We start from the raw sequence: 72,089 nt of genomic DNA on the forward strand, positions 1-72,089 counted from the left end.
TCTGTCCAAGGAATTCTCTACGCAAGAATTCTGAAGTGGGTTGCAATTTCCTCCTCCAGGAGATCTTTCCAACACAGGGATCAAACCCGGGTCTCCCGTATTGCAGATGGAATCTTTAGCATGTGAGCCATAGGGAAGCCCATGGTTCACAATAAGTAGCTACAATTTATAGGGTAAAATCATTTATCAGTTGCAATAGATTCTACCTTTTAAAAACTATCACACCAGTTGCCTTATTTTTCTAGTTTCATCTCTCTGCTATTAATGTATATCAACTCCAAAAGTTCAGTTATACATGTTCATATAAGCCTTTGCATCCTCTCATCTCATTCAAGAGAGACTTAGCTCCAAGTCACCATTTTACCCTAGTTGTATTAATTTTCAAAATGAAGTTTTCTATCTTGTCATTCTTATTAGGAAAAATCTATTATTTATGCCATGTACCAAATGTGCAATTCCTTTTCAATTTGACTGCATTTTTCCATTGAATATATTCAATAGTTTATTTTTAATGTTCTCCAAGTAATTATACATGTCAACTCTAGGCCTGTCATCTCTCTGTACAAACCATTTCTTGAAATAGTTACCTTTGAATGCTGGCTATATTTCCTCACTACCTTTCTCTCCTCAAACCAGAAAAATCTGTTTTCTTTCTATAACCTCTCTGAAATAACACTTTTAAAATCTTCATTGATTTTTCCACCTGAAAAACTAGTAGTTAGTATCCTTTTACTTGCTCTCTCGGCATTTATTGTGTTTGTTGACACTATTTTGAAACGATTCTGTGATGTCACACTCTAGATGTCACACTTTCTATGAACATTCATTTATTCTTTCTTAATCTCTTCTCAGTCTTATCCACAGTATTGATCAGTATATTAGGGATACATTTTAACTGTTTCATTGATCCCTAGCAAAGCCCCATGACTGCTCCCACATCAATAATTACTTGTGTAAAGATCACACACAAAGTTCTATATCCAGTTTAACCTCATTCTTTGAAATAGCAATTCTGTATCTTTATTTGAACATCTATTTGAAAGAATTGCCATAGGTACTAAAAATGAGTTTATAGTCTCCATCCTTGGAAGAATTTTATTTCCCAGCCCTGCCTAACTCTATCACTGGGGATAAAACCAACTAAATATCACAATTCAGCAACAAAGAGTAACTGTGGATAACTTTGTCACTTTAATTTCTAATTCTCCACAATACACTTTCCATTCTACATCTTAAATGTTTCTTAAATTAGTATGAAGGTGTCTGTGTCCAAAGCACTTATTTGGAGCAATCCTTAGCTCTCATCTGGCCCACTGTAGCAACATTTTCATTTTCTTCCTTCCAAATCTTTTGTCCCTCCAATTTTTCTTCACTCAATAATGAGTTTAATTTTTAAAATGAAGTTCTGATAACAATAAAACAAAATTTTCTCTTATTAGTCACTTGACTAACTATGCTTCAGTTTTGGGATAAAGAACAAACTCACTTTAAAAACAAAAACAAAAACAAAAAAACCCTGCAACATCTGGGCCTGTCTTATCTTTCCTACTTCCCCTACAATTGGAGAACACCTGTCTGTCAGTGCAGCAGTCATGCTGGCCTTCCATTTCACACAAACATTCATACAAGCAAGTACACTCTTTTGTCCTCCTTCATCACTATCCTTCTGAACTACTTTTTTTTTTTCTTCTTCAGGAAATTCTTTATTACTCCATTAGATGAAGTCATATTTTATATCATGCATTTTCCAGACCTGTACAACTGTCTATCACAGCTTTCAATTGTAATAATTTTAATTTCAGATATTTGGATGTAATTATGTCACTTGTTTCTATTTCCTTTAGACTATACAGTCTCAAGACCTGGTGTTTCTTACACATGAATTATGGATTTTAAGTGTGTAATATGGTCTCTGGAATTACAACCCCAAATAAATCATTTGTAAAATTAATCAGTTAAATTCTGTCAGTTAACTTGGTCTACAGTTTGATTCTGGGCTTCCCTAGTGGCTCACCTGGTAAGGAATCTGCCTGCAATGCAGGAGACTTTGGTTCAATCCCTGGATTGGGAAGATCCCCTGGAGAAGGGAAAGGCTACCCACTTCAGTATTCTGGCCTGGAGAATTCCACGGACTGTAGAGTCCATGGCGTCACAAAGAGTAGGACACAACCGAGTGAGTTTCACTATTTGATTCTAAGGGCTTCCCTGGTGGCTCAGTGGTAAAGAATCCACCTGTCAATGCAAGAGAGGTGGGTTCAATACCTAGGTCAGAAAGATAAGGTAATGGTAACCCACTCCAGTATTCTTGCCTGGGAAATCCCATGGACAGAGAAGTCTGGCAGGATCGTGTGGTAGCAAAATGTCAGACAAGACTTAGTAACTAAAAAACAATTTTATTCTAAACTACTTTTATGACTTTATAGACTATAATTTCTCTACATTTTCTCAACCTAACACTTTATAAAAACAATAAAATAACACTTTTTGACTTGCTGTTTCTAAAGGTGTTTCTCTTATACATTTTTCTTAATGCTTCATGCTGTTTCCCTGACCATGGGGCCCTCCAATCCAATTTTCCATTTATCTTTTGAAATTGTACACAAATTTGAAAGCCTACCTTCAAAAATTTCTCATTAATATAATATTTCCTTTCTTTTAGTTTCCTGATATTAAAAAAAAAAAATTCTTTTCAAAGGCACTTAAAATCTCTATTGCATTATAGCAACTTGTATATTTTCTTACTTTTGTCCCCAAGGGGATTGAAAACTCTGTCTGAGCAAGGGCACAGTTTCCTTTTGCTTTCTATCCTTGCAACATCTGACTCAGTGCTTTGATGGTTGAAGTCAATAATTGTTTGTTTATTTGTTTGTTTAAGATGGAACATGCAAGGTCACAGAGACTAGGCAAGTATTAGAATCCATGTCACCTCATCCCATTATGGTATAATTAAATTTTGCATGAAAATTTGTTGACAATTCAATGAACAGACTCTATTATTTAAAATGCAACTTTTAGCAGATGTGAAACCTAGGAGTACATGGCAATAACAATACATAGCATTTATTTTTTGATTAAATAAAAAAGTCTAAATATATTTTCATCTTCTAGGCTTAGATTTGGAGAGTTATCTAATACTTCTTTACATGGTTGCAATCTTGGTACATTACATAAGTCGTACTTCAAATAGGCTTAATAACTTTAGGCGATGCTACTCTTCAGAATCAAAGACTTACAGTACATCCTTAAGACGTCAATTTACAAAATGCTAGTAATGATGCTTCTTTCATTTTGCTTAGACTTATTGATTTACATGTTCTATGGATAGAAAGATTAATTATTTCACTAGTTCTGGATAGAGATACACATGGTGTTCAATAACTTTTGAAGTTCATTTTAGCAAGTCTATATCGGCTCATAAATTATGTAATATTTTTGATATTTATAACTTAAAAAGTAATCCCTTCTTTCAACTGAACACACACACTTAACAATCCTCTGCTATGAAAAGATATCTTGAAAAATATAACTGCAATTTTCTGAAATGAATATTCATTGTTTTATTAATATTTTCACTTTAAATCAACATTATTTTTTAATTACAAAAATTATATGGAAAATGTCCAAAAAGGAAAGATATGTCCATCTGATTGCAAAGTTCCAGAGTTCCAAAGAATAGCAAGGAGAGAAAAGAAAGCCTTCCTCAGTGATCAATGAAAAGAAATAGAGGAAAACAATAGAATGGGAAAGACTAGAGATACCTTCAAGAAAATAAGAGATACCAAGGGAACATTTCTTGCAAAGATGAGCAAAATAAAGGATAGAAATGGTATGCACCTAACAGAAGCAGAAGATATTAAGAACAGGTGGCAAGAATACACAGAAGAACTATACAAAAAAGATCTTCACAACTCACATAATCATGATGGTGTGAACACTCACCTAGAGCCAGACATCCTGGAATGTGAAGTCAAGTGGTCCTTAGGAAGCATCACTATGAACAAAGCTTGTGGAAGTGATGAAGTTCCAGTTGAGCTACTTCAAATTCTAAAAGATAATGCTGTGAAACTGCTGCGCTCAATATGCCAGCAAATTTGGAAAACTCAGCAGTGGCCACAGGACTGGAAAAGGTCAGTTTCCATTCCAATCCCAAAGAAAGGCAATACCAAATAATGTTCAAACTGCTGCACAATTGCACTCATCTCACCTGCTAGCAAGTTCAGTTCAGTTCAGTTCAGTCGCTCATTTGTATCCAACTCTTTGCGACCCCATGAATCGCAGCATGCCAGGCCACCCTATCCATCACCAACTCCTGGAGTCTACTCAAACTCATGTCCATAGAGTCAGTGATGTCATCCAGCCATCTCATCCTCTGTTGTCCCCTTCTCCTCCTGCCCCTAATCCGTCCCAGCATCAGGGTCTTTTCCAATGAGTCAACTCTTCCCATGAGGTGGCCAAATTATTGGACTTTCAGCTTTAGCATCAGTCCTTCCAATGAACACCCAGGACTGATCTCCTTTAGAATGGAGGACCTCCTTGCAGACCAAGGGACTCTCAAGAGTTTTCTCCAGCACCACAGTTCAAAAGCATCAATTTTTCGGTGCTCAGCTTTCTTCACAGTCCAACTCCCACATCCATACACGACCACTGGAAAAACCATAGCCTTGACTAGATGGGCCTTTTTGGCAATGGCAAAGTAATGCTCAAAATTCTCCAAGCCAGGCTTCAACAGTATGTGAACTATGAACTTCCAGATGTTCAAGCTGGCTTTAGAAGATGCAGAGGAAGCAGAGATCAAATTGCCAACGTATGTTGGATCATTGCAAACACAAGAGAGTTCCAGAAAAACATGTACTTCTGCTCTATTGACTATGCCAAAGCATTTGACTGTGTGGATCACAACAAACTGTGGAAAATTCTTCAAGAGATGGGAATACCAGACCACCTGAACTGCCTCCTGAGAAATGTGTATGCAGGTCAAAAACAACAGTTAGAACTGAACATAAAAATGTAGACTGGTTCCAAATCAGGAAAGGAAGTATATTGACAAGGCTGTATATTGTCACCCTGCTTATTTAACTTATATGCAGAGTATATCATGAGAAATGCTGGACCAGATAAACTACAAGCTGGAATCAAGATTGCTAGCAGAAATATCAATAACCTCAGTTATGCAGATGACACCACCCTTATGGCAGAAACTGAAGAAGAGCTAAACAGACTCTTGATGAAACTGAAAGAGGACAGTGGAAAAGCTGGCTTAAAGCTCAACATTCAGAAAACTAAGATCATGGCATCTGGTCCCATCACGTCACAGGGAAACAGTGTCAACAGTGACAGACTATTTTTTTGCACTCCAAAATCACTGCAGATGTTGACTGAAATCACGAAATTAAACGATGCTTCCTCCTTGGAAGAAAAGTAACAGCCTAGTCAGCATATTCAAAAGCAGAGACATTACATTACCAAAAAAAGTCCGTCTAGTCAAAGCTATGGTTTTTCTAGTAGTTATTTATGTATGTGAGAGTATAAAGAAAAGCTGAACCCCAAAGAATTGATGCTTTTGAACTTTGGTGTTGGAGAATACTCTTGAGAGTCCCTTGGACTACAAGGAGATCCAACCAGTCCATCCTAAAGAAATCAGTGCTGAATATTCATTAGAAGGACTGATGCTCAAACTGAAACTCAAATACTTTGGCTACCTGATGCAGAGAACTGACTCATTTGAAAAGACCCCAATGCTGGAAAGATTGAAGGCAGGAGGAGAAGGAGATGACAGAGGACGAGATGGTTCGATGGCATCACCGACTCAGTGGACACGAGTCTGAGTAAACTCCGGGAGTTGGTGTTGGGCAGGGTGTCCTGGCTTGCTGCAGTCCATGGGGTCGCAAAGAGTTGGACATGACTGAGTGACTGAACTGAACTGAACTGAACTGAATGTCTAGAAATTAGCAGGTTTGATTCAAAGAGAATAACAGAAAATTAAATACATAGCAGCCCATACATAAAAGGCAACATATTAGCAGGTTTAAAGGGTACATAAGGGAAGCAAAATGAAACATATACATGGAAGATTTGCTCATGTAGCACCCAACTCCCCAGTAGGAAGTGAGATACAGACAATCCATTGATAAATAAAGATATATTTCCAAGAGAGTAAAGGTAAATTTTCTTAGGCAAAAATAAAATTGAAAGTGTATGAATATGAACACGAAATTATAGTAGCATTGTGTGTGTGTGTTAGTTGCTCAGTCATGGCTGACTCTTTGTGACCCATGGACTGCAGCCCACCAGACTTCTCTGTCCATGAGATTTTCCAGACAAGGATACTGGAGTGGGTTGCCATTTCCTTCTCCATATAGGAGCATTACTACTATAAATTGAATTTTGTCCCTTTAAACTCATATTTTGAAGCAAATGTGATGTTAATTAAATATAGGACCTTTGGGAGATATATAGATTAATTTGAGGTTATTAAATTGGGCCTTTTATGATAAAATCAGTGTCCTTAGAAGAATAGATACCAGAGAACTTGGTTTCTACTCATTCCCAACTATGGGAAGACACAGCAAGAAGGTAGCATCTGAAAGCCAGATAAAGAGGTCTCACCAGAAATTGACCATGCTGCAACTTGACCTTGGAGTTAAAACTGAGGAAATAAATGTCTGTTGTATAAGCACCTAATTTATGCTATTTTATTATGACAGCCCAAACTAATAACTATCAAGTTACACACAAAAATCACACATTACTTTTATACCACCAAAGTAGGCTTAAAACCTGGATACTGCTAGAATTTTTCATTATAAAATTTTTGTGTGTGTCTGCCCAATCGCTCAGTTTTTCTCTGCTCTTTGTGAACCCATGGACTATAGCCCACAAAGCCCCTCTCTCCATGGAATTTTCCAGGCAAGAATACTCGAGTGGGTTGCTATTTCCTTCTCCAGGGGCTTTTCCTGACCCAGGGATTGAACCCATATCCCCTGTGTTTCCTGAATTGACAGATGGATTCTTTACCACTAGCTCCACTTGGGAAGCCCTCTATGGATATTTTTCTTCTCCATAGAAAAATAATTTCAATGGGATAACCATGACCTTTCAAGAAAAGACTTTTAAATTGAAAACTGACTTATTAAGCCTTAGTAATTGAACACCATTTACTCTCATGCTAACTTTTTGGTTGTGAGTTTCTTCAAGGGTTTACCACAAAAGTTAAAATTTCGTGATGGCATTTTACTTATGGAAACATTAGTATTTATTTGAAGCAATGAGATTTATCCTCATGCTTGATTCCATTGATAGGAGTTTTCATAGTACATGTGACAAACTTGGCAGTAAAACTATATTGGGAAATTTTCAAAATGTTAAGTAGTTAGATAAAACTTCATATAACTAGAAAAGATTATGCCATTATCTTCTTTTAGATTGTATAGATGCAGAACCAGAAGTTCAAAATCATTTATAAATTGATCTATAGATCCAAGAGAAGTAGCCAGGTATTCCAAAACATTATGTATTTGTAGTTACTCTATGTATTAATTTATGCACTTTAAAATTTTTCTAAGTCATTGCTAACTTTGTATATGAAACAGCTATACAGTATTTTGTAAATGAAAACAAAAACTAAGTTTATTCATTTCAACATAAAAATGTAGATGTTTATTTTTACAAACAAGCAAAAGTACTACTCTAGTCTTTTTGGTATTCTGTCATTTCAATTAGGCACTCTGCTGATTATCTAATTGACAAGTGACAACATATTTTAATATGATATTATGATAATACTTGCAAATTCAGTTGAAGCTATGTAAATATTATCCACACAGTTAGCTGCCTACTGATTTGAATTGTATATAATACATAATGTGGCATTTAATATCACAATCAGCACTAATGAAAAGTGTTACTTATAAAATTTAGGTGATTGGAATATAGAAGGGATGGTGTATATCTTGAATAAGTAAATAAAGCAATAAATAAAATATTTTCTCTTTTTAAAAAGTGTTTTGTGTTCAAAAACCAAAATTATGTGTTAATGAAAGATTTTATTCACATTTTAATAAATACACAAATGTAACCATTTGTTGTTGACAGACGGTTAATACATGTCTGACTCTTTGTGACCCAATAGAGTGCAGTGTGTCAGGCTTCCCTGTCCTTCACTATCTCCCAGAGTTTGCTCAAACTCATGTCCATTGAGTCAGTGATGCCATCCCACCATCTCATTCTCTGTTAACCTAGTCTCTTCCCGCCCTCAATCTCTCCTAGCATCAGGGTCTTTTCCAATGAGTTAGCTCTTTGCATCAGGTGGTCAGATTGTTGGATACAATAATGGAGGCAAGCATATATTATTCACTTTAGTTGGTTTCATTATTAACATGTTTTATTGAAATATTATATATTTTAGGCATTGAAATCAACATTTATTAACTAGACTATTTACTCATCCATAGGCAATGCATTACCATTTATTTAAAAATAAATGCCAGTGAAAGAAATAATTTGCGACATAATTAAGGCACAAAAACTGTAGGAAAATCTAGGTAATATAAATTTACATTTGAATTTTTAAATTTTTTACTTATATCAGTATTTATTTGTATTTCATACCCAGATATATTTTAAGATGTTAATTTTTATTGATATCTTTATTCCCAAAATACGTCTTCTTGTATGTATCATCCCTGACATAAAAAACAAAAATAACATCTATTCTTGAACTTAATTTTAATGCTCTGACATCATTATATGAATGTGAGAGTTGTCAAAGAGTTCTAACAAGTATATAAACATTGTCAAATGTTTTAATATGTATGGTCATAAAAATATACATTTTGAAATAAAATATATTATCTGTAAATGCAGAGCTTTAAAGAGGAAATATGACAAAGTGGTTAAATAGGCTTCACATATTTAAATCCTAGCTCTACTACTCATTTTCTTTTTTTTTTTTCATTCTTTTTAATATTAAAGAAATTGCTATTTCCATTTGTTATTTTACTTATTTAAAAAGTATAGATCATCATAATACCTATTGTATCAGCAAAGGTTGACAAATGAAAATGGAAATTCATTAATAGTGGGAATGTGACTTATTATATGAATTAAAACTTGCACAATTATGGAAAGAGACTGAAAAAATGAATTTCCAAATGAGACAGGAAGGAGGCAGGGCACATCTTTTAAAACAATGACATAGCACAAGAATAGGTCATGAACTGATTAGAACCAACTAAGTCCAAGATGGTGGATGAGTTGATCTCCCTTAGACCTTAGGCTTCAGGACATACTCATTGTAACATGTCAGTATGCTAAATTACACACCCACAGGCGCCATGACCATAAAGGTCATAAAGCATGTGATGGCTCAGTTCATGGTAATCCCCAGGCCTTCCCCCAAATAGCTGGAACACTGCTCCCTCTCATTAGCCTAGTAAATCACCCACCCCTATGGAAACGGACAACCCCACACACTAGTGCCTCTCTTTCCTCCCTTGCCTCTTTTGCCTTCTGAGATGGCCCACACTCTATCTATGGAGTATGTTTCCTCCACGAATAAACCTCCTTTCACTTTACTATGAGTTGCTCTTAAATTCCTTCTTACATGAAGCTGAGAACACTCTTGGCAGTCATCCTACAGACTCAGACATGACTGATGTGAACATCCTCTCACACCCCACTCTCATGCAACACAAACACAGGTAAGAGAGATTCAGCTGCATCACCCTGTTGTCAATCTGAGAAGTCAAGCAAATATTCAGCTACAGATGTGTGCATGAGTGCTAAATCACTTCAATCATGTCTAACTTCTGCAAGCCAATGAACTGTAGCTTATCAGGTTCCCCTGTCCATAGGATTTCCCAGGCAAGAATACTGCAGTGGAGAGCAATGCGTTCCTCCTGGGGATCTTCCTGAGCCAGGGATCAAACCCATGTCTCCTGCATCTCCTCCACTGCAGGCACATTATTTATTGTTGGGCCATTGGGCAAGCCCCTCAGCTATATAAATGGGCAAGTGCAAACAGAGAGCTACTTGGAGTGTCAGACTCTGGGAATCTACATCCAAAGCCCATTGGTAGAAGATATGGGCAATGATTTTAGGGGACAGTAGGACAAGCTGAAATTTTCTGGGTACTTCAGCATCTAGCCAAAGAAGAATCATTGAGTGATGGCCAAAGTCACACTTTTTCATCCCATACATTGTGAAAGTTCCTAGCTAACTATAACCTAAGACTTGACAGGAAACTTGATTCTGGAAAATTTAGCTCCTATTTCAACATGGTTGACAACAGGATGATGGGACACAGCTCCCTTACTGGATCTTACAGGAGCTAATACAAAATTTAGTTGAAGTCATACATTCATAGGTCCAAGAAATTAAATGAGTCACAATCACAATAGGCATAAAGACACCCATCAGAAGACTTATCTAGTAATAAGGGAAATCTCTTAAAAGAAACTAGCTTTGATGTGTACAGAGGAACAAGAATAAGCAAAGCAATAGACTTTTTATCACAAACTTTTTTCATGTCATACAACAAAAGAAATGACAATATTAACTTGTTGTGAGAAAAATATGTCAGCCTAGGATTCTAAACTCAGAGAAACTGTATTGTAATAATAAAAGGGTAATAGTTTTTCAGGAATATATGTTCAAAATCCATTGTCTTATGAACCTGCCCAAAAGATATGAAAAAGTAAGTCCTATATTTAGAATAAAATCACACCAGATAAAAATGAATAAAAAGTGTCAGTAAAAGTAAATGCATGCATAAGATAGAAGAAAATGCTTTTTTCTTGCTTTAATTATCTTTAAATGATAATTTACTCTCCAAAGAAATCAAATCAATAACAGTGCTCTGTGAGATTTGTGTTCAGGTTAAAAGCCTAACAATGCAATACAATAGAGAAATGGTAATACAGTAAAAGACATGAAAAAAAGTGTATGCTGTACTGTTCTTACATTGTAAAGTAAGTAGGACAATGTAATCTGAAAGTAGAATGCAGTGTTAAAGGGGTATATTTCATACCATAAAAAAATCATTGTAAAACAATAGTGGAACAAATATATGCACCTAATGTATAATGACATTTTAAAAATCCAGATAAGGCATGAAACATTTTTTAAAAATAAAAGATAACAGATGGGAAAAGAGAAAACAAACAGCAAAATTTCAGCTGTTAAATTATAACAAATATAAGAAATAAGAACTGGTTCAGTTCCGTTGCTCCATCATGTCTGACTCTTTGAGACCCCGTGGACTGCAGCACACCAGGTTTCCCTGTCCATAACCAACTCCCGGAGCTTACTCAAACTCATGTCCATTGAGTCGGTGATGCCATCCAACCATCTCATCCTCTGTCATCCCCTTCTCCTCCCACCTTCAATCTTTTCCAACATCAGGGTCTTTTCCAGTGAGTCAGTTCCTCACATCAGGTGGCCAAAGTATTGGAGTTTCAGCTTCAGCATAAGTCCTTCCAATGAATATTCGGACTGATTTCTTTTAGGATTCACTGGTTGGATCTCCTTGCTCTCCAAGGGACTCTCAAGACTCTTCTCCAACTGTTGATGTATGGCAAAACCAATACAATATTGTAAAGTAATTAGCCTCCAATTAAAATAAATACATTTATATATTTTTAAAAAAGCATCAATTCTTTGGCATTCAGCTTTCTTTACAGTCTAACTCTCATACATGAGTACTAGAAAAAACATTGCTTTGACTAGACAGACCTTTGTTGGTAAAGTAATGCCTGAGTTTTCTAATATGCTAGGTCTAGGTTGGTCATAACTTTTCTTCCAAGGAACAAACGTCGTTTAATTTCATGGCTACAGTTACCATCTGCAGTGATTTTGGAGCCCAAAACAATAAAGTCTCTCACTGTTTCCATTGTTTCCCCATGTATTTGCCATAAAGTGACAGGACCAGATGCCATGATCTTAGTTTTTTGAGTGTTGAGTTTTAAGCCAGCTTTTTCACTCTCCTCTTTCACTTTCATCAAGAGGTTCTTTAGTTCTTCTTCGCTTTCTGTCATAAGTGTGGTGTCATCTGCATATCTGAGGTTATTGATATTTCTCCCAGCAATGTTGATTCCAGCTCTTGCTTCAGCCAGCCCATTGTAAATGTGCTTTATTCATCTATACTAGGAATGTCTTTGTGATTTCATGGTGTTTAAGTCTTTAAATCATTAAAACTGAATATAGTTACTTGTACTAATTAAGAATTTTCCTTAAGAAAATCCTGAAAATATTTTAATAAGTAAATAAGAAAATCCAATACTGATTGAGAGCTTACAGTGTGTTGAACATTCTACACTGCTTTATGTTCATTATCTCATTTAATCTTAATAACAACCCTCTGCAATATATACTTACTTTATAATTGACACATTACAGAAAATGTTAAGAAATTGGGGTATTGGATTACTGTGCTCAAAAGCAAATAATAGTACATGGTGGACCAGCTAATTTCATTAAAACAGTGTTTGTTCAGTACCAATATATGCCAGGTAATATTTTGAACAATAAAACAGTGAATAACAAGAAGAAAGATTAGATGTGAAAATAAACTTGGTGTATAAAATGTTCTCTACAATTTAACAGAATTACTCAAAATAAACATTGATTCATATGAGAGAGTTCATTACAAAGAAAAAAATATCCTGAAATATTTTAAACTGGAATTTTATGTAAAATTATTTTCCTTTGGAAGAAGCAACCAGCTTTTCTTTAGACTGAGTTTTGTAAGTAAAACAAAATTGCTTCATGTTCCGCAGTACATAATTCAAGAGAATTCAGAGAGAAATGAATCCAAGATGTACTTAAATCCCTTGGGGTCTTATCAAAGCTGATATTTAATATTAATCTTCTGGGCTCTGACATAAACAACATAATATGAACATATGGGGGACTGAGCTAGATTTTTGTGAAATATCAATGTTGAAATAAAATCCCTGTTGCCATTCTAAGTCTACTCTAAACTAATCTTAAATGACTTTTTAAAAATGTAAATTTTTAAATCATTTCTGAAGATTAAGATAATATGAGTACACTGGCAATGACTAACTGAAGAATGCACTATTTTAAGCTTAGATGTTATAACTTAATCATGTCTTAAACAAGTTTTCAAAAGACTTGCAATGAAATGAATGAAAATAGTTAAAGTTGAATTCTACAGAAAAAAAAAGCTTATATGATTATTAAATTGAAGATACTTATTTAATAGAATATAGCTATGGGACAATGATTTAGGCAGAATTCTTCCTTATTAACATGCAAATATTATGCAATTCAATAGCATGTCCCAATTACACAAGCCTATTAGGGCATAAGTTAATAAAGTAAGGCCAAATTAAATATTGGAAGACTCTGCATGCTAAGACTTTGACATTAATTAATTTCAAGTGGGTTACTCTCATAAAGAAATTTAGCTTATATATATATATATATATATATATATATCAGTTCAGTTCAGTCGCTCAGTCGTGTCCGACTCTTTGTGACCCCATGAATCATACCATGCCAGGCCTCCCTGACTACCACCAACTCCCGGAGTTCACTCAGACTCACCTCCATTGAGTCAGTGATGCCATCCAGCCATCTCATCCTCTTCTCCTCCTGACCCCAACCCCTCCCAGCATCAGAGTCTTTTCCAATGAGTCAACTCTTCACATGAGGTGGCCAAAGTACTGGAGTTTCAGCTTTAGCATCATTCCTTCCAAAGAAATCCCAGGGCTGATCTCCTGCAGAATGGACTGGTTGGATCTCCTTGCAGACCAGGTTACTCTCAAGAGTCTTCTCCAACACCACAGTTCAAACGCATCAATTCTGCAGCGCTCAGCCTTCTTCACAGTTATATATATATAATCTGTTTGCCTTGTATAGGATGACTTGGAAGGGAGGTAGACAAAAGTCACGAGGATCAGTCAGCAAGCAAATGAGATCATGAAGCTATGAGGCAGTAAATTGAACAGAAATGGGTAAAAGGAGAAATAAATAACTCATAGAGCTATAGCAGGGGTAGAATTTAATGCTATTGTTTGATGTTATACCACTCAAAGGAAAATTTATAATGCACACGATTTCTACTGGGCTTCTCTGATGGCTCATACAGTAAAGAATCTGCCTGCAATGCAGGAGACCCGGGTTTGATCCCTGGGTCAGGAAAATCTCCTGGAGAAGGGAAAGTTTACCTACTCCAGGATTCTTGCCTAGAGAATTCCATGGACAGAGGAGCCTGGCAAAGTACAGTCCACAGGGTTGCAAAGAGTTGGATACGACTGAGCAATTAACACTTTTCATGGCAGATCCCAGAGGTCTGGGAGGAAAAAACAAACAAACAAACAGGTAAGACAACCATTACCATAATGAATTCTAGAACATTTCAAAGAAATGACGTATATACTTTGATGAAGAGAAGAATAGAAGGGATTGAGTTTAGTGACCTTTGAAGATCAAATTAAAAACATGAGGTAGAGTTCATGGTCAAAATAAGGGTGAAATTTTTGTGGAAAAAAATTTTTGTTAACGTGGCATTTTTGCCTTTGAGATCTTCAGTTAATCTTATGTCTTTATGTCATGAAAGAGATTTCAAGGACATAGCTTCAAGATGATCTTTCAATTTCTAATAATCTGTGCCTTCCATTTTATTCAACTTTTAGTTTTTCTCTAGGATTAACCTAAATGTGTAAATAGTAGATAAATATATTCTAGGCTACTTACAAAATTGATGTAAAATATATGTACATTAATATGCATATATATTAATAATACTGGATATGTTTGGAACATATATATATAAAGAATATTCATAAATTAATAAAAAGCAGGACACCATAATGGAACAATTGTCAAAAGATTCAAATAAGATCTTCACAAAATATAATATTCAAATGAACATAAATCTCAGGAAAAAGTCCTCTCTCATTTATCATAAAATTATAAACACAAATGAAAAGAATATATTCTCATCGGGGCTTTCCAGGTGATGCTAGTGGTAAAGAACTCGCCAATGCAGGTAAACTTAAGAGATTCAGGTTCAGTCCCTGGGTTGGGAAGATCCCTTGGAAGAGGGCACAGCAACCCACTCCAGTATTCTTCCCTGGAGAATTCCATGGACAGAGGGGCTTGGCTGGCTTCAGAACATAAGGTCATACAGAGTAAGACATGACTGAAGTAAGTTAGCATGTACACACACATACTCTCATCAGAATGGTAAATAAAAATAATATTCACTTTGCTGTTTGGGGAGAATATAGAACAAGTGGAGTTTTTATATACTGTTGTTAAGAATTTAAATTAATGAAATTCCTCTACAAAGGCAATTAGTAGTATTTACTACAGTTAACCTACATAGTTTTGAGCAAGTAACTTCACTTGTGTGTATCTCCTCAGCACATATTATCAGCTAAATATATTAAAAAGATAATTCATAACAGCAAAATTTTTATGTTAACTAGCTAACATCGTGAAGTGTGATACATTCATAAAATGGACTACTCACCAGTGAGATGAATAAACTACAACTAGTGTAACAATACAAGTGAATATCATGTGTAAAATATTAATGAAAATAAAATACACAGAAATAGTACATTGAATGATCCCTTTTATATTAAGTGCACAAACAATGTGTTATTTTAGATGTCAGGACTGTTATTCATTTTCGAGAGAGGGGCAGTTGTAGTCACCAATGAAAAGAGGTTGTGAAGGAGATTTTGCATGATCTGGTATAGAATTATAACAGAATTTAACGAGCTTAAACTGTTTCTTTCTATAGAAAGAAAAACAATATATGTGTTTACTCTCTGTAAATTTGTCACCAGTACAATTTTGGCTGCATATCATTCTGGATTCAGGTTATAAATTTAATAAACATTTTTTATATTCAAGAATAAGTTGATAAAATATTTTGAGAAGCCCTAAGAAGCTAAATGGCATATAGAGCTAAGTCTAGAAAAATTAAGCATAGATTGAAAATATGCACGATTCATTAAAATCCACAAATAACTTGCTATTTCTACTGCATATCTAAAAAATGAAAGTATAATTATTAGTTCTCCTTGAAAGAACATTTACAAATTACTATTATTTGAAATGTCTGTAGCTGAAAAGATAGTCACTTTCATTATTACAGGTAGCATAATAACTCTGGAGTTTTTTGCAAAACTATTATAAATATTCAAAGTTATCCATTTATCAGCCATTTAGTCAAGGATTTTGCCTCTGCAAAGTCAAAAAGGACACTCTCTTCCTTAGTACTCTAGTACTCTCTCTTATTTAAATCCTACACGTTTGCTGCTATTTAGTTTGAATGCAAAGTTAAATGATCCACACACTCTAACCATCCAGTTTAATAATAATGAAAAAAGACATGTTGTAGGATATGAAAAAAAAAAAAAAAAACTAGGTCAAAGCCTCTCATAATGATTTGCAAAACCCCATGTTGTCACAAGACAACTATCATTATATCAACAGACTGTCCTTGAGCCCTTGCAATATCTGAGGTTAACTGGAAATTGCTGGGAGAAAAATATGTGAAGACCCAAAAATGTCTCCCTGTGGAATAGGTGATGACAGTAAAGATGTAGAAATGAAAAATCTAGATGGATCTGTTTGTATCTCAGTGTATATACATGCCTATAAGAAATACTTCTGTAGACAATAAAGAATTTGGAGTTTGCTCTCCATTCTCTTTTTAATGTAGTTCTTCAGAAATATATAACCTGATGGATTCAATAATAGTCACATACTAAATAAAACGGGCTTCTAATTTATCAAGTTCTTATGTTTAGCATGAAACTGAGTCAAATATTTCTATATATTTTTAAACATCTACATTTTTATATGACTGTGAGAGGCAGAGTGAGGAAAAAATGTGGTTAAAGTGCCCATTAGAAAACTGTAAGCCATGTGAATGTTATATGCTAACACTTCATAACTTTCAAAAATTACATTTTAAAATTAAAGAGTAAAATTTCTTTTTTTTTTTTTTGCAAAAAAACATAGAAAGCAATAAAAATAAAAGAAAACATCTATTATCATGTTACAAATGAGGACAGCCATGACCAAGAAAAAAGTAAGATCAAAAGCTATTATAATAAAAAAAAAATCAAATGGAGAACATGCATTTCTGTGAAAGGATGAGACACATTAAGTGTTTCAGTTAAGATATAACAATGGGAAATAGATTTAGCTACCATAAAATTAATTTGGAAGAAGAAAGCTTAAATGTAATGAACTGATAACTGCCAACTATGGGCTAACATGCTAACATAGTATCCCTGAGAGCCCTAGACATAAGAGAAGACTTGCTTTCACTTGTTGATCCTTTTCACAGGTCAGTTGTTCATGAGACAGCTTGCGTACAGGGAGGGCAGTCACACCAACTGCACAGGATGCACGATGTGCCAGTGTCTGGGGTGAAGAAGGAGAACCTAAAGCAGCCTGCCTGTTCCCCAAACCCTGCACAACTGCAAGGACAGGTTGGCCGTGTAGGAAAACCATCCACACTCACCCTGGACCTTGACGTGATGAAAGAAGCAGCTCCCCACTACTGGGGAAAGGAAGGAAATGGAAGGCCATCTGCCCCAGGTCTTTCACTGCCTGAAGCAGACAGTATCTGTCACTGGGGGAAAGACAGAAAAATGACAAATATCCCCCTCTCATACATCAATACGAGGTCAAGAGTGGCTACCACTGAGACAGGGCCAGAAACACTCTGCACTGAACTCAAAGACAAAGCTCTCTGTTGCTATGAAACACTTAACCTCTACAGACTCTTTAAATTCATGGCGTTAAGCCAACTGCCCCTAAAAGGCATGCCCATTTTAGACTAGGCATTGGTATGAGGCAAAATTTGCTACAGTTGAGAGTCAACTGTAGAGAGAGACTATCAAGAAGTGTCTGGGTTCAGAAGACTTTGCACTAATTGGAGGAAGTGGTTGTTTTCTGCGGAAGAGAGTAGAAATGCTGAGAAAACCCAAGATATGAAACTCAAGGAAACAGGGCCTGTTTCAAGTTGTGCTGGTAGCAGGGGAACTGAAAAAAATCTTTTCCCCACTGGAGAAGTCTTACATTGGGTAGCAAGCAATGCCCTACAACTGAGAGAAGAGCAAAGTACAGGGAAAACCCATCTTTAGTAAAGTCTTCCTGGGCCTGCTCTAAGCAGAAAGTGGAATAGGAACACCCAGAGAGAGAATCTTAATCATTCTGTAACTCATGCCAGGCAAAAAGCAGCAGCTGTCTATCACTAGAGGATTTTCAATTCCGTTGGGTACTGAGTATAAATAAATAACCCAAAATTCCTCACTCCATTCAACAACAAACTAGGCTGATATGCTATACTCAGAACAGACAAAAGGCAGGAAATTATTTTGAACTTGAAGATGTGACAAGAGAAATTATCTTACTCAAAGCACAGAAATAAGAGAGGGGAAAAATGGAATACTTGAAAACTATTGGACAATATCAAAACATTCAAATATAAAAGTATGTGAAGCCCAGGAGGATAAGAAAACAAGAGACAAGGTCACAAGAAATATTTTAGGAGATTAATGTTGAGAATTTTGTAAATGTCTGAAAACAAACAGAAAAGCCTCCCACATATCCAAGAAGTTCAGAGAATCTTGAAGTGTGGTAAATGTAAATTAAAAAAAAAAAAAGCCAACTACATCATAATAAAACTATAGAAAACTAAAGACAAAGGAAATCTTTGAAACAAGTCAGAGAAAGACATAGAATGAACGGATAGTAAAATGATAGCTGAATTCTCATAGAAATAATAGGAGTCAGAAGACAACAAAATTAAATCTTTAAGGAGCTAAAAAAGAAAGTCTAGAAGTCAATTTCCTGTGAAAACATATTAGAAATAAAATGAAAGAAAAAAATCTTAAATAATTCATCTCCTGCAAAATAATACTGCCAAGAAATGTTGCAGGATAGTTTTATTAGAGTATGAAACAAAAAGGTATAAAGAACAATAGAGAGAATAAATAGATATCTAAATACAAAGAACTCAAACACCCCTATATTTATACAAGTATATCACTAAATTTTCTAACAACAACAACAAATGTGTTGAAGGAGTAGCATTCCTGTGGAAGTGGTCCAATGCAGTGGCTGAGGGGCTAGGTTGTACAGGTTGAATGTTGTGGCAGGTTCCCAGAGCCCCAGAAAAAATTCAGGGAAGAGGCCATGACACACAAAGTAAAGCAAAGGGAATGAATGAAATAAGTAATCTTGAAAATTTCCAGAATAAATGGGTTTAACAGAAGAGCACATTTGGGAAACAGCCTCTGACAACCACTCTCACAGTGAACTCTGAATATTTTGTTAACAGCCATTGAAAAAAGCTCAGACGGTTGGTGCTAACTGCTTGTCATCCATGGCAAAGCACAGGTGAATGTCAGTATAAAAAGAAAAAAAAAATAAACAAATAAACAACAACAACAAAAATGGAAAAATGGGTTCTCAGGCACCAAGGATTTCAGAAGCTATTCTGATGGTGCAAGTAGGTCCATCAAATTGTGAATTACCTTCAGAATTACTAGAGATTTTGACAAAGAGGTGGTGGATGTTAGTTGAAGATGAAAAAAAAAAAGAAGAAGTGTATAATGTCAATGAAGCCTGTGTTTTAGCCCTTATCAGGGCAGGATCACAGATTGGAAGATGTTACATCATTTATTTATGTATTTATTTTCCGAAACAAAGAGTATTGAGGATGACAATAAAGACACTCTGCCTGTTGTCCCACTAAGTAATCTGGAATATTTTTACTAATATACAGATCTGGTTCACTTCAGTTCAGTCTCTCAGTTGTGTCCAACTCTTTGTGACCCCATGGACTTGCAGCATGCCAGGCCTCCCTGTCCATCGCCAACTCCCAAAGTTTACTCAAACTCACGTCTATTGAGTCGGTGATGCCATCCAACCATCTCATCCTCTGTCATCCCCTTCTCCCCCTGCCTTCAATCTTTCTCAGCATCAGGGTCTTTTCCAATGAGTCAGTTCTTTGAATTAGGTGGCCAAAATATTGGAGTTTCAGCTTCAGCATCAGTCCTTCCAATGAATATTCAGCACTGATTTCCTTTAGGATGGGCTGGTTGGATCTCCTTGCAGTCCAAGGGACTCTCAAGAGTCTTCTCCAACACCACAGTTCAAAAGCATCAATTTGTTGGTGCTCAGCTTTCTTTATAGTCCCACACTCACATCCATACATGACTACTGGAAAAACCATAGCTTTGACTAGACGGAACCTTGTTGGCAAAATAATGTCTTTGTTTTTTAATATGCTGTCTCAGTTGGTCATAACTTTTCTTCCAAGCAGCAAGTGTCTTTTAATTTCATGGCTGCATAGCATCAATATCATTATTTCATAAACTGAGATACAACAAAGATTTTAAGACTCTGTTTTCACCTTAACTATGACTAACTTCACAGGGTGTTCAGTTTTCATTACATAATATCAAAATCATCTGCAGTGATTTTGGAGGCCCCAATAATAAAATCTGCCACTGTTTACACTGTTTCCCCATCTATTTGCCTGAAGTGATGGGACCAGATGTCAGATCTTGTTAGCCAATTGGAAAAGGATCTACCAGCAGTTTTTTATTTTCTGTAGGCACTTATAGCTATTCATTTCCCTCTAAATACTGCTTGCACTGCATCCCATAGGTTTAGGGTAAGTTGCATCAAAGACTTTATCAGAAAATATCAAGGATCTCAAAGTCCTTCGTTTTCCTGGCAGCGCTACTTCCTTTACTCAAACAGCTACATGAAACATTCACAGTGGAAGAAGTTTTGGTCAATGTTGTAATCATTCAGAGATACCATAAAGTACCTGAATATTTTAGAAAACTTTAATAGCATTAATTTTTAATAGACTAAGTGGAAAATCCAGAGAAAAATAATGGTTTGGAAATAAACATACAGACGAAAATTGGATAGGGAAAAGTCACACTCAGTGGACTTTTTGATCTGGGTCCTATTTTGCTGTCCTATTTAGAAATCTCTGATGAGATTTCTGAAAACAAGTACAAATTAGGAAAGTAAACTATGGCTGGAGATATGTTCCCTGGAATTCAATGTACTTTTCCGTATTTCATATCAATTAATCAATATAAGCTATGTTGTAATAGCTTTATAATTAAGAATTTTAACCATATAAATTAGGAAATATGACTGTAACATCATTCATTTAAAGGAGTATCTATTAGTTTCCCAAATATCAGTGATTTATTAACATGTCTCAAATTTTAAAAGAGCAATGAATTTTTAAAATTTGAACATTGCAAGTTAAAAGCATCAATATGATTATTTCATAAACTGAGATACAACAAAAGATTTCAAGACTCTGTTTTCATCTTAACTATGACTAAACTTCACAGGGTGTTCAGTTTTCATTATGTAATATCAAAATATATTCAAATATTAATTTGGCAACTGTACTTAGGATGTATTTATATTTATGAACAAATTAAAAAACAACAACAACTATTTCTGCTTCATTGACTACGCCAAAGCCTTTGATTGTGTGGATCACAACAAACTGTGGAAAATTCTTAAAGACATGGGAGTACCAGACCATCTGACCTGCCTCCTGAGAAATCTGTATGCAGGTCAAGAAGCAACAGTTAGAACTGAAAATGGACAAAAAGATTGGTTCCAAATTGGGAAAAGAGTATGTCAAGGCTGCATATTGTTACCCTGTTTATTTACTTTAATTGAAGGATAATTGCTTTACAGAATTTTGCTCTTTTCTGTCAAAGCGCAACATGAATCAGCCACAGGTATACATATATAACCTCCCTTTCAAAACTCCCTCCCATCTCCCTCCCCATCCCACTTCTATAGGTTGATATAGAGCCACTGTTTGAGTTCCCTGAGCCATATAGCAAATTCCAGTTGGCTATGTATTTTACACATGGCAATCTAAATTTCCTTGTTACTCTTTCCATATGGCAATGTAAATTTCCTTGTTACTCTTTCCATACATCTCACTCTTTCCTCCCTTCTCCCCATATCTCTAAGTTTATTCTCTATGCCTGTTTCTCCATTGTTGTCCTTTAAATAAATTATTCAATACCATTTTTCTAGATTCCATATATATGCATTAGAATACAGTATTTATTTTTCTCTTTCTGACTCACTTCACTCTGTATAATAGGTTCTAGGTTCACCCCCTCATTAGAACGGACTCAAATGTGTTCCTTTTTACAGCTGAGTAATATTCCATTGTGTATATGTACCACAATTTTTTACCCATTCATCTGTCGATGGATAGCTATGTTGCTTCCATGTTTTAGCTATTGTAAACAGTGCTGTAATGAAGAATGGGATACATGAGTTTCTTTCAGTTTTGTTGCTTATTAAAATGTTAAAAAATAATAAACAAATGCAAGTATATTAGGTTGCTAGGGTTGCCATAACAAAATGCCATGCAATGGGTAACTTAAGCAAGAACAACTTGTTTTCTCTGGAGACTGGAAGTTCAAGATGAAGATGCTAGCAGAAAAGATGGTTTCTCCTATGTCCTTTCTTCTTGACTTGCACGTGGCCACCTCTTTGCTGTGTTCTAATATGGCCTGTACCCTATGTGTGCACATCCATCATATCTCTTGTTTTAATTATAAGGACAGTGATCATCTTCAAGGCCCAATCTTGAGAATTCATTAACCCTAATTAACTTCAAAGGCCTTATCTCAAAATATGGTCATTTTGAAGATTAAGCCTCAAGCATATGAATTTTAGGGTGGAACAGTTCAGGTTATAGTAAGAGGTTTTGCAGCATATGTAGAATAACAACAAAATATGTAAAATAACAACAAAAGTTGAAAGATAATTTTTTGGAAGTATATTATGATAGAGAGCTTAAGCTTTTATAAAACATTAAAATAGTTTAAACAGAATGTTCAAAGTTAAAGATCAGCATTTCACTTTTTTAATGAAAAACATAAATACACACAAATACATATACCCATGATAATAACATCAAAGATGTAAAAGATAAAATAAAAACTTTTAAAGAAGTATTTGATTCTCTCACAGTTTAAGGAGAGAACAGAATAAGGATGAGACAATCAAAATCATATAGTGATATGTTAGACCAGAATTTACACATACGAATAATTTACATGAAAATAGACTGTGCTGTGCTGTGCATAGTCACTCAGTCATGTCTGACTCTTTGCAACCCCATGGACTATAAAGAGACTAAGTACTTTAATTAATTCAATAGTCATGTATGGATGTAAAAGTTGGACTGTAAAGAAACCTGAGCACCGAAGAATTTATGCCTTTGAACTGTGGTATTGGAGAAGACGCTTGAGAGTCCCTTGCACTGCAAGGAGATCCAGCCAGTCAACCCTAAAGGAAATCAGTACTGAATATTCATTGGAAGGACTCATGCTGAAGCTGAAATCCCAATCCTTTGGCCACCTGATGCAAAGAACTGACTCACTGGAAAAGACTCTGATGCTGGGAAAGATTGAAGCAGGAGGAGAAGGGGAGAACAGAAGATGAGATAGTTGGATGGCATCACCGACTCGATGGACATGAATTTGAGTAAGCTCCAGGAGTTGGAGATGGGCAATGAAGCCTGTCGTGCTGCAGTTCATGGAGTTGCAAAAAGTCGGATGTAACTGAACTGAACTGAACTGACTTTAATTAACAGAAATGTCTTGTAAGACACAAATAGAAGTGCCACATATAAGAAATGTTCTGTCTTTATATGAAATGTTGTGTTTTTATATAAAGACACAAACAGGTCGAAAATGAGAGAATAAACCTATATTTATTATGCATCTATTATGGACTAAAAGAAACACAATCTGGAATCAAGATTGCCCGGAGAAATATCAATAACCTCAAATATGCAGATGACACCACCCTTATGGCAGAAAGAGAAGAGGAACTAAAAAGCCTCTTGATGAAAGTAAAAGAGGAGAGAAAAAGTTGGCTTAAAGCTCAACATTCAGAAAACGAAGATCATGGCATCTGGTTCCATCACTCCATGGGAAATAGATGGAGAAACAGTGGAAACAGTGTCAGATTTTATTCTGGGAGCTTCCAAAATCACTGCAGATGGTGATTGCAGCCATGAAATTAAAAGACACTTACTCCTTGGAAGAAAAGTTATGACCAAACTAGGTAGCATATTCAAAAGCAGAGACATTACTTTGCTGACTAAGGTCCATCTAGTCAAGGCTATGGTTTGTCCAGTAGTCATGTATGGATGTGAGAGTTGGACTGCGAAGAAGGCTGAGCGCCGAAGAATTGATGCTTTTGAACTGTGGTGTTGGAGAAGACTCTTGAGAGTCCCTTGGACTGCAAGGAGGTCCAACCAGTCCATTCTGAAGGAGATCAACCCTGGGATTTCTTTGGAAGGAATGATGCTAAAGCTGAAGCTCCAGTACTTTGGCCACTTCATGCGAAGAGTTGACTCATTGGAAAAGACTTTGATGCTGGGAGGGATCGGGGTCAGGAGAAGAAGGGGATGACAGAGGATGAGATGGCTGGATGGCATCACTGACTCGGACGTGAGTCTGAGTGAATTCCGGGAGTTGGTGATGGACAGGGAGGCCTGGCGTGCTGCAATTCATGGGGACGCAGAGAGTTGGACACGGCTGAGCAACTTAACTGAACTGAACTGAACTGAACTGATGCATGAGAAAGAAACATACATTTACCTTGAATTCATTAAGCATAGGAAAGCTGTTGATGTTCTTAAAAGAGGAAAAGTTTAGTTCAAGGATATAAGGTCAGGCAATTCATAAGCTTAAAAGGATCAGTTAATTAAGAAGATATAATATTAAATGTGAATGTGTCTTATAATAAAGCTACTAGTGCAAAAAAGAAAATAGAAACAGAGAAAACAAATAGTAAAGAAAAAGAGAAAAATGAATGCCAGTATAAGTCAATATAACAGAAGGCAAATAAGAAAGCAAAAGTCAATAAATGAGAAAATCATTAAATTGAGAAGTGCTTTTTCCAGAAACATCAATATAATTCATGAACCTCTAACAGAATCATGAAGAAAGAAAGGGGAAAAAAGAGCATATTACTAATGCCAGGAATGAAAGTGGAATCATCTACTATATGTCTCACAGATATTAAAACGATAACCAGTGGGTATGTTGAAGACCAAAAAACTTGAAATCCAAATGGGAAATTCAAAAAGTACTTTAAAAGCTGCATACAACCAACAAGAAGAATGGGCCTATGCAGACACTTCATTGACAACTTCCCACAATACCAAATCTGGATTGCTGCATTGATTAATTAAATCAGACATTTATAGTAGAAATAATAGCACTCTTAATAAGCTTTTTTTAATTAATTTATTTTTTATTATAAATTTTTGTTTTTACTTTATTTTACTTTACAATACTGTATTGGTTTTGTCATACATTGACATGAATCCACCACGGGTGTACATGAGTTCCCAATCCTGAACACCCCTCCCACCTCTCACCCCATATCATCTCTCTGGATCATCCCCGTGCACCAGCCCCAAGCATCCTATATCCTGTATCAGACTGGCGACTCGTTTCTTACATGATAGTATACATGTTTCAATGCCATTCTCCCAAATCATCCCACCCTCTCCCTCTCCCTCAGAGTCCAAAAGTCCGTTCTATACATCTGTGTCTCTTTTGCTGTCTCACATACAGGGTTATCGTTACCATCTTTCTAAATTCCACATATATGTTAGTATACTGTAGTCGTGTTTTTCTTTCTGGTTTACTTCACTCTGTATAATCAGCTCCAGTTTCATCCACCTCATTAGAACTGATTCAAATGTATTCTTTTTAATGACTGAGTAATACTCCATTGTGTATATGTACCACAGCTTTCTTCTCCATTCATCTGTTGATGGACATAAGCTTTTAAGTAAAGAAGGTGGAGTCTTTTTAACTCATTTGGTTAAACAACTACAACACTGATAGAAAACCAGACAATGATATTGTCAAAATAAAATCACAAAAGAGTACACTTTGTGAAAACAGATGCCAAAGTCATTAAAATATTAGTGAATCAAATCCATCATCATAGGAAAAGAAAAACAGCATTATCATCTTATACCAAAAATAGATTACCATTCAAAAATTACTTTTTAACATTAATAGATTAAGAGAGAATATCATTTATTTCAACAAAGGCAAGGTAATCATTGACAAGGGAAAATAGACATTTTTCATTAACCATCTCAGCAAATTTTGAATGGAAGGAGATTTCATCAATCTGATAAAGGACATCGATGAAAAGTCCACAGCTAATAGTTTGATGTTAATTTGGGAAATTAAGATAAATCCAGAGATTAATTTTAGGAGAATTTAAATCTTACTATTCAATCTCTCAATTTATAGGCCTGGTATATTTCTACAGTTATTTAAATCTTCTTCAGTTTATATCATCAAAGGTTTATAGCTTAGGCTTTATTAAAATCGTGCACTGTTTTTTTAAATTTGTGCTTCAGTATTTGATAATTTTTTATGCTATTTCAAATACTATGTTTTAAATTTTAGTTTTAGGTTTTTTTATTAATATATGGATATACAGTATTTTTTAATAGCAACTGTGTGTCCTGTTGTTGTCATTGTTTAGTCAATAAGTTGTAGACATGACTCTTTTGTGACCCCATGGATTGTAGCCCACTGGGCTTCTCTGTCCAGAGGATTCCCCAGGCAAGAATAACTGTGGATTGCCATTTTCTTCTTAAGGGAATCTCCCTGGACAATGGATCAAACCTACATCTCCTTCATTGGCAGGTGAATTATTTACCACTGAATCCCCAGGGAAATGCCAGTATTATTACAACTAGGCAATAAATTATTTGGCTTTTGACTGCATTCAGCTCTATAAAATTCTTAATTCTGGAATAATTTATAACTGAATTGTGTTGCTCTGAGTATCAGACAAGCTCAGCAGAAACTGAATCCTTTTCCTGCCTGTTGTAGGAGAAAAAAAAAAAAAAAAAAAAGCTGTTATGAATTTGTCACTGGTTTCCAGAGTAGAAACACACAAGTTTACTAAATGGAAGCCAATTCCTGCTTCAGTTAAGGACAGGAAAGGAAACAGAGGAAACATAAAAATCTATTTTTAATTATTTTTAAGTATCTTTTTCTAAAATGTTTTTTTCTTTATTTAATTTGTTTTATTTTTTTACTTTACAATACTGTATTGGTTTTGCCATACATTGACATGAATCAACCACAGGTGTACATGAGTTCCCAACCCTGAAACCCCCTCCCACCACCCTCCCCATCTAAAATGTTTTAAATTATTAAGAATCTATTTTAAAAAATCTTTAAGATATTTAAAGATCTGTTAACTAGAGAATTCTAGGATTTCTCATAAGACCATTTTTTAAAACTCACTAGAATTCTACTTGTGATTCACTGTTAATTGTTACATACATCTAAATATTGACTTGAAACCCAAAATCATCTGACGTAAATAATAGAAAGCATTTAAACTTACAGTGATGCCGACTAAGGAATAAATGCTTTAAAATCTTATATAGTATCTATTTTATTAAGAAACCTTGTAAAATAATTGGCAATTAAGTTTAAGAATTTTACAATATGTTTATAAATCTATTGCCAAATTTTACCTTTTCAGAAGCTTTTATATCTGTGTTTCAAATCATTTCATAGGCCTGCTTAGCATGTTTTCTTTTTTTTTCCAGCATACTGTTGAGTATTACATATGTGGCACCAGAGCTCTCTATGAGCTGTCAATTTAAAAAAATACATGGTTTCTGAATGAACGATGATTTAAATCTGTTTCAAAAGGTCAGTATATTTTGGGAGGACTCGTAACAATGTTGCATGGCTTTTAAGTACTATAATGTTACTGATGATATGTAAAATCATACCAATCTTGCCCAGAAACTAAATTCAAATGTCTAAGAATCAAAGCAATGCATCATCTTAAACTGAGAAACTGGTTTATTCTGGTTCAGTTCAGTTTTTGCGACCCCATGAATTGCAGCAGGTCAGGCCTTCCTGTCCATCACCAACTCCCAGAGTTAACTCAGACTCACACTCACGTCCACCGAGTGAGTGATGCCATCCAGCCATCTCATCCTCTGTCGTCCCCTTCTCCTCCTGCCCCCAACCCCTCCCAGCATCAGAGTCTTTTCCAATGAGTCAACTCTTCACATGAGGTGGCCCAAGTACTGGAGTTTCAGCTTTAGCATCATTCCTTCCAAAGAAATCCCAGGACCGATCTTTATAATGAACTGGTTGGATCTCCTTGCAGTCCAAGGCACTCAAGGGTCCTCTCCAACCTTGGCTTCTCAAAGTTTTAAATCTGAAAGAGCTTTCTCATCTTACATTTCTTTCAGATCTGGGACCTCAGCAGTGTTTGAAGAATGTGTGAAAGGCCAATTTATGGTGTAGAATATAATTCCTAAATGGATTTTTCATGAATAAATTTCAATTCTGGAATTTTTAAAAAAAAGAGTCTTCTCCAACACCACAGTTCAAAAGCATCAATTCTTCGGCACTCAGCTTACTCTGGTAGTAGTCTATTATATATTTAATATATTTTCACTGTATCATAAAAGAATAATGTATGCTAATAATTCTTACTAGACAGTTATGTTTAACATGAACTAATAAATTTGAATACTTGAGCATGGCAAAAATTTTGATAGTTTCTCTCATAGGAGTTTATTTCTACTAATACTATGAATATGTACACAAGTGATTCTGGCTGTGTTACAAGAAAACTCAAAAAAAGTTTATAGTTATGCTGTATTTGGCAAATTGGCTGAAATTTTCAGGCTATTGATCTATAGCATATTACATCTAATGTTTTCAACTCAATTCTTACATAGTAATACTTTTATAAACTCAATTAAAGTGAAGTAGTGAAGAAATGATGGAGAAGGCAATGGCATCCCACTCAAGTACTCTTGCCTGGAAAATCCCATGGACAGAGGAACCTGGTAGGCTGCAGTCCATGGGATCGCGAAGAATTGGACATGACTGAGCGACTTCACTTTGACTTTTCACTTTCATGCATTGGAGAAAGAAATGGCAACCCACTCCAGTATTCTTGCCTAGAGAATCCCAGGGATGGGGGAGCCTGGTGGGCTGCCGTCTATGGGGTCGCACAAAGTCAGACATGACTGAAGCGAATTAGCAGCAGCAGCAGTGAAGAAATGAAATTTTAAAAACTTAAATGAAAGTACTGGTTTTTATTTTTAGGATCATCAGAAAATTACTCGTTTGTTTAGATATTCACGTACAGAAATGCTCGCTCTCAATCTCATGCTATATAGGCAGAGCAGTGACAATTCTTGGACCAGCACTTACCTGTGGACCACACTTGAGAATCTCTGCTCTGAGCAAAAAACAGTGCCTTGCATTTCTCTAGATGAAGTCCATTGCGTCTAGTCCATTGCAAGAGATGAGTGTCAAACAGATACAAGTGCCTTTTGTTACTTTTTTGTTTTTTTACATATATATTTTTTTAATGAAATATACTTACAAACTTATAAGTCCAGCTCATTTAAAAGTAATGGGTTTTCTTTGATGCATTGATATACTAAGTTATTAAAAAACATCCTTGACCAAAAACTGTAGTTTATCTCTGTCGTTCACATATTTATCATAACCAGTACTTTCTTTGCATTTAAGCTTCAATTGATATCACCATTCCCCTTGACTATCTCTAAATATGTTTTAACTATTTTACACTTGTAGTTTAACTTTTTCCCCAACACAGGATGGAAACACAAAAGCAACTGGTGAACATAATTTTTAATCAATTGGAGATCACTTTTTTTATTAAAACTTATGCTAATCTTTAGATAAATATACTTTTGAAAATTTAAGTATAAAGAACAGAACATTAAAATTTCACTTGATATTCCTTTCTAGTTCTGTATAGTTATGTTTGACTTTTGTGGTTACCATTACTGATTGAATAACTTATATTATTTACCTCCTTTTGACCTTCAAAAGCTAGACAGCCTGATTAATGAGCTGGAAAGAAGCAATCTCTCCAATTAATTTTTTAAGTCAAATCACGGGCAATATTGAATTTTTTTGTATGATAATATTTGGCTCCTTGTTTGCATTGAGTAGTTATGAAATATGTTTTTTTCTAGGCAGAATTAATGCAAATTACTTATATAATGATGGTGGAATGAGAAAAATTCAAAAAAAGAGAAAAAAATTAGAAATCAATATATCTGAAAGAATAAATATTACTTTTAACTTTAACATCATTTTCTACTATGTAAGTCTATAATTATCTGAAATATGAAATTTAAAATTATGAGGATAAATTGTTTTAAATAATGATTCAGGGCAAGAGTCTTACTGAAAAACTTCAGGGTCAATAAAATAATCACAGAATGATAATTAGTGACTCGCAAAAGGATTAGAAAAAGAAAAGTATATAACTACAAGAGATTGTCACAAGAGACAATTACAGAATTATAAAAGTTTTGGTAAACATATTATAGTAAAAAAAACTGAGTGATTTACATTAAATGCAATTAAAGTAAAACATTTTATATAGTTAAATTTAAAAGAGAATTACTGACATGAACTCATTCTATTAAAAAAAATAAACTATTTTTTGGCTCTGTACTATAAATAACCCAAGGGGCCTAGCAATTGGGCCAGCCTACCTAGTTACAGTACCAGTATAGTACCTAGTACCAGTACTGTGGAATGACAATAAATGCATTCTAGTACTCACATTTTCATCACTAATACTAGTTCCAATTAACTATATCTAATCCTTCTTTGAGAGTGTTGCTTCCATGAAAGGGATGTAGAGAACGTACAGATTACACAGAAAATAATATTATAACTTTTAAATATACATGGTTCCCACTGATAAGGTGTTATAAAGTATTTATTGAAAGAGAATTATAATAAGTTACACAGTTTTAGTTTCCAAATAAAAAAGCCTTGATAATATCAATACTAACAAGAAAATTAATATCAAAATTTATAATAAAGCAAAGAATGTAATTTCGGTAATAAAGATGATTCTCAAAACTAAAATAATTTACTATATTATTAACTGTAATACACTGGGAAGTGTTGATATATATGGGTCTTCAATTTTATCTGCTACCTGCCTGTTTATGAAACAAATAAGGAATGTGGTAGTTTTCAGTATCTATAATCATGAAGACAAATTGATCCAGAGAATTTCAAGCAAGCCAAGCAGTAAATAGGTTTCTTGGGGCATTTATCTTTTGTTTTCAGTATAGAAATTGAGTACACTAGAAAGAATTGAATTCAGTTCATCCAAAGTTATCAGAAAAGAAAATAAATTAGCTTACATGTTGAGCTTCCTATAAAATCACACAATCTAACAATTTTACTGTTGAACTAAAGGTTAGTGTGTGTAGCCAGTATTTCCCTCAACTTTTCCTAAGTGCAGCTCTGGGAGTCTCATAGCCCTAGTCTGAAAATAGCAGCTGTAGAAAATTAGCAATCTATTATTGCAGCCTTAAGATGTTGGTCAGAACTGAGGGCTTCATTGTCACCAATACTTACTAGTATCCTTTAAAATTATAATTATCAGTCAAAGCATTGTCCAAGGCTCTTGGATGGTTCTTTAGGATCTTGAAACATTAGGACTCAAAATATCTTTGCTGTCATCTAATTCAGGGGTTTCCTAGGTGGTGCTAGTGGTAAAGAATCTGCCTGCCAATGCAAGAGACACTAGAGATAAGGGTTCAGTTCCTGGGTCAGGAAGACACCCTGGAGCAGGAAATGGCAACCCACTCCACTATTTTTGCCTGGAAAATTCCATGGACAGAAGAGATTTGTAGGCTAGAGTCCATGGGTTCACAAAGAGTCAGACATGATTGAGCACACACACACACAACACAACTCAATGTGCTTTTCAAAGATTCTTCTCTATGTGGAAAAATCATAGCAGTGGACCAACGGGAAAGTAATTTTCTGAGCTATAATCTTGAAAATAGCAATATTACTTCAAAAGAGTAAACAGTGTGTGAAATGAAGTTCAGTAATAGCTACAGGCCAAGAAGGCAAGTCTTCAACTCTGACTCGAACCTTCAATAAAAGAGAACAAAGATATTGCCTTTCAAGGCCCAGTAGCAGCTCTTTAGTCACAACCAGATACTGAGTATTGATTAAAGCAATACTCTCATTGAAGGATCACTAGGAGAGAGTTAGAAAGGTTCTATTAAACAATATCATTACTATTCATATATTTACCAGTCTTTCTATCTATCTCTTAGTTTTTAGTGATACGTGTGACTGCAACTGATTGTGACCAGATTTGTCTTCTCAATTTAACGTTTTTTCCATAACCCTAAGATCTGTTCTGTTCAAATTAAATTTGTTTATACTGCCCCTGAATAAAATTTGGACCCTGGTACTGTTTCAAGCCAGAAATCTATATTACTTTCCTCAGTGTTTTATACAGGGTATCACTAAAAAGTCATGCACTGATAATCCTATTATCTAGCCAATTAAGACATGAAGAAATTATGTCAAGAAACGTATTTCATAATTTAAATAAATTAAATGTATATTCTGAAATTAAATTTTAGAAATTCTAATACTGAATGTTCTGTGAGTTTCTGTCTGTGAATATATCCAAAACAGTCAACTGTATAATGCACTGATTTGTAAAAAAGCAAAATAGTAAGATATTTTGAATAACTTGTTTTTTTGATAACTACATGTTCTTTTATGATTAAGAAAGCAAACAATAATATTATGAAAAGCTAATTATATAATTGATCAAAATTTGAAAAACTATCTTTGAATACAAGTCACAAAGCCATTCTTGATTTAGACTTCAATAGTTTACTAAAATTTCACATTCATATTTATTAGCTCTCATAGATGTAACACTTGGCTATGGGAATTGGAGAATTTTAATTCAGATAATACTATGCTGTGGTAACAAGAGGCTGATGATATAATAAAGAAGAGAATGTATTACGAGGCTGAACTTTTTCTAAGGAGATTTTTTCCTAGGTACATAATCTTTATTCAAATTCTGCCCAAACTGGTCCTACAATATGGGAAAGCATATAGGAAATGGTGGTGAATGTAGTTCTTGCTCTCAGGAAGCAAAGGGTGGTAATTTGAAGGTCTTTAGTTTGCTTTCCAATTTGTTTGATAGCTGTTTTGAGTATAGTATTCTAAAATAAAAACTATTTTTCTGGGATATTAAGGTCAGTTGATGTCATTTTAAGTTAGACTCAATACCCTCTTATGCTAGTATATCTTTTCTTTTTTTTTCCTATTGTTCTTTTCTTTTTTTATCCAAATGTCCATCAACCAATGAATGAATCAATTATTCAACAGTGGTTGCATTTGTAAGCAATCAGCAAGTCCAGCACGCATAATGGCTCATCCAGCATAGTTTAAGTGATCCTTAGTGATAATTTTAGGGCATTTGTTACTAACTGACATATGAACACAAAACAGTTATAAAATAATGTTATACAATTTCATATTTATTAAGATGGTCAAGACTAAAATGACAGATAACAAAGTGTAATGGTGAACAATATGAGAAATTAGAACTCTCAAATGTGACCAGTAGGGATGCAAAATGGAAAAGTCACTTTTGAAAAATATGGAAGTTTCTCAAAATATTAAACATAGAATAGCTATATGACTTCACAATTTCTCTTTGGAAATATACTGGAGAAATAAAACATATGTATGCCAAAGCCTTTGACTGTGTGGATCACAATAAACTGGAAAATTCTGAAAGAGATGGGAATACAAGACCACCTAACCTGCCTCTTGAGAAACCTATATGCACGTCAGGAAGCAACAGTTAGAACTGGACATGGAACAACAGACTTTTTCCAAATAGGAAAAGGAGTAAACTCAAGGCTGTATATTGTCACTCTGCTTATTTAACTTATATGCAGAGTACATCATGAGAAACACTGGGCTGGAAGAAACACAAGCTGGAATCAAGACTGCTGAGAGAAACATCAATAACCTCAGATATGCAGATGACACCACCATTATGGCAGAAAGTGAAGAGGAACTAAAAAGCCTCTTGATGAAAGTGAAAGAGGAGAGTGAAGAAGTTGGCTTAAAGCTCAAGATTCAGAAAACAAAGATCATGGCATCTGGTCCCATCACTTCATGGGAAATAGATGGGGAAACTGACTCATTGGAAAAGATTCTGATGGTGGCAAAGATTGAAGGCAGGAGGAGAAGGGGACAACAGAGGATGAGATGGTTGGATGGCATCACCAACTCAATGGACATGAGTTTCAGCAAGCTTCAGGAGTTGTTGATGAATAGGGAAGCCTGTCGTGCTGCAGTCCACGGGGTGTCAAAGAGTCAGACACAACTGAGCAACTGAACTGACACAAAATTTATAGAAGCCTTGTTCAGAATATCCAAAAAATGTAAACAAACCAAATCTCCAGCAACAATGAATGAAAAAATACCATATGGTAATTCCACTCAATGCAACATTTTTTTTTTAAGAGAACCATCTTTAAAAGAAAAAAACAAAAATTCATAGGATAATTGCTTTACAATGTTGTGTTGGGTTTTGCCAACAACAACATACAACAAGGTGAATCAGCTATGTATATACACATATTCCATCTCCTTCCAACCTCCATCCAACCCATCCCACATCCCACCCCTCTAAGTCATCACAGAGTACCAAGCAGAGCTCCCTGTGCTCTACAGCAGATTTCTACTATTATTTTACATACAATAATAAGTATATATATATATATATGTATGCATATATATATATATATGTATATTTCAATGCTACTGTCTCAATTCATCCCACCCTTTCCTGCCCCAGCTGTGTCCACAAGTCTGTAAAGAGAACCATTCTATTTGCTGCTTGTGACTTACAAAAAGATAAAAAATATATATATACAATGATAACTATATAATGGATGATTCTAGATCAACCACTAAAGAGATGCCTTTATCCAGAGCACTGAGCCATGATTGAGGTGGTGGCTCCGCTTACTTTGACTCCTTGATCCCTGAGATCAAGAGGAAGAAACGTCGAGGGACATGTTGACCACACATGTTAGACTGAGTAGACCTTCATCTCAGAATGGGCCATTTGGATTCTTCTCTTTCCTGACTTTTGAAATGTGGAATAGAAAGACATGGACACTGAGAGTTCCATAAAAGAAAGGCTCACAAATGCCAATTGCAAAACTCGTTAGGGACTTCCCTGGTGGCCCAGTGGCAGAAACTACCCACTCCTGATACAGGAGTCCTGAGTTCGATCTCTGGTCAGGGAACTAGATCCCACATGCCACAACTAAAAGCCCACATGCCATAACTAAGTCCAGTTTCAGCCAAATAAGTAGATAAATATTGAAAACAACAAGTTTTTTGAGCTGTCCTTGGCTCTTTTGTCTGTTCTTCTAATCCTGTGGGATATTTTATATCTTCCAAGGAAGCTGGCCATCATTTTTGGGTCGTTTAAACAATAGGCATTTACTGTCTCCCAGTTCTGAAGGCTGCAAGTCTAAGACTAAGGTGTCAGCAGGGTTGTTTCTTAAGAGGCCTCTCTCCTTGGCTTGTAGATCACTGTCTTTTCCCTGTGTCTTCACATGGTCTTCCCTATGTGTGTGTCTCTGCCCAAATTTTCTCTACAGGACACCAATCCCATTGGACCAGGGTCCACCCACAACCTAATTTTATCTTTACGATTCATTTAAATCTTTATCTCCAAATATAGTCATATTCTGAGATACTGGAGGTTAAGACTTGGACATGTGGATTTTGTGGAGGGGACACAATTCAGACCATATCCAATGGTCTAGTGTGGATTTGCCTGAGAGACAAAGCAACATTGAAAATTCCAACCATTGGCATGACTGAGAAACAGATATCCCTTGAGACTGGAGTCCTGTTCAGCATTTCTGATCCAAGTGTGGCTGCATTTTCTGCATTTTAACTGTGGCAACAGATGAATTATAGTCACGGGCTCCATTCGACGCTAGGTTACCATTACCTGGGAGTTTAATGAGTACTACTTCTTTCATATAACTATGAGGTTTGAACGTCAATTGTGACTGAGTCGATTCTTTTTTTGAAATCATCTCTAATTTTCAATTTTTCTTCCTCCAACTGCTGTTGAAAGCAAATCTTTATGACCAACATCAGGACCCTCATAATAGTTTCCTCTATCACCCCTGGCCTCCAGTTTGCTCAGTTCTTGTTTCTTGTACATACCGAGCTTAGATTATTCTTCCCAAGAGACATTGTTCATTGTTCTTTCCATTTCTTGTAACCTTCAAAAGAGGTTCTCTCAGCTTAATCATCTGAAGATTAATCCTACAATTCAAATGTCATGCTAAGTGCATGCTTAGGACTTTAATTTCTATTGCTTCCAAAAATACCCCAAAAGCCTCTCTTCTGAATCCCCTTAGATCAAGTTCCTCTACTTTCTACTCACATATTTCCAAGCCCAAGTCTTTCCTTATATCACTCTATCTAGAATATCTCAAAAGGTCTCAGCTCTCAGGAGACTTATCATTATTTAAAAGAAAACTTGTCAGGCAGAGAAAGACAAATGTCATAAGATATTGTTTCTATGGGAAATCTAAAAAACAGTACAAATGAAATTTTTACAAAACTGAAACAGAGTCACAGATGTAGAAAATAAACTTATGGTTAGCAGTGGGGAATGGGGAAAGGGATAAATTAGGAGATTGGGATTAACATACACACTACTATATGCAAAATAGATAACTAGTAAGAAACTACCGCATAGCACAAGGAACTCTACTCAACACTCTATAATGACCTATATGAAAAACAATCTGAAAGACAGAGAATATATGTATATGTAACTGGACAAGGGCATGGCAACCCACTCCAGTATTCTTGCCTAGAGAATTCCATGAACAAAGGAGACTGGTGGGCTACAGTCCATAGGGTCACAAAGAGTTGGACACAACTAAAGTGACTCAGCATACATGCATGCATATATATATATATAACTGATTCACTTTTGCTGTTTACCTAAAACTAACACAACATTGTAAGTCAACTATACTCCAATAAAAATTGTTTTCAAAAAAGTAAACTTCTATTCAAATTTAACTTCCTCAAAAATATTTTCCCTGACCATTTTGTCTACAATAGTGCCTCATCTACTGATATCTTATCACTCTGCTTTGTTTTTCATTAGGGTGCTATTATTGGCTGAATTCTGTTTCCCTCAAAAATTCCTGTGCTGAAGTCTTTTTTAAAATATTTTAATTGGAGACTAAATACTTTAAAGTATTTTAATGGTTTTTGGCACATACTGATATGAATCAGCCATGGGTGTACATGTGTTCCCCATTCTAAACCCCCTCCCTCCTCCCTCCCCATCTCATCCCTCAGGGTCATCCTAGTGCAATGGCCCTGAGCACCCTGTCTCATACATCAAACCTGGACTGATGATCAATTTCATATATGATAAAATCACTGCAGATGGTGATTGCAGCCATGAAATTAAAAGACGCTTACTCCTTGGAAGAAAAGTTATCACCAACCTAGATAGCATATTCAAAAGCAGGGACATTGCTTTGCCAACAAAGGTCCGTCTAGTCAAGGCTATGGCTTTTCCAGTGGTCGTGTATGGATGTGAGTTGGACTGTGAAGAAAGATGAGCACCAAAGAATTGATGCTTTTGAACTGTGGTGTTGGAGAAGACTTCTGAGAGTCCCTTGGACTGCAAGGAGATCCAACCAGTCCATTCTGAAGGAGATCAGCCCTGGGGTTTCTTTGGAGGGAATGATGCTGAAGATGAAACTTCAGTACTTTGGCCACCTCATGTGAAGAGTTGACTCATTGGAAAAGACTCTGATCCTGGGAGGGATTGGGGGCAGGAGGAGAAGGGGACGACAGAGGATGAGATGGCTGGATGGCATCACTGACTCAACGGATGTGAGTCTGAGTGAACTCCAGGACTTGGTGATGGACAGGGAGGCATGGCGTGCTGTGATTCATGGGGTTGCAAAGAGTCGGACATGACTGAGCAACTGAACTGAACTGAATACCCAAGTTTCAGTGCTACTCCCTCAAATCATCCCGTCCTCGCCTTCTCCCACAGAGAAAAGTCTGTTCTTTACATCTGTGTCTCTTTTGCTTTCTTGCATATAGGGTCACTGTTACCATCTTTCTAAATTCCACATATACGTGTTAATATACTGTATTGCTGTTTTTCTTTCTGACTTACTTCACTCTGTATAACGTTTCAGTTTCATCCACTGAATTAGAACTGATTCAAATGTGTTCTTTTTAATAGCTAAGTAATATTCTATTGTGTATATGTACCATGGCTTTCTTATCCATTTGTCTGCTGATGGACATCTAGGTGGCTTCCATGTCCTAGCTATTATAAACATTGCTGTGGTGAACATTGGGGTACACATGTCTCTTTCAATTCTGTTTTCCTCAGTGTGTATACCCAGAAGTGGGATTGCTGGATTCTATGACAGCTCTATTTCCAGTTTTTAAAGGAATCTCCACACTGTTTTCTATAGTGGCTCTACTAATTTGCATTCCCACCAACAGTGTAGATGGTTCCCTTTGCTCCACACCCTCTCCAGTATTTACTGTTTGTAGACTTTGATAGCAGCCATTCTGACCAGTGTGAGATGGTACCTCATTGTGGTTTTGATTTGCATTTCTCTGATAATGAGTGATATTGAGCATCTTTTTATGTGTTTGTTAGCCATCTGTAGGTCTTCTTCAGAGAAATGTCTGTTTAGTTCTTTGGCCCACTTTTTTGATTGGGACGTTTATTTTTCTGGACTGAGCTACAGGAGCTACTTATATATTTTTGAGATTAATTCTTTGTCAGTTTCTTTGTTTGCTATTATTTTCTCCCATTCTGAAAGCGGTCTTTTCACCTTGCATATAGTTTCCTTCATTGTGCAAAAGCTCTTAAGTTTAATTAGGTCCCATTTGTTTATTTTTGCTTTTATTTCCATTACTCTGGGAGCTGGGTCATAGAGGATCCTGCTATGTTTTATGTTAGAGAGTGTTTTGCCTATGTTTTCCTCTAGGAGTTTTATAGTTTCTGGTCTTACATTTAGATCTTTAATCCATTTCAAGTTTATTATTGTGTATGGTGTTAGAAAGTGTTGTAGATTCATTCTTTTACAAGTGGTTGACCAGTTTTCCCATCACCATTTGTTAAAGAGATTGTATTTTCTCCATTGTATATTCCGGCCTCCTTTGTCACAGATAAGGAGTCCATTGGTCCATGGATTCATCTCTGGGCTTTCTATTTTGTTCTATTGATCTATATTTCTGTGTTTGTGCCAGTACCATACTGTCTTGATGACTGTGGCTTTGTAGTATATTCTGAAGTCAGGCAGGTTGATTCCTCTAGTTCCATTCTTCTTTCTCAAGATTGCTTTGGCTATTTGAGGTTTTTTGTATTTCCATACAAATTGTGAAATTATTTGTTCGGCTAAGTCGTTTCAGTCACGTCCAACTCTGTGTGACCCCATAGACGGCAGCCCACCAGGCTCCACCATCCCTGGGATTCTCCAGGCAAGAACACAGGAGTGGGTTGTCATTTCCTTCTCCAGTGCATGAAAGTGAAAAGTCAAAGTGAAGTCGCTCAGTCGTGTCCAACTCTTAGCGACCCCATGGACTGCAGCCTATCAGGCTCCTCCGTCCATGGGATTTTCCAGGCAAGAGTACTGGAGTAGGGTGCCATTGCCTTCTCCAAATTATTTGTTCTAGTTCTTTGAAAAATACCATTGGTAGCTTAATAAGGAATGCATTGAATCTATAGATTGCTTTGGGTAGTATACTCATTTTCACTACATTGATTCTTCCAATCCACGAACATGCTATGTTTCTATGTGTCATCTTTGATTTCTTTCATCAGTGTTTTATAGCTTTTTATATATAGGTCTTTTGTTTCTTTAGGTAGATTTATTCCTAAGCATTTTATTCTTTTTGTTGCAATGGTGAATTAAATTGTTTCCTTAATTTCTCTTTCTGTTTTCTCATTGTTAGTGTATAGGAATGCAAGGGATTTCTGTGTGCTAATTTTATATCCTGCAACTTTACTATATTCATTGATTAGCTCTAGTAATATTCTGATGTCTTTAGGGTTTTCTATATAGAGGATGATGTCATCTGCAAACAGTGAGACTTTTACTTCTTCTTTTCCAATCTGGATTCCTTTTCTTTTTCTTCTCTGATTGCCATGGCTAAAACTTTCAAAACTATGTTGAATAGTAGTGGTGAGAGTGGGCACCCTTGTCTTGTTCCTGACTTTAGGGGAAATGCTTTGAGTTTTTCACCATTGAGGATAATGCTTGTTGTGGGTTTATCATATATGGCTTTTATTATGTTGAGATATGTTCCTTCTATGCCTGCTTTCTGGAGGGTTTTTTTTTTTTTATCATAAATGGATGCTGAATTTTTTCAAAGGCTTTCTCTGCATCTATTGAGATAATCATATAGTTTTTATCTTTCAATTTGTTAATGTGGTGTATCACATTGATTGATTTGCAAATATTGAAGAATCCTTGCATCCCTTGGATAAAGCCCACTTGGTCATGATATATGATCTTTTGAATATGTTGTTGGATTCTGTTTGCAATAATTTTGTTAAGGATTTTCTCATCTATGTTCATCACTGATATTGGCCTGTAGTTTTCTTTTTTTGTGGCATCTTTGTCTAGTTTTGGTATTAGAGTGATGATGGCCTCATAGAATGAGTTTGGAAGTTTACCTTTCTCTGCAATTTTCTGGAAGAGTTTGAGTAGGATAGGTGTTAGCTCTTCTCTAAATTTTTGGTAGAATTCACCTGTGAAGCCAATTGTTCCTGGGCTTTTGTTTGTTGGAGGATTTCTGATTACAGCTTCAATTTCCATGCTTGTGATGGGTCTTTTAAGATTTTCTATTTCTTCCTGGTTCAGTTTTAGAAAGTTATACTTTTCTAAGAATTGTCCATTTCTTCCAAGTTGTCCATTTTATTGGCATATACTTGCTGATAGTAGTCTCTTTATGATCCTTTGTATTTTTGTTTTGTCTGTTGTGAGTTCTACATTTTCATTTCTAATTTGGTTGCTTTGATTCTTCTCCCTTTTTTTCTTGATGAGTCTGACTAATGGTTTGTCTGTTTATCTTCTCAAAAAACCAACTTTTACTTTTGTTGATTTCTGCTATAGTGTCCTTTCTTTTTCACTTATTTCTGCCCTAATTTTTATGATTTCTTTCCTTCTACTAACCTGGGGGTTCTTCATTTCTTCTTTTTCTAGTTGATTTACGTGTAGAGTTAGGTTATTTATTTGATTTTTCTCTTGTTTCTTGAGGTAAGCTTGTATTGCTAAGAACCTCCCCCTTAGCACTGCTTTTACTGAGTCCTATAGGTTTTGGGTTGTTGAGTTTTCATTTTCATTCGTTTCTATGCATATCTTTATTTCTTTTTTTTTTTTATTTCTTCTGTGATTTGTTGGTTATTCAGAAGTATGTTGTTTAGCCTCAATATGTTTGTATTTTTAGTAGTTTTTTCCCTGTAGTTGACATCTAGTCTTACCACATTGTGATCAGGAAAGATGCTTGAAATGATTTTTTTTTTTTTTTAATTTACCAAGGCCAGATTTATGGCCCCGGATGTGATCTATCCTGGAGAAGGTTCCGTGTGCCCTTGAGTAAAAGATGAAATTCATTGTTTTGGGGTGAAATGTCCTATAGATATCAATTAGGTCTAACTGGTGCATTGTATCATTTAAAGTTTGTGTTTCCTTGCTAATTTTCTGTTTAGTTGATCTATCCATAGTTGTGAGTTGGGTATTTCTCAAACGATTATTGTGTTACTGTTAATTTCCCCTTTCATACTTGTTAGCATTTGCCTTACATATTGCACTGATCCTATGTTGGGTGCATATATATTTATAATTGTTATATCTTCTTCTTGGATTGACCCTTTGATCATTATGTAGTGTCCTTCTTTGTCTTTTCACAGCCTTTATTTCAAAGTCTACTTTATCTTATATGAGTATTGCTACTCCTGCTTTCTTTTGGTCTCTATTTGCATAAAATATCTTTTTCCAGCCCTTCACTTTCAGTCTGTATATATCCTTTGTTTTGAGGTGGGTCTCCCATAGACAGCATATATAAGGGTCTTATTTTTGTATCCATTCAGCCAGTCTTTGTCTTTTGGTTGGGGCATTCAATCCATTTACATTTAAGGTAATTATTGATGAGTATGAACCCATTGCCATTTACTTTGTTGTTTTGGGTTTGAGTTTATAAACCTTTTTTGTGTTTTCTGTCTAGAGAAGATCCTTTAGCATTTGTTGAAGAGCTGGTTTGGTGGTGCTGAATTCTCTCAGCTTTTGCTTGTCTGTAAAGCTTTTGATTTCTCCTTCATATTTGAATGAGATCCTTGCTAGATATAGTAATCTGGGTTGTAGGTTATTTTCTTTCATCACTTTAAGTATATCCTGCCATTCCCTTCTGACCTGAACACTTTCTAATGAAAGATCAGATATTATCCTTATGGGAATCCCCTTGTGTGTTATTTGTTGCTTTTCCCTTGCTGCTTTTAATATTTGCTCTTTGTGGTTGATTTTCGTTAATTTGATTTATATGTGTCTTGGGGTATTTTGCCTTGGCTTTATCCTGTTTGGGACTCTCTGGGTTTATTGGAGTTGGGTGGCGATTTCCTTCCCTATTTTAAGGAAGTTTCAACTATTATCTCCTCAAGTATTTTCTCATGGCCTTTCTATTTGTCTTCTTCACCTGGGACTCCTATAATTCAAATGTTGGGGTGTTTAACATTGTCCCAGAGGTCTCTGAGGTTGTCATTTCTTTTAATTCTTGTTTTTCTCTCTGCTTAATTTATTTCCATTATTCTATCTTCCACCTCACTTATCCTATCTTCTGCCTAAGTTATTCTACTGTTGGTTCCCTCCAGAGTGCTTTTGATCTCAATTATTGCATTATTCATTATTGATTGACTCTTTTTTGTTTCTTCTAGGTCCTTGTTAAACATTTCTTGCATCTTCTCAATCCTTGTCTCCAGTCTATTTACCTGTAACTCCATTTTGTTTTCAAGATTTTGGATCATTTTTACTATCATTATCCTGAATTATTTTTCAGGCAGACTCCTTATCTCCTCTTTTGTTTGGTTTGGTGGATATTTATCATGTTCCTTTATCTGCTGAATATTTCTCTGCCTTTTCATCTTGTTTATATTGTTGAGTTTGGGGCGGCCCTTCTGTATGCTAGAAGTTTGTGGTTCCTCTTTATTGTGGAGGTTCCTCCCTGTGGGGTTGGATGAGTGGCTTGTCTAAGTTTCCTGATTAGGGAAGCTTGTGTAGGTGTTCTGGTGGGTAGAGCTGGATCTCTTCTCTCTGGAGTGCAATGAAGTGTCCAGTAGTGAGTTTTGAGGTGTCTGTGGGTTTGGTGTGACTTTTGGCCACCTGTATAATGCTCAGGGTCATGTTCCTGCTTTGTTGGAGAATTAGCTTGGTATGTCTTGCTATGAAACTTGTTGGCTCTTGGGTGGAGTTTGGTTTTAGTGTAGGTGTGGAGGCTTTTGGATGAGCTCTTGTCAATTAATGTTCCCTGGAGTCAGGAGTTTTCTTGTGTTCTCAAATTTTGGATTTAAGCCTCCTGCCTCTGGCTTTCAGTATTATTCTTACAGCAGCCTCAAGACTTCTCCATCCATAAAACACTGATGATAAAACATCTTGGTTAATGGTGAAAAGATTCCCCACAGCGACGGACACCCAGAGAGGTTCACAGAGTTACACGGAGAAGAGGGAGGAGGAAGATGGAGGTAACCAGGAGGAGAAGAGGTGGAATCAAAAGGGGAGAGAGAAATCTAGCCAATAATCAATTCCTTATGTGCTCTCCACAGTCTGGAACACTCAGAGAGGTTCACAGAGTTACAAAGGGAAAAGACGGAGGATGGAGATAGAGATAACCAGGAGGAGAAGACGGGGAATCAAAGGGGAGAAAGCAATCTAGCCAGTAATCAGTTCCCTAAGTGTTCTCCATAGCCTAGAACACCAAAAGAGATGCACAGAGTTAGGGAGAGAAGAGAAGGAGGAGGCAGGTGATAGAGTTGACCTGGGGGAGAAAAAGAAGAGTCAAAAGGGAAGAGAGAAACCAAGCCAGTAATCACACTGCTAAGTAAAAATGGGTACTGAATTTTAGATTCTTAAAAGTAAAAAATTGATAATACCAGAAAACAAAGATTAAAAATCTAGAAGTTAGACTCAAAAATACAATATTAAAAAAATCACAAAAATTATAAAAATATAAATGAAATTTGCTTTTAAAATAGGGTCTTTTTTGCAAGGTAATATTAGGTTATAGAAATGAAAATTAAAGGAGTAATAACTTAAAATTTAAAAAAATGATAATAGTAAAATATATCTAGGAATTTCTCTGGAGTGTTGAGGGCAGTGTGGGGTCGGTCTAGTTTCAGATAGTTCCTTATTCCAGCTTATACTTCTCAAGGTCTATAGGCCCCTTCCAATGTAGTCAATGCTAACTACAGGGTTTTAATCTGTTGCACCTGTTACTTCCAAAGCAGTTATCTCGTCTTTGGCTTCCTCTGTTTGCAAGTCTCTTCAGTGTCTAATTTCCACCCTCACACAAGGGGGTGAAGGTGGTCACTCATTCAGGCTCACTTGTTCAGTTGTGCTGTGGGGAGGGAGGAACACTGAAAACAAATATCACTGGCATGTGTGAGGAGTATTTGCAGTGTCTGAACCACACTGGGTTTGCCCCAGCTGATGTACCGTACCTGTGCTTTCTCAGTCTACACTGCTCAGGCTCCTGGTTGCTCTGTGGGGAACTGTCCAAAGCAGGCCCTGGGTTTTGTGCACTTCCCAGGTCTAAGCTGCTCAGGTTCAGGTTCTTGGGTAATCCACAAATGTACAGACTCGGTTGGGCCTGCATTTTGTGCCCTTCCCGGGTCCGAGCATCTCGGGCAACCAGGTGCTTGGTGAGGACACTATCCCAGGTGTGAGGTGCATTTAATCACCTCCCTGGTCCCGGCTGTTTGGTTTCCTGGGTGTGCTGCAAAAGCACCATCTCGGGTGTGCCATGTATTGCCTCTGGGGAACTGATCTCAGGCTGCGACCCTCCTGGCAGATGTCAACCGACAGGATCCCAAGAAGACTTGGTTAGCAACTGGGAGCCTGCTCACAATTTGGCACACAGTGCTGTCTCTGGGGCCAAGATTGCCCCTTGCCTTCCAGCTCTGGCTGTGGCCAGCCTGCCTGCCTCTCTACCTCTGGTGGGGGAATGGGCCGGCCCGCAGATGGTTCACTCTCCTCTGGTAGTCACTCCATCCTTTGTTCTGTGAGCAGGCCAGGCTGTGCCTCAGGTTAAAGCTTTTCCTGGGAAAGTTCTCTCTTTTTTTATTTCTCTCTCTCTCTGTCTAATCCACAGTTTGCGTTGCTATCTCATGTTAGCTCCCTCAGATTGTCCTCTGGGCATTCACTCCTGGTCCTTACCCTAAGCAATGCATCTGGCACCTCACTGTTCAGCCCCTGCTCGCTGGTGGTGAACATGTATGGGCTGTGTCTCCACTGGGAGTTGTGGTTGGGCGCGTATTCTGTGGTGTGTGTGTGTGTGTGTTTTCTCCCCTCCCGGTTATATTGCCCTCTGAGATTTCAAAAACTCCCCACAGACGCGCCAGTGAGAGGGTTTCCTGGTGTTTGGAAACTTCTCCTCCATTATGACTCCCTCCCGAGGATGGGTTTCCCTCCCTAACTCTTTTCTCTCTCTTTTTGTGTTTTATATTTTGTCCTACTTCTTTTTGAAGAGAATGGGTTGCCTTTCTGGTTGCTTGGTGTCCTCCACCAACATTCAAAAGTTGTTTTGTGGAAGTTGCTCAGCATTCAAATGATCTTTTGGTGAATTTGTGGGGAAGAAACTGGTCTCCCCGTCCTGTCCTATTCCTCTGCCATCTTAGGACTGCCACATTATTTATTAATTTAAGGGAATGTAATATTGATACATGGAAGAATTTGAATGAACATTAAAACATTATGCTAAGTGAAAGCAGTCAGCAAATCAGTTGCAAAAAGCCATATGTTGTATTATGTCATTTATATGCAATGTTCACACTGAAAAGCCAATGAAGACAGAGTAGATTGGTAGTTCCCTAGGATTTGGGTTTGGGTGGAGGGACACAGCTAATTGCAAGAGTGTTTCCTTTCATTGCAATTAAAATATTCTAAAATATATTATGGTGATGATTACACAACTCGGTGAATATACAAAGCACAATTAAGTATGCTGTGCTGTGCTAAGTTGCTTCAGTCATGTCTGACTCTTTGTGACCCCATGGACTGTAGCCCATCAGCCTTCTCTCTCCACGAGATTCTCCAGGCAAGAACACTTGAGTGGATTGCCATGCTCTTCTCCAGAGGATCTTCCCAACCCAAGGATTGAACCTGTGTCTCTTTGGTCTCCTGCATTGACAGGTGAGTTCTTTGGCAGTAGCACCCACTGGGAAACCTTACAAGGAATTATACATTCTGCTAAATGAATTATATTGTAAATGTATTATACTTGAATTACATATAAGTGATTTAATTCCTGAAATAAATCCAAAAATAATTGTTTCTGATACACTCAAACTTACTTGAAAATAACAGCTTTGTGTATTCTTGTGTGACTTTTTCTGAATTCAATATTTTGCCTTGGATAAAAAGCAGCAAGTGTACCAGAAATGCCCTATTTGTGATTTTTGTGTATAATAAGCCAAATTAATAAGCTCACTTTTCATGCTCAAACATATGCCAGAACTGACCTTTCCTTCTGAGTTGCCAATTTCAGTAAACAAACAAACAAACATATATATATATATATATATATATATATATATATATATATATATATATATAGAGAGAGAGAGAGAGAGAGAGAGAGAGAGAGAGAGATAGCATTTTATTACTGGAATTTCTTGCAGTAATTGGGCCAAGCTTCTAAACTTGATTCTACCTAGAAATGATCTATCACTGTATTTTCATACCTTGAACACTGTGATAAAAGTTACTCATATGAACAACTATGCAGCAATTTTTACATTTAAGTATCTATGAAAATGCTGGTGGCCCTCTATTCCAAAGTGTATTGTAAGCACCACAAAATAATTACAATTTTCTGAAAGATAATGAGAAATGTGAAGATTTAAGAAACTTTTAAATTATTGTAATTAAAACAATTTCATTCACAACCTAGTTAGAATTTAAGAACATTGCTCTACTAACTTGATTGTGCTATGATTATAGTGCTCTCACCATTCAATGTCAATTAACATAATTTTGACATTTCTTCTTAATAATTGTGAGCTACATTCTTTCTTAAGTCCCAGAAGCAGCTGTTTCCTCCTTCTATCTGTAAAGGAAACAAAATAATTACCTAGAATCAAGTGGAAAACATCCATTTCTACTTCTTGTAATCTTAGAAACTGAATTTACTTCTCCAAGCAAAATTATTAGGGTCACAATGAATAAACATAATCACAATGACTACTGTATATTGTTAAAAGGCCTTCATCACATCTTTGTTAACAACTCAATCTAGATAGTTTGTAGCTTTGGTTGTACCATTAATATGTACATAAACTTAATTACATTTTAGAAAAATTTACAATAAATTTTCTAATCATGTATATGAGAATGACTGTTCATATAATTACATAAAGATTATGAAACTACAATGGGTCCTATTTCATGGAATCTGCCTGGGATATAAAAAGTGTGGAAGGGAAAATTTATGGGCTAAATTTCTCCCTCCATAACTCATGTGTTGAAATCTTCATTTCAGTTCAGTCGCTCAATTATGTCCGATTCTTTGTGACCCCCTGGACAGTAGCACGCCAGGCGTTGCTGTCCAGCACCAATAGCCAGAGCTTACTCAAACTCATATCCACTAAGTTGGTGATGCCATCCAACCATATCATCCTCTGTCGTTCCCTTCTCCTCCTGCCTTCAATCTTTTCCCACATCAGGGTCTTCTCCAATGAGTCAACTCTTCACATCAGGTAGTCAAAGTATTAGAGCTTCAGCTTCAACATCACTCCTTCTAATGAATATTCAGGACTGATTTCCGTTAGGAATTAATGGTTTGCTCTCCATGCAGTCCAAGGGACTCTAAAGAGTCTTATCCAACAACACAGTTCAAGAACATCAGTTCTTCAGGTCTCAGCTTTCTTTCTGGTCCCAATCTAGCATCCATACATAACTACTGGAAAAACATAGCTTTGACTAGATGGACCTTTGTCAGCAAAGTAATGTTTCTGCTTTTTAATATGCTGTCTAGCTTGGTCACAGCTTTTCTTCCAAGGAGCAAGCATCTTAATTTCATGGCTGCAGTCACCATCTGCAATGATTATGGAGTTGGAAAAAATAAAGTGTCACTGCTTCCATTGGTTCCCCATCTATTTGCCGTGAAGTGATGGGACAGGACGACATTATCTTCGTTTTTTGAAAGTTGAGTTTTAAGCCAGCTTTTTCACTCTCTCTTTCTCTTTCATCAAGAGGCTCTTCAGTTTCTCTTAGATGCCCTAAGTGTGTTGTCATCTGCATATCTGAGGCTATTGACATTTCTCCCAGCAATTTTGATTCCAGCTTGTGCTTCATCCGGTCCTACATATCTTAGGATGTACTCTGCATATAATTTAAATAAGCAAGGTGACAATATACAGACTTGAAGTACTAATTTTCCAATTTGGAACCAGCCCATTGTTCTATGTCTGTTTCTCACCATTGCTTCTTGACCTGCATACAGATTTCTCAGGAGGCAGGTAAGGTGGTCTGGTATTCCCATCTCTTTCAGAATTTCCCACAGTTTGTTGTGATCCACACAGTCAAAAGCTTTGACACAGTCAAGAAAGCAGAAGTAGATGTTTTTCTGGAACTCTCTTGTTTTTTCTATGATCCAAAGGACGTTGGCAATTGATCTATGGTTTTTCTGCCTTTTCTAAACCCAGCTTGAGTATCTGGAATTTCTCAGTTCACGTACTGCTGAAGACACACTTGGAGAATTTTGAGCATTACTTTGCTAGGGTGTTCAGTTCAGTTCAGTTCAGTTCAGTGGTTCAGTCATGTTTGACTCTTTGCAACCCTATGGATTGCAGCACATGAGGCCTCCATCCCCATCACCAACTCCCAGAGATTACAGAAACATGTCCATTGAGTCGGTGATGCCATCCAACCATCTCATTCTCTGTCGTCCCCTTCTCCTGCTGCCTTCAATCTTTCACAGCATCAGGGGCTTTTCAAATGAGTCACATTTTTGCATCATGTGGCAAAAGTACTGGAGTTTCAGCTTCAGCATCAGTCCTTCCAATGAATATTTAGGACTGATTTCCTTTAGAATGCACTGGTTGGATCTCCTTGCAGTCCAAGTGACTCTCAAGAGTCTTCTCCAACACCACAGCTTAAAAGCATTAATTCTTTGGTGCTGAGCTTTCTTTATAGTCCAAATCTCACATCCATACATGACTATTAGAAAAAACATAGCCTTGACTAGACAGACCTTTGTTGGCAAGGTAATGTCTCTCCTTTTTAATATGCTGTCCATGTTAGTCATAACTTTTCTTCAAAGGAGTAAAGCATCTTTTAATTTCATGGCTGCAGTCACCATCTGCAGTGATTTTGGAGCCCAGAAAAATAGTCTGCTACTCTTTCCACTGTTTCTCCATCTATTTACCATGAAGTGATTGGACTAGATACCATGATCTTTGTTTTCTGAATGTTTAGTTTTAAGCCAACTTTTTCACTCTTGTCTTTCACATTCATCAAGGGGCTGTTTAGTTCTTCTTCACTTTCTTCCATTAGGGTGGTGTCATCTGCATATATGAGGTTATTGATATTTCTCCCAGCAATCTTGATTCCAGCCTGTGCTTATTCCAGCCCAGCATTTCTCATGATGTACTCTGCATATAAGTTAAATAAGCAGAGTGACAATATACAGCCTTGACGTACTCCTTTTCCTATTTGGAACCAGTCTGTTGTTCCATGTCCAGTTCTAACTGTTACTTCCTGACCTGCATAAAGATTTCTCAAGAGGTGGGCCAGGTGTTCTGGTATTCCCATCTCTTTCTTCTTTTCCTACAACAGTTTATTCTGATCCACACAGTCAAAGGCTTTGGCATAGTCAGTAAAGCAGAAATAGATGTTTTTCTGGAACACTCTTGCTTTTTCCATGATCGAGTGAATGATGGCAATTTGATCTCGGGTTCCTCTACCTTTTCTACAACCTACCCTCAACATCTGGAATTTCAAGTTTCACGTATTGCTTAAGCCTGGCTTGGAGATTTTTGTCCATTACTTTGCGAGTGTGTGTGATGAGTGCAATTGTGCAGTACTTTGAGCATTCTTTGGCATTTTCTATCATTGGGATTGGAATGAAAACTGACCTTTTCCAGTCCTGTGGCCACTGCTGAGTTTTCCAAATTTGCTGGCATATTGAGTGCAGCACTTTCACAGCATCATCTTTTAGGAGTTGAAATAGCTCAACTGGAATTCCATCACCTCCACTAGCTTTGTTGGTTGTGATGCTTCCTAAGGCATTCACTCAGTTGACTTCATATTCCAGTATGTATGGCTCTAGATGAGTGAGCACACCACTGTGATTATCTGGGTCATGAAGATCTTTTTGTACAGTTCTTCTGTATAGTCTTGTTCATAGGGATGTTTGCCAAAGCCTATCTGATTTGGACTCCAGGATTATTTGCTCTAGATGAGTAGAATGATACTACTTTTGAAGATAAATTTTTTAAAGAGATGATTAACTTAAAATTAGGTCACTTTGTAGGCTCTTATTTGTTTTCCCTGTTGTCTTTATAAACAAAGGATTTTAGGAAGACTAGAGAAAAGTGAAAAATACATACACAGAGAAGATCATGTGAGGATTCCTTGAGAATCTGCCATCAACACATCAAGAAGAGTGAACTCAGAAGAAATAAAACTTGCAACAACTTGATCTTGGGTTTCCAGTCTCTAAAACAATGAAAAAATAAAATATATGTGTGTGTGATTTAAGCCATCTAGCTGTGGTATATTGCTGTAGCAGTCTGAGGAAACTAAAATAAAAGATGTTTGCCAAGAAATCAAAGCATGTTTTTGCCAGGCTTAAATACTTAATGTTTAGTGCATTTATTTGTGTATAAGAGAAAATAATGTTTGAAATTATCACTTAAAATGGGATATATTTTCACACATTTTTCATATACCCATTAAATATGGCTTTGTTAAATTATGGCTGTTGACACTCAGAACTTATTACTACTCCTTTCTGAGATCACTCTTGTATCACTGAGAATGGAAGATTAAATCTACGTTTTCCAGACTTGTATGTAACCATATGACTGGGCATAATTTAGACTCTGTCTTCTTGATGAACATGTGTGAAATGTATAAGCCAGAAGAACAGAGAAGATGACATTTGAATAGAAGTCCAATTTAAAGATAATCTTTAGAAGATTACTCTACAGTTTCATCACGCAAAGTCTACATCTTCTAGACTAGTCACAAGCTTCTTAATTGTGGGTAGGCCTATGCCTGTAGTAATAGTATCAGTAACAAAAGGAGTCTCTTGGCCTAGCCCATATCCGTGATGTTTTCATGCATGAGAATTCCTATTTCTTTTGGAATTTCTAAGATAAAGAATTTAGGGAACCATTTTTCTACTGCATGCCAGAACATCCTCCTTCAAAATAAAGGTTAAGTAACTGCATTTTGGAGCTTCTACAGCTAGGAAAGAATAATTCCTGGTAGGACTCTTCAGGTTTTGGAAGCACCATATTTCATGCTTGACAATACTGTTCCAACCAATTTATCATTTGACACAAAAAGCTTCTAGTTTTGAAGATTTGTGACCAAATTGCAAAGAGCATATAGGTGATTTGCAATATAAGAAGTCTTGTGGCTCACTGTTTACAATAGCTAGGACATGGAGGCAACCTGGATGTCCATTGGCAGATGAATGGATAAGAAAATTGTGGTACATATACACAGTGGAATACTGCTGCTGCTGCTAAGTCACTTCAGTCGTGTTCAACTCTGTGTAACCCTATAGATAGCAGCCCACCAGGCTCCTCTGCCTCTGGGATTCTCCAGGCAAGAATACTGGAGTAGATTGCCATTTCCTTCTCCAGTGCATGCATGAATGCTAAGTTGCTTCAGTCATGTCCGATTCTGTGTGACACCATAGACAGCAGCCCACCAGGCTCCTCTGTCCACAGGATTCTACAGGCAAGAATACTGGAGTGGATTGCCATTTCTTTCTCTACAATGGAATATTACTCAGCTATAGAAGGGAAGACATTTGAGTCCATTCTAATGAGGTGGATGAAACTGGAGCCTATTATGCAGAGTGAAGTAAGTCAGAAAGAAAGACACCAGTACAGTATATTAATGCATATATATGGAGTTTTGAAAGACAGTAATGACGACCTTATATGCGAGACAGCAAAAGAGACATAGATATAAAGAATGGCTTTTGGATTCTGTGGGCGAAGTTGAGGGTAGGATGATTTGAGAGAATGGCATTGTAACATGTATATTACCATATGTGAAATAGATCACTAGTCCAAATTCAATGCATGAAAAAAGGCACTCAAAGCCAGTGCACAACCCAGAGGGATGGGACAGGGAGGGAGGCGGGAGGGAGTTTTGGGATGGGGGGACATGTGTACACCCGTGGCTGATTCATGTCAATGTATTAAAAAAAACCCCACAATATTGTAATTAGCCTCCAATTAAAATTAATGAATTAATTTTTTTAAGTCTTTCTGCTTAGACCATATGATCTAACAGATCCTATGGTTCTAGAGGTGTCTATCATAAAGACAATGGGTGGTTCATTTGTAAACTCAATTTAAAAATTCTGTGCCTATTCTCAGCGCTTAGGAGGAAGAACGTTCTATCTACAGCTGACTGAGTGGTCAACACCATTCATAATATATCTACTGGACCCTGTTGAAACCCTGAATGTGATTGAATATCAACAGACCATGCAGCCAAAACTTTCATTGTGAGGTAATTATTGTCAAGCCACCATAGTGGAAAATTGCTTAATTGGTGAGAACTAAATAGTCTCATAGCAGTGAAGAGGAGAAGTCCTTTCAGGAATCAAATCTTAATAGGTTGTTTGTTTTTGTTTCTCATTTACATTGTGTGGAAAGATTTCTTGAATGAAATAAACATTTATGTGAGTTCATGATGGTAGAAGACAACATGGATAGAAGTACAAATTTCGAAATCTGGTGAAAAAGTTGTTCCAGAGAAGAAGCATGTGGATGGTGAAGTGGAAGTAGACCAAAAATGTGAAAACATTCACTTCATATTATAATGTCCATCAGAGATCATCATGTGTGGCTGTTGTTCAGTCACTCAGCCGTGTCTGATTCTTTGTGACCCCATGGACGTCAGGATTCCCTGTCCTTCACCAGCTCCCAGAGTTTCCTCAAACTTATGTCCATTGAGTTGGTGATGCCATCCAAACATTTTCAGTTCAGTTAAGTCACTCAGTCGTGTCCGATTCTTTGAGACTCTATGAACCACAGAACACCAGGCTTCCCTGTCCATCACCAACCCATGGAGTTTGCCCAAACTGATGTCCACTGAGTCAGTGATGTCATCTAACTATCTTATCCTCTGTCATCCCCTTCTTCTCTTGCCTTCAATCTTTCCCAACATCAGGGTCTTTTCAAATAAATCAGGTTATCACATCAGGTGGCCAAAATATTGCAGTGTCAGCTTCAACATCAGTCCTTCCAATGAACACTCAGGACTGATCTTCTTTAGGATGGATTGGTTGGATCTCCTTGCACTCCAAGGAGCTCTCAAGAGTCTTCTGTAACACCACAGCTCAAAAACATCAATTCTTCTAAGCTCAATTTCTTTATAGTCCAACTCTCACATCCATACATGACTACTGGAAAAACCATAGCCTTGACTAGATGGACCTTTGTTGACAAAGTAATGTCTTTGTATTTTAATATGCTGTCTAGGCTGCTCATAAATTTCTTTCCAAAGAACTCAGTTCAGTTCAGTTGCTCAGTCGTGTCCATCTCTTTGTGACCCCATGAACCGCAGCACGCCAACACTCCCTGTCCATCAACAACACCCTGACTCCACCCAAACCCATGTCCACTGTGTCAGTGATGACAGCCAACCATCTCATCCTCTGTCATCCACTTCTCCTCCTGCCCTCAATAGTTCTCACCATCAAGGTCTTTTCAAATGAGTCAAGCTCTCCACATCAGGTGGCCAAAGTATTGGAGTTTCAGCTTCAATATCAGTCCCTCCAATGAACACCCAGGACTGATCTCCTTTAGGATGGACTGGTTGGATCTCCTTGCAGTCCAAGGGACTCTCAAGAGTCTTCACCAACACCACAGTTCAAAAGCATCAATTCTCGGGCTTCCCTGGTGGCTCAGAGGTTAAAGCATCTGCCTGGAATGCTGGAGTCCCAGGTTTGATCCCTGGGTCAGGAAGATCCCCTGGAGAAGGAAATGGCAACCCACTCCATTATTCTTGCCTGGAGAATCTCATGGAGGGAGGAGCCTGGTAGGCTATAGTCCATGGGGTCGCAAAGAGTCTGACACGACTGAGGGACTTCACTTCACTTCACTTCACTTCAAGTTTCTCTATAGTTCAACTCTCACATCCATACATAACTACCGGAAAAACCATAGCCTTGACTAGACCATACATTGTTGGCAAAGTAGTCTCTGCTTTTTAATATGCTGTTGAGTTTGGTGATAACTCTCCTTTCACAGGGCAAGTGTCTTTTAATTTCATGGCTGCAGTCACCATCTGCAGTGATTTTGGAGCCCAGAAAAATAAAGTCAGCCACTGTTTTCACTGTTTCCCCATCTGTTTCCCATGAAGTGATGGGACCAGTTACCATGATCTTAGTTTTCTGAATGTTGAGCTTTAAGCCAACTTTTTCACTCTCCCCTTTCACTTTCATCAAGAGGCTTTTTAGTTCCTCTTCACTTTCTGCCATAAGGGTGGTGTCATCTGCATATCTGAGGTTATTGATATTTCTCCCAGCAATCTTGATTCCAGCTTGTGCTTCTTCCAGCCCAGTGTTTCTCACGATGTACTCTGCATACAAGTTAAATAAGCAGAGTGATAATATACAGCCTTAATTTACTCCTTTCCCTATTTGGAACCAGTCTGTAGTTCCATGTCCAGTTCTAAATGTTGCTTCCTGACCAGTATACCAATTTCTCAAGAGGCAGGTCAGGTGGTCTGGTATTCCCATCTCTTTCAGAATTTTCCACAGTTTATTGTGATCGATGCAGTCAAAGGCTTTGTCATAGTCAATAAAGCAGAAATAGATGTTTTCTGGAACTCTCTTGCTTTTGCCATGATCTCGCAAGTAATGACAATTTGATCTCTGGTTCCTCTGCCTTTTCTAAAACCAGTTTGAACATCTGGAAGTTCACAGTTCACCTATTGCTGAAGCTTGGCTTGGAGAATTTTGAGCATTATTTTGCTAGTGTGTGAGATGAGTGCAATTGTGTGGTAGTTTGAGCATTCTTTGGCATTGCCTGTCTTTGGGATTGGAATGAAACTGACCTTTTCCTGTCCTGTGGCCACTGCTGAGTTTTCCAAATTTGCTTGCATATTGAGTGCAGCACTTTCACAGCATCATCTCTTAGTATTTGAAATAGCTCAACTGGAAATCCATCACCTCTACTAGCTTTGTTCATAGTTATACTTCATAAGGCCCACTTGATTTCACATTCCAGGATGTCTGGCTCTAAGTGAGTGAGCACACCATCATGATTATCTGGGTCGTGAAGATCTTTTTTGTATAGATCTTCAGTGTATTCTTGCCACCTTTTCTTAATATCTTCTGCTTCTGTTCGGTCCCTACCATTTTTGTCCTTATTGAGTGCATCTTTGCCTGAAATGTTCCCTTGGTATTTCTAATTTTCTTGATGAGATCTATAGTCTTTCCTATTCTATTCTATTTCCAACCATCTTATCCTCTGTCATGCTCTTCTTTTCATGCCTTCAATCTCTCCCAGCATCAGAGTCTTTTCTAATGAGTTGACACTTCACATTAGGTGGCGGAATTATTGGAGCTTCAGCTTCAGCATCAATCCGTCCAACGAATATTCAGGGTGGATTTCCATTAGGAAATCATATGTGGAAGAGGTAATAAGCAATCCAGTCAAAAGGATGACTCAGACATTAGATTTCAGCCAGCCCCTATTCTACAACACACCATTGCTGTCACCATAAAATAGTTAGAGATGGAGGCTATTAATGAACTAATGCCATGCGTTACCTCTCAACAAGTATTTTATAGCTATTGTTTAAAATCTGATCTGTCTACAATAGAGATTAAACCTGAGGATTCCTTAAAAAGTTTTGAAAGTCTCTTAGTAACCATAAAACAAATCATCTAGTGGTCACTAGTTGTATAAAATATTAAGTACTTGAGTTCCCGAATTGAATTTTCAATCCAGAGAGCTGGATTGGGAGGCAAGAAATCCAATATGGGAACAAGTTTTAAAAAAGAATTAGCAAACCAAACATGAAGTATTGTAAACAACACTAGAAACTCAGTTTCATTAGCAATTAGTAAGTTGAATACTCATAATTTATTTTTAATATATATATATGATTTTGAGGGATAAAAGGTCATCTTTGCTATTAGAGTAAAAAGTTATCTATAAGAAGAGGTGGCTATTTGAAAGGGCAACCAGGGGATTTGTTTAAGTCAAAAAAAGGGAGAATTTTTTGATGACAAATCACAAAAAATTTAACCTAGATATAAGGTAATAATCTTCTTCACCATATGAGCCACCAGGGAAGCCCAAAATAATATTCCAGAATGGAAGCCAAAGCAATAAATAGGAAACTTTTTTTTTAATAAGGAAGTTAAGAATATGTAAAATAATTTGAAAAGAAGCAATATAATACTTAGTAGGAGTTCCAGAAGGAACAAGTAAATAAAATAAGAGATGCAAAGTATTTGATAGGAAGAAAAGGAAACCAGAAGGAAGTGCCAGAAAGACACAATAATGAAACAAATAAATAAATAAAATTTAAATATGCTGTCTAAATAGTGATATAAAAAATGAAACAATACAATCTGATTGAAAATGAAGAAAAAATAGAAATATTAAAATAAAATATAGATATAACATAGCAAAATAAAGAACTTAAGGTGAAATAATTCAATAGAGTTCTTCCCTGGAGAATTTCAGGGACAGAGGAGCCTGACAGACTATAGTCCATGGGGTCTCAAAGAGTTAGACATGACCAAATGACTAACACTATACTATATTACTGATTAAAGGTCAAAATGAACAAACAATAATAATGAAGTTATATACATACAAATAAACTAACAAAATGTGATAAAATAAAAAATAAATATATAAATCTTAGAAGATTTTAGCACATCAATCTGAATAAGTTATAAACCAAGCAGTTAAGAAATTGAAATATAGGCTTAATTATCATAAATAGCAAAATAAATATAAATTTTAAATATTAACTATGTGCTATGTTACAAGATAATTTTCAAACTATCACAAGAAATATATAGAACACCGACTATGTAGTTGGAGTTCATTCAAAAAATTAAAATTAACAATAAAAATGCACATAAGCAAACATAAATTCTTAAAGCTCACCACTGGAATTAAAAAAAAAAAAACTTACTTTTTTCACTTTGTTAACTATTTCTTTTATACTGGAGTACAGTTAATTAATAATGTGTTACTCCAGGGGTACAATAAATTGATTCAGTTATATATACAAATGTACCTGTTTTATTTTCACATTCTTCTTGCAATTAGGCTGTTATAGAATTTTGAGCAGAATTCCCTGTGCTATATAGTATGCCTTTGTTATTCATTTTAAATACAGCAGTGTGTGCTTGTCAATCTCAAACTCCCTTACCATCCCTCCCTACCTCATTTTTGATGCTATGGAAGTGCTGCACTCAATATGCCAGCAAATTTGGATAACAGCAGTGGCCAAAGGACTGGAAAAGGTCAGTATTCATTCCATCCCAAAGAAAGGCAATGCCAAAGAATGCTCAAACTTTACCACACAATTGCACTCATCTCACATGCTAGTAAAGTCATGCTCAGAATTCTCCAAGCCAGGCTTCAGCAATACATGAACTGTGAACTTCCTGATGTTCAAGCTGGTTTTGGAAAAGGCAGAGGAACCAGAGATCAAATTGCCAACATCCACTGGATCATGAACAAAGCAAGAGAGTTCCAGGAAAACATCTATTTCTGCTTTACTGACTTTGCCAAAGCCTTTGACTGTGTGGATCACAATAAACTGTGGAAAATTCTGAGAGAAGTGGGAATAACAGACTACCTGATCTGCCTCTTGAGAAATCTGTATGCAGGTCAGGAAGCAACAGTTAGAACTGGACATGGAACAACAGACTGGGTCCAAATAGGAAAAGGAGTACGTCAAGGCTGTATATTGTCACCCTGCTTATTTAACTTATATGCAGAGTACATCATGAGAAACGCTGGACTGGAAGAAACACAAGCTGGAATCAAGATTGCCGGGAGAAATATCAATAACCTCAGGTATGCAGATGACACCACCCTTATGGCAGAAAGTGAAGAGGAACTAAAAAGCCTCTTGATGACAGTGAAAGTGGAGAGTGAAAAAGTTGGCTTAAAGCTCAACATTCAGAAAACGAAGATCATGGCATCTGGTCCCATCACTTCATGGGAAATAGATGGGGAAACAGTAGAAACAGTGTCAGACTTTAATTTTGGGGGCTCGAAAATCACTGCAGATGGTGATTGTAGCCATAAAATTAAAAGACACTTACTCTTTGGAAGAAAAGTTATGACCAACCTAGGTAGCATATTCAAAAGCAGAGACATTACTTTGCCGACTAAGGTCCATTTAGTCAAGGCTATGGTTTTTCCAGTGGTCATGTATGGATGTGAGAGTTAGACTGTGAAGAAGGCTGACTGCTGAAGAATTGATGCGTTTGAACTGTGGTGTTGGAGAAGACTCTTGAGAGTCCTTTGGACTGCAAGGAGATCCAACCAGTCCATCCTAAAGGAGATCAGCCCTGGGATTTCCTTGGAGGGAATGATGCTAAAGCTGAAGCTCCAGTACTTTGGCCACCTCATGCGAAGAGTTGACTCATTGGAAAAGACTGATCCTGGGAGGGATTGGGGGCAGGAGGAGAAGGGGATGACAGAGGATGAGAAGGCTGGATGGCATCACTGACTCGACGGACGTGAGTCTGAGTGAAGTCCAGGAGTTGGTGATAGACAGGGAGGCCTGGTGTGCTGTGATTCATGGGGTCACAGAGAGTCGGACATGACTGAGCTACTGAACTGAACTGAACCTCATCGTTCCTCTTTTATAACCATAAATTTGTTGTCTAAGCTGTGTGTTCATTGGTTCTTTTACATAAATTCATTTGTACATTGTTTTTAGGTTTGGTATACAACATATTAAATGTTTTTCTGTGACTTAATTCATTCAATATTACAATCTCTATGTCCTTCAGTGTTGCTGGACATGTTATTGTTTCATTTTTTTTTAATGCCTGAGTAATATAATATATATATATATATATATATATGTGTGTGTGTGTGTGTGTGTGTGTACGTATATATATATATGTACTTATAATATATATATAAGAGACATCTTCTTTATTCATTCTTCTTTTAGGTTGCCTCCATGTCTTGGTTATTGTAAACAGTCATTGCTGCTGCTTAGTCTCTCAGTTGTGTCAGAACCTGCAACACCATGGACTGCAGCACACCAGGCTTCCCTGTCCTTCACTGTCTTCTGGAACTTGCTCAAACTCATGTCCGCTGAGTCAGTGATGCCATCCCACAATCTCATCTTCTCTCACCCTCTTCTCCTCCTGCCCTCAATCCTTCCCAACATCAGGGTCTTTTCCAATGAATCAGTTATTCACATCAGGTGGCAAAGTACTGAAGGTTTAGCTTCAGCATCACTGCTTGCAATGAATATTCAGGTTTGATTTCCCTTAGGATTGATTGGTTTGATGTCCTTGCAGTCCAAGGGACTTCAAGAGTATTCTCCAACACCATAATTTAAAAGCATCAATTCCTCAGCATTCAGCCTTCTTTATGGTCCAACTCTCCCACCCATACATAACTACTGAAAAAAACATATCTTTGACTATATAGACATTTGTTGACCAAGTGACATCTCTGCTGTCTGAACACTATCTAGGTTTGTCATAGCTTTGCTTCCAAGAAGCCTGACATAGTGAATTTTGAGGATCAATTTTTATCTGTAATTTAAATATTTAAAATCTCCTGAGCAACTTGAAGGAAAAACTTAATGAAAGCAGAAAATAATCCCAGTAAATTCTAATTAATTATGAAATAATCCCATGCTCTTTAAAGTGTTCAATGTCAGGTTATAACAGCTAATAGAGTACAATAATTAATTTAAGCATTTAAAATAATGATTCTCTTTTAGAAAAAAGTAGGAAAGATTTTTTGTTATCGTACATAACTACAAAATCTATACTAATTTAATATAGACTCAAAAAATAAACTAAGAATGTTTATTTTTCCAGTGTATTAATAAACTTGCCAATTTTAATCATAAGAACTCAAATGATACATAACAAAAACTCACAGAATTATTTTATAGCAGCTTACCTGACATTGAACCTAGACATTTCCATTCCCCATTCAAAAATACAACTTTAAGGAGAATAATGGTAATGCACTACTAAAGATATTATCATCAAATGATTGTTGAAGCCAAGTTTTTCTCGTTGGACATATTCTTGCTAATACATTTAGAAAAAAGGTGGTATTAAAAAACCACTAGCTCATTTACCCAAAGGAAACAACAAAGCCAATAGTCACCAATAGAAACTAATGTCAATAAATGAAAGTTCATATAAAATTTCTAATGGAGGAATTAGACAGACCATAACCAGCATTACTCAAAAATGCATCCAAACACTAGGGACGTTATGATTTCATTCAGTAATAATTACAATGTAGTAATATCATCCAAAACGTGTTTTTTTCTGAAAAATGTGATCAAAATATTATCCAGATCTTAAATTCAATTGTCAGCTTACAGAATAAAATGGATAAAACAGCAGTAATCTCAAGTAGTAACTTGAGGTGGTCCCAAGATGGCAGAGGAATAGGACAGGGAGACCACCTTCTTCCCCATAAATTCATCGAAAGCTCATTTAAATGTTGAACAATTTCCACAAAACAGCTTCTGAATGCTGGTGGAGGACACCAGGCACCCAAAAAGGCAGCTCATTCTCTTTGAAAGGAGATAGAACAAAATATAAAAGACAAAAAAAAAAAAAAAAACCAGACAAAAGACAGGTACGGAGACCTGTCCTGGGGATGGAGTTATGAAGGAGGAGAAGTTTCCATCCAGTAGGAAACTCTCCCACAGGCGGATCTTTGGGGAATTCTGTAATCGCAGAGGGCAACATAACTGGGAGGAAAAGAAACAAAAACAAAAAACTCACAGAATACATGCCTAACCACAACTGCTAGCAAAGTAGTAGTCCAAATACTCACATCTGCTACCAGCGAGCAGGGGCTGGGCAGGGAGGCGTGGGCTGCATCATTGGTCCTTAGGGTAAGGACCAGACCTGAATGCCCTGAGGACAATCTATGAGAGGTAACCTGAGATAGCAACCAAACCATGGGATCGCCGGGGTGGGGGTAGGGAGCGGGGGGGTAGAGAACTTTCCCAAGAAAGGCTCTAACGCAGAGACTGGCATGTTCATAGAACAAAGGATTGAGTAAATACCAAAGGAGAACTATCTGGCTGTGTATACCCTCCCATCCTGGAGGCAGAGAGGCAGATGTGTGACAGCCAAAGCCAGAAGGCAAGGGGATGCTGCAATCTTGAGCCCAGAGAAGGCATCTTCCACCAAACTATAAGCAAGCTCCTAGTTGCTAACCATGTCTTCCTGGGATCCTAGACGGTTGGCATCAGCCAGGAGTGTTGCAGCCTGAGATCAGCTCTCCATAGGAGACACATGGTACACCTGAGACAGTGTTCTTGTGGTGCACCCGGGAAACTGAGAGGCGGGGACTGGGGAGGTGATTAAGATGCACAGCCCACCTGGGACAGTGCGTTTGCCAAGCACCCAGTCACCTGAGCTACTTGGACCTGGGAAGGACACAAAATGCATATCCCAACCGGGTCTGAGTCCTTTGCAGAGTTCCTGAGAACCTGAGCGGCTTAGACCTAGGAAGAGCACAGAATGCAGGGCTCCCTTGGGACAGTGTCCTTGCAGAAAACCCTGGAGCCTGAACAGTGTAGACCTGTGAAGCACATGCCACCTTGGACAGTGGCAAACCCAGTGTGGTCCAAACACTGTGAGCCCCCCCTCCCACACACCAGTGACATTTGTTTGCAGTGTCCCTCCCTCTCCACAACATAACTGAACAAGTGAACCCAAATAAATGACTACCTTCACCCTCTTGGGTAAGGACAGAAATTAGATACTGAAGAGACTTGCAAACAGAGGAAGCCAAAATTAACAAAGAGGAAACCACTCTGGAAGTGACAGATACAACAGACTAAACCCCTGCAGTTGATATTGGACTATGCACTGGAAGGGTCCTACAGACCTTGAGAACAAGCACAAGCTAAAACAAGGAATTATCAGAAACTGAACTGACTCCACACTGCCCACAACAGCTCCAGAGAAATTCCTAGTTATATTTTTACTAATATCACTTTTTAATTATTTTAAGTTCTTTTTTACTCCTTGGGTTTTCATTTTTATAACCTACAATTAATTTGCAGAAAATAGTAACCTACTATTACCTATTTTTGCTTCTATTTTTAAAGCAAACTTCATATATATATATATATATATATATATATATATATATATATATATATTCTTAATTTTGTGATTTTATCTTACTTTTTTTATATTGTATTTTTGAAAGTCTAATCTCTATTCTAGAATTTTAATCTTTGCTTTCTGGTATTTGTTATTAATTGTGTACCTTTAAGAATCTAATCTTCAATATCCAATTTCACTTAGGGATTTAATTACTGGCTTGATTGCTCTCTCCCCTTTTAACTCTCCCTTTTCTCCCCCAAGTCACCTCTATCTCCTTCCTCTCTCTTCTCTTCTCTACTTAACGAATCTTTCTGGGGGTTCCAGGCTATGGAGAACACTTAAGGAACTGATTACTGACTACATTACTCTCACCTGTTTTGACTCCCCACTCTTCTCTTCCTGGTCACCTCTATCTCCCTCCTCCCTCTTCTCTTCTCTGTGTAACTCTCTGAATCTCTCTTGGTGTCCCTCACTGTGGAGTCCATTAACCTAGATGTTTTATCATCTGTGCTGTATGGATGGAGAAATCTTGAGGCTACTGTAAGAAAAGGACTGAAAGCTAGAGCAGGAGACTTAACTTCAAAACTTGAGAACATTAGAGATCTCCTGACACCAGGGTACATTAATAGGCAAGAGCTCACCCCAAAATATCCATACTTACACTGAAACCAAGCTGCACTCAAGAGCTAACTGGTTCTAGCACAAGACATACCACGCTAATTCTCCAGCAAAGCAGGTACACAGCCCTGGGCATAGACAGAATGCCCAATGCCATGCCAAACCCATAGATACCCCAAATGTCCTAATGCACACTTCGTTGCACTCAAGAGAGAAGAGATCCATCTCCACCCACCAAAACACAGACTCAAGCTCCCCCAACCAGGAAAGCTTAACAAGCCACTATTACAACCCTACCCACAGGGACCACTCCACAATAAAGAGGAACCATGAACTTCCAGCCTACAGAAAGGGCATGCAAACACAGCAATCAAAACAAAATTAAAAGGCACAGAAATATTCAGCAGGTAAAGGAACATGATAAATACCCACCAAACCAAACCAAAGAGGAGGAGATAAGGAGTCTACCTGAAAAAGAATTCAGAATAATGATAGTAAAAATGATCCAAAATCTCACCATTATTCAACACAGTTTTGGAAGTTTCAGGCACAGCAATCAGGGAAGAAAAAGAAATAAAAGGTATCCAGATTGGAAAAGAAGTAAAACTCTCATTGCTTGAAGGTGACATGATCATCTACATAGAAAACCCTAAAGACACCACCAGAAAATTACTATAGCTTATCAAGGAACATAGTAAAGTTGCAGGACATAAAATTAATACACAGAAATACGTTGCATTCCTATACACTAACAATGAGAAAACATAAAGAGAAATCATGGAAAAAATCCCATTCACCATTGCAGTGAAAACAATAAAATATTTAGGAATAAATTTATCTAAAGAAACAAAGAAACCTATATACAAAAAACTTTAAAACACTGATGAAAGAAATCAAAGATGATGCAAATAGATGGAGAAATATACCAAGGTCATGCATCTGAAGAATCAATATAGTGAAAATGAGTATACTACTTAAAGCAATCTATAGATTCAATGCAATCCCTATCAATCTACCAATGGTATTTTTCAGAGAACTAGAACAAATAATTTCACAATTTGTATGGAAACACACAAAAAAACTTGAATAGCCAAAGCAATCTTGATAAATAAGAAAGGAACTGGATGAATCAACCTGCTTGACCTCAGACTACACTACAAAGCTACAGTCATCAAGACAGTATGGTACAGGCACAAAGACAGAAATATAGATCAATAGAACAAAATAGAAAGCCCCGAGAAGAATCCATGGACTTATGGACTCCTTATCTTTGACAAAGAAGAAAAAAATATACAATGGGAAAAAGGCAATCTTTTTAACAATGGTGCTGGGAAAACTGGTCAACCACCTGTAAAAGAATGAAACTAGAACGCTTTCTGACCTGATACACAAACATAAACTCAAAATGGAGTAAAGATCTAAATGTAAGACCAGAAACTATAAAAATCCTAGAAGAAAACATAGGTAGAACACTCACTGACATAAATCACAGCAAGATCCTCTATGACTCAGGTCCCAGAGTAATGGAAATAAATGCAAAAATAAAGAAATAGGATCTAATTAAAAGTAAAAGCTTTTGTACAATGAAGGACACTATAAACAAGGTGAAAAGACAGCCTTCAGAATGGGAGAAAATAATAGTAAATGAAATAACTGACAACGAATGAATCTCAAAATATACAAGTAGCTCATGAAGCTCAATACCAGAAAAATAAACGACCTAATCAAAAAATTGGCTAAAGAAATAAACAGACATTGCTCCAAAGAGGACATACAGATGGCTAACAAACAAACAAACAAAAAAGATGCTCAACATCACTAACTATCAGAGAAATGCAAATCGAAACCACAATGAGGTACCATCTCATGTTGGTCAGAATGGCTGCCATCAAAAAGTCTACAAACAATAAATGCTGGAGAGGGTGTAGAGAAAAGGGAACCCTCTTACATTGTTGGGAATGCAAACTAGTACAGGTGCTATCGAAAACAGTGTGGATATTCCTTAAAAACCTGGAAATAGTACACCCATATGACCCAGCAATCCCACTGCTGGGCATACACACCAAGGAAACAAGATGAAAGAGTCCTTTGTACCCCAATGTTCACTACAGCAGTGATAGCTAGGACAAGGAAGCAACCTAGATGTCCATTGGCAGATTAATGGATAAGAAGCTGTGGTACATACACACAATAGAATATTACTCAGCTATTAAAAGGAACACATTGAGTCAGTTCTAAAGAGGTGGATGAAACTGGAACCTATTATACATAGTGAATTAAGTCAGAAAGAAAAACACCAATACAGTTTATTAATGTATATATAGAGAGAATTTGGAAAGCTAGTAACGAGGATGCTATGTGCAAGACTGCAAAAGAAACACAGATATAAAGAACAGACTTTTGGACTCCATGGGAGAAGCCAAGGGAGGGATGATTTGAGAGAATAGCATTGAAACAGGTATATTACCATATGTGAAACAGATGACCCGTTCAAGTTTGATGCATGAAACAGGCACTCAAAACCGGTGCACTGGGACAACCCAGAGGGATGGGATGAGGAGGGAGGTGGGAGGTTTGTTTAGAATGAGGGGACACATGTACACCCATGGCTGACTCATGTCAATATATGGCAAAAACCACCACAATATTGTAAAGTAATTAGACTCCAATTAAAATAAATAAATAAATAAAAACTATTACATTCAAAATGGATAAACAATAAAGTCCTCCATACAGCACAGGGAACTATGTCCAGTCTCCTGTAATTAATAATAATGGAAAATAATATTTTATATATATATATATGTGTGTGTGTTCAAAAAAGAAAACCAGTAGTAACAAAAATAATGATTCAGCTGTAAAGAATCTGACTGCAATGAAGGAGACCTATTCAGTCCCTGTGTCAGGAAGATCCTCTGGAGGAGAATATGGCCACACATTCCAGTATTCCTGGGAAATCTATGAACAGAGGAACCTGGAGGGCTACAGTCCATGGGGTCAAAGAGTTGGACATGACTGAAAAGCAACAGCAGCAGCCAAAATGGATCCCCAGTGCATTACTCTGTATAATATGCAAGCTAAAATGAGAATTTTAAATTTTAATGGTTGAAAAACATTAAAAGAAGAAGAATTTTCTGTGGCATATGAGAAAAAATTCAAGCATCAATGTTCATAAAACCATTTAATGGAACAAAGTTCTACTCATTCAAATATTTTTCATGATTGTCTCATGCTACAAAGTCATAGTTAGCCTATTGAGCCTAACATGCTTATTATCTGTCTATGTCACCAGAGAGAAGCCATCAGTCAAATATAAAGTGAGGGATATTCTGTAGGACAAGTGACTCGGTTTATCAAAAAGAAAAAAGAAGTATATAAATAACTGTATTGAAAGCAAAATGAAGTTGTTATAGTTTTCAAGAGACTTACAACATTTCATTGTAACATGCAGGATATTTGGATCCTGATTTAACCAATGGATTAAGAAAATACAATTTTGAGGCAAATCGAATGTATTTTGGGTAGTAGATGACGTCAAGAAAACACTGCAAATTTTCTAGAGTTTGATAATAATGAAACAATTTATTAGTTTTAAAACCCTACAATGTTTAGAGATTCATAATAAAATATTTTTGGTAGAAAGTCATAATGTACAGGATTGACTTTAAATAAATGATCCTATATAAAAAAATAAATTTACAAGTAGGGAAGAAGATGAAAATACATCTTTTTTACAAGGGAAAAAAGTTGATTATCTTTAAAATGGTGCTGAATCCAGTAAACTATATACTCTCTACTTTTGCATATGTTTTGTTTTCCACTTTAATGATAAAATGTTTGCATTTTATATATGCTGTCAACTGAACTAACATAACACTGAAAGGAGTAAGTTTCTTTCTTATCTTGGAATATCTAGAAATCTGCTTTAGTCACAACTTCACACTTACACTATTTATTTTTCTTCGATTTGTAACTTGGGATTTTAAAAAATGATTTATTTTGCTTTCTAGGTACTTAGGAATAACAATACCAAGAGTAGATATTGATAAGGCAATTCAGTCCATTCTGACAAAGACATGCATATGCCTACTCTATACTGTAAAGTGCCATATGTTAAAAATTATCATTTATTTGAACTGTGGTGCTGGAGAAGACTCTTGAGATTCCCTTCGACTGCAAGGAGATCCAACCAATCCATCCTAAAGGAGATCAGTCCTGGGTGTTCTTTGGAAAGACTGATGCCAAAGCTGAGACTCCAATACTTTGGCCACCTCATGTGAAGAGTTGACTCATTGGAAAAGACTCTGATGCTGGGAGGGATTGGGGTCAGGAGAAGAAGGGGATGACAGGATGAGATGGCTGGACGGCATCACTGACTCGATGGACATGAGTCTGGGTGAGATCTGGGAGTTGGTGATGGACAGGGAGGCCTGGAGTGCTGCAGTTCATGGGGTCTCAAAGAGTCAGACACGACTGAGCGACTGAACTGAACTGAATATAAAATATAAACTCTTCTTGGATTTTATTTCCATTGCTACTTCTATCTGTGGTTGCCAGTAACCACCAATAAAATAGGATACTTGGCAGTTTTTGTTTATGATGCTAACTTCACTTCAGATTTCATTTTGAAATGTCTCTCATTTCTTGTGTCTTGCCATTTATGTTCTGTCTGATGCTCTTAAAAGCTGTTCTCAAAAAAAAAAAAAAAAAAGAAAGAAAAAAAAAACTTTATATTGTTTCTCCCACACTAACCTTGAATTATTCCCACATAAAACTGAGCTAACAAAAAATCAGTTGATCTTCTTGACTCCTGGTACTTCTCACCTGATTTGCTTGACTCCCATGAGCAGAAATCAGGAATCCTTTCTTTTAATAAATAATGGTTTAATTCTACATGTTTTTCTGGGGAGATAGTCAAATTCAAACCCTATAAAGTCTGGGCTTCCCAGGTGGCACTAGTGAGTGGTAAAGAAACCGCCTGCAATTCAGGAGACTTAAGAGACAGGTTCTATCCCTGTATTGGGAAGACTCCCTGGGAGGGCATGGAAACACACTCCAGTATTCCTTCCTGGAGAATACCATGGACAGAGGAGCCTGGTGATCTCCAGTCCATAGTGTTGTAAAGAGTTGAACATGACTGAAGCAACTTAGCATGCACACACCATTTTATAATATTATAAATATTCATTTTATAATATTATGGCCATAATAATTTGTTTAATAAATCCAGTCTATTTTTTTTTTATATTGATGATCTACAATGTAACATCATGGCATCTATTCCCATCACTTCATGGGAAACAGACGGGGAAATAGTGGAAATAGTGTCAGACTTTATTTTTGTGGGCTCCAAAATCACTGCAGATGGTGACTGCAGCCATGAAATTAAAAGATGCTTACTCCTTGGAAGGAAAGTTATCACCAACCTAGATAGCATATTGAAAAGCAGAGATATTACTTTGCCAACAAAGGTCCGTCTAGTCAAGGCTATGGTTTTTCCAGTGGTCACATATGGATGTGAGAGTCGGACTGTGAAGAAAGCTGAGCACCGAAGAATTGATGCTTTAGAACTGTGGTGTTGGAGTGCCAGGAGATAGCGTGAGGAATCCCACCCATGACAAGGTCATGCGGAGAGGCCTGATGGGCAAGGCGAGTCAGGCCTCAGGGCTTCCCCCTGGAATTTCCTGAGCATGTACCCCCAAAACCAGAATCTGCCTGCCTTATTGTATTGTGCTTTTCCACTCTTCTGACACACTCTGGAAAAAGTTAACTCAGGGCTTTAGTCTTCTGCATTTGAAAGGGATGTATTAGTTCAAACCCTCTCTGATAACTCTCTAGCTTGCCTAACAGGTTCCCCCGGAATTTTTACAGCTTGTGAATTGTTTACAGTCTCCCAACCGCAAGAGGCACAGGAAGCTTAAAACATCCTAGGAATGCAGGGGCTTCTGAGATGTCAAGATCATTACAATAAAGCTGATTAAGCATTTCGTTGTTGAGCCAATACTTGCTGCCAAATTTTCATGTCCTTTATTTTTTGATATAGTTGGTATATTAAAAAAACAAGTAGCAACATTAGATCTTGGAGTTAAGTACCTTGTTATAACCCACTGCGCCTTTGTTCTATAGGGATGCAACTTTAGTGCTTTAAGGAGATTCAGATTAAAGAAAAACACTTCAGGGGAAATGAGATTAACATTCATTAAGGAAGAGAGCCAAAAAGTGTTAACAAGCCTCTTGGCCAGAAGATAATGTAAATCACCTGAGACCTTTTGTATACAAAACGATAGACAGAAAGGGTCAGGACTGCTGCCCCTGCATGACTCTGTATCTTCCATTATGTAAAATTTAGGGTATATAAACACCTTTTAAATAATAAAGTTGGAGGGGTTTTTTCACAAGCCTGGCCTCCCCCGTGTTGATTCTTTCTCTTGCTCCCTCTCCCTCCCTCTCCTTTTCAGGCTGATCCCTTGGAATGCGGAGGCTCACCGAGTCTACTTACTTACCTGGGCTTCTGAGACCCACACTAGAGGGAGCCCAAGGCGGGGCACCCTCCGCTATTCAAGCGGGCGCTTGTGGCCCAACGTAGACGGTGCAAGTTCCTGGTCTGGAACTTTATTGGTTTTCCACTTAAACCAAGTTAATCAGCCTTTTTTCTCCACTCATTTTCCTACTACACTATCTTTTCCTAATCTAATCTTATACTTCTAATTAAATAAATATCTCCTCAGCGACTCTGTCCACCCTTCAAATTACCCTGGATCAACCGGAGCTGGACCCTGGCATTGGAGAAGACTCTTGAGAGTCTCTTGGACTGCAAGATCCAACCAGTCCATCCTAAAGGAGATCAGTCCTGGCTGTTCATTGGAAGGGCTGATGCTGAAGCTGAAACTCCAATACTTTGGCCACCTTATGCAAAGAGTTGACTCATTTGAAAAGACTCTGATGCTGGGAGGGACTGGGGGCAGGAGAAGAAGGGGAGGACAGAGGATGAGATGGCTGGATGGCATCATTGACTCAATGGACATGAGTTTGAGTGAACTCCAGGAGTTGGTGATGGACAGGGAGGCCTGGCCTGCTGTGATTCATGGGGTCACAGAGTAGGACATGACTGAGTGACTAAACTGAACTGAACTGAATGTAAGAAGTCAACAAATAATAATTATATATTGTTATGACATTGCAATTTATGAAGAATAACACTACCTGAAAATGTTATTATTTTGGTGATATAAATATATGTAAACCTGAGTTTATCTATGTCATAAGTAATTAAATTCTGTATTATTTTTTCAGTTATGAATGCTCATAAATAGAAAGCCATATCTAATGTCATAACTAAGCTGCAGGTAAAATTTAATCACGTACAAGTTTACTTTTTTCACCTTTGTCTCAATCTAGAAATACAGTAAACAACACCTGCTTCTATATCAACAAACTTCATTAACCTTTCCATTATGTGAAGCTGCCACTCACTGAAGTTCTCCTTTCTAAAGTTTCTCCATTCTGTAATTTATCCCATAACTCATCTAAACACCATAATTGCTTACTGGCCACTTGATAAAATTCTGTTTAAAATATTAATAAACATAGTAGTTCTTATTATCACAATAAACTGTGGAAAAATCTGAAAGAGATGGGAATACCAGACCACCTGACCTGCCTCTTCAGAAATCTGTATGCAGGTCAGGAAGCAACAGTTAGAACTGGACATGGAACAACAGACTGGTTCCAAATAGGAAAAGGAGTACATCAAGCCTGTATATTGTCACCCTGTTTATTTAACTTATATGCAGAGCACATCATGAGAAACGCTGGGTTGGAAGAAACACAAGCTGGAATCAAGATTTCTGGAAGAAATACAATAACCTCAGATATGCAGATGACACCACCCTTATGGCAGAAAGTGAAGAGGAGCTAAAAAGCCTCTTGATGAAAGTGAAAGAGGAGAGCGAAAAAGTTGGCCTAAAGCTCAACACTCAGAAAATGAAGATCATGGCATCCGATCCCATCACTTCATGGGAAATAGATGGGGAAACAGTGGAAACAGTGTCAGACTTTATTTTTTGGGGCTCCAGAATCACTGCAGATGGTGACTGCAGCCATGAAATTAAAAGACGCTTACTCCTTGGAAGAAAAGTTATGACCAACCTAGATAGCATATTCAAAAGCAGAGACATTACTTTGCCGACTAAGGTCCATCTAGTCAAGGCTATGGTTTTTCCAGTGGTCATGTATGGATGTGAGAGTTGGACTGTGAAGAAGGCTGAGCACCAAAGAATTGATGCTTTTGAACTGTGGTGCTGGAGAAGACTCTTGAGAGTCCCTTGGACTGCAAGGAGATCCAACCAGTTCATTCTGAAGGAGATCAACCCTGGGATTTCTTTGGAAGGAATGATGCTAAAGCTGAAACTCCAGTACTTTGGCCACCTCATGAGAAGAGTTGACTCATTGGAAAAAATTCTGATGCTGGGAGGTATTGGGGGCAGGAGGAGAAGGGGACGACAGAGGATGAGATGGCTGGATGGCATCACGAACTCGATGGACATGAGTCTGGGTGAACTCCAGGAGATGGTAATGAACAGGGAGGCCTGGCATGCTGCAATTCATGGGGTCACAAAGAGTCGGACACGACTGAGT

Source organism: Budorcas taxicolor, chromosome 20 (assembly GCF_023091745.1).
Source record: "Budorcas taxicolor isolate Tak-1 chromosome 20, Takin1.1, whole genome shotgun sequence".
NCBI classification, from domain to species: Eukaryota; Metazoa; Chordata; class Mammalia; order Artiodactyla; family Bovidae; genus Budorcas; species Budorcas taxicolor.